Consider the following 65,496-nt stretch of genomic DNA (forward strand, 5'->3'; position numbering starts at 1 on the left):
TGCTGTCCCACAGAGCCTGGAACTGTACCTGGTGTTCATCTGCTGAGTGAACCCCTTTTAAGTCTTGGGTTCCTGCAGTGAACTGGAGCCAGGACACTGCTGAGGTTTGGGACCTTGACAACAACAGACATAGCCTAACTCACTAAGCTCAGTCTTCTGTCATTAGCCCTGTGCAAGCGTTTAGGTCTTGCAGATGGACTCTCTGTGACACAGCACATTTATCGAGGTGGAGGGCTCAGTGCTCCACAGTTACTATGTTCCAGTGCACCTTTGATCCTACGGTTTGCTTTACCACCATATGCCTGCTTTCTTCCTGAGATTTTCTGTGGCCTCTTTCCAGCAATCTGTGGGGAAGTTATAAACTAAGCTACCCTTCTGCAATTAGACTGGACTTTAGTTGTTTTTTGAAGATGTGTTTAGAGGTAATTTTCTAATTACCAGCAGTTGTCAAATAAACTGAGACAGAAGACTGCTGAAGCTTTGCCTTGGTGCAAATGAACCCTTGCTGTATGTAGCAGGAGCTGGTTGCTGTGCCTTAGTGATGGATGTGGGGCATCAACAGCTTAAAAACCAATTAGCTTTTTGCTTCTTTTGCTAATGTGGGGACAGTGCTGGGCAGAGTTTGGAGGCTCAAGAATGGAGTTCAAATAGGGCCAGCCGTGGAAGTTAAGCTAGCAGAACTGATGAAAGGAACACGCTTCAAGGACGTCTGCATTCTTAGCAATATCAAAATGTTCATCTTCATTTGATGGAACACTTTTGAGTCTGAATTGTCAGTACAGAAGTTAAAGACGTAATAGCTATTGACGCCTATTCTAGATAATGATGCCTAAAGATATCACTGGGGCATTTCTCATAGGAGTTTTAATGTGCAAGAGGAAGTTTTTCTGTACAGTTGCTATCTGCAAAAAGTGTCAAACTTATTCCTGGTAATGTTTATAAGGCGGCTTTTGTATTTTTTCTGCAATTGTTTGTGTGACATTTTGCTTTGTTAATTGTCATGCTTTGTCATTGGTTGATGTCACAGAGCAAGCCATGTTACAGAAGGCCTGGGGTCACCTTGGAGCTGGTGTTCGGGCTCAGGGCCCAGTGTGCAGCCTTGGAGGTCCAGAAACTTGATTCTCTCAGGTCTCCATGGTGAAACTAACCAGACTCAGAAGGCACTGGTGTATCAGCCAGGATTTCTTAGTTTACAGCAAAAGTACTACCTTTCTAGGGAGACAGACTCCAAATCTGCCCTCCAGGGTGCCCCATTCCTTGCAGCTACTCTTAGAACATTAGTGTTAGAGGAAAAGACTACAATGAGTGGAAGTTGCCATTGTTACTAGGAATATTAGTAGTTGTGGTGGTAGAAATAGTAGCAGCTGTTGTGGCACCAACAGTCACAAAAGCATAATAGCCAGGGGGCGAAGGTCACTCAGGAGCACAAGATCATATCAAAGAGGTGGACTGGCACTATGGATGTTTGGGGCTGGATGATTCTCTGTTGTCCTGTGCATTGTAGAGTGTTTAGCAGCATCTCTGGCCTCTACCTGCTAGGTGCCAGTAGTGTCAACCAGTTGTGACAACCACAATGTCTCTGGACACTGCCATTGTCCCCAAGTAGTGAGCAGAATCACCTCAGTTGGGAACTACTGGTCTGGGGAATACTTCACCCAGACCCCGGGATGCAGGTGATCCTGCATAGCATGCAGTGCCCACACCTGTAGGAGCTCCCACCTGTCCATTGATTCACTTTGATTCTCCCTTTTCTAGACATAATCCACACTCTATTTTGTCCACTAGAAGACGAAGTGACTGCTAGACACCAAGCATCTGGTGCATAATCTGTTGGGAAACAAAGCTCAGCCTCTGGACCCAGGCACCCCCGCTACAGACCTTTACTCTTCACCCCCTTACTCGCATGGGATACAACATCATTGACCAGATGACAGCTCTCTGAACCAAACTGCAGGCTGCAGTAGGACACCGCTTGTCTCCATGCGACAAACCTTCTCTGCAGTGAATTACTTCTTCTGAGAGCTCATCTTTTTCCCTGTGCAGATGCCCATGATATTTATTAGCATTATAACCTTGGAGGAATGAATTAATCACCCTGGACCTCAAGTTCCTGTACAAGATGGGGACAATGACATATTCCCTCTAGGAATGCTTGCAAGGGGCTTAGCTGAGATTCCGTCGTCTCTTACATCTTTTCTCCCCTTTCCAATGATAGCTTTATTCTAAATTTCAGAGGCACCTCTCCGTGGCCTCTTGGTATTTACCACAAGAGCTTTTTGAGGTCTGAGCTTAACATGATGTATCTAGGCTTATGGTTTTTGGTTCTATTATCCCGATACCTATGTTTGTCTGTATTACTGTCCAATTTAAAATGTGAAGCTCTTTACCAGAAGAACTCAGTGGTTGGTGAATTTTTACATCATGACCAGAATAGTTTGTCCCATTGTAATTCAAACTAATGTCTGAGAAGGCCCGACTGATAGTGTAAAAGTTCAAATTATTTTCCAATTAAAAAAAGATATTTTATTACTTTTAAACCCAGCAAGAACTGGGTTAGGAAACTATGACTTAATAAAATTCTTTAGGGAAATATTAGGTAAACAGATAAGAATGATTCAAAACCCTATTTTGTAAGCTCTGTATTGATTACTCATTTTATGTCCATATACCATACCCATTGAGAAATATGTGCATATATAATCCCTGCCACAATTAATATGTTTAAAAACAGTTTGAGCTTTTAAGTAGTATCAATAGTCACCAGAAATCCTGTTGACATGGTTAATTTGCTTAGTAAAGTCTTTTCTAGAGATCTTAAAAGGTAAACTTTAACTCAGCCTCTGTCAGAATTACTATAAATTAGAGGCAACCAGAATTGCCGACGTTTGCTTAGCTCACTTTCATTTTGTTGTTCTTACTAGAAATGCAAGAACATTCTGCCTTTCTGACATACATAATGTTTCTCATGACTCTGTTTTTATAGATGCCTCACATCATTTCATTCGAGGAACCCAATTTTAATTGTCTTATTTATGTATTGACTTTTAATTGGCAAATAACTAATTTTAAAATGAAATTTTAATTCATTTTCACATACAAGAGCTCTACTGGAAAGCTCATAGAACTAGATATCAACAAAACTGGGCCTGGTTCTGGTTTTGTCTCTAATGAGCTATGTTAATTTCTTTGATATTGAGTCTCATTATTTTTGAATAATCCTCAATTTTTCTACCTCCCAGAGTTATGAAGATTGAATTAGGGAAGCGGGAAGTGTCTAAAGAGAGAAAGCAGAAATGTTTTATACAAAAACCTGTCAGCAAGTTCTCTCAGATCCATAAAATGGAAATTGATGGATTGGTGGGTGTATTAGAATTCTAGAGGACCTATGAGAGAGTGTACTGAAAGGGAGATGAAGAGAAAAGCAGACAAGTCATGTCATTTTACACATGCTGCCATTTGGAGATAATGTCAAGTTTTAGGCAGGACTCCCAGCACCTGCTACGGAAGATGGGGAAGGGTCTGCCCAGCAATATTTGCTCTCTGGTTACTCCATTGCAAGACTTAGGGCCAGACAGGCAAGATTAGGAGAAGGACAGGCCAGCAGCAGCTACTGAATAAGTTTATACGGTATTATTCAAAGAGACAGACCACAGCTCTATTCATAATAGCCTAAGAATGGAAATAACCCAAGTGCCCATCAGCTGATGAACGGGCAAGCGGAACGTGGCATATCCATGCAATGGAATCTTATTCAGCCATGAAAGAGAATGAAGTTCTGACACATGCTGCAACGTGGATGAACCTTGAAATCGTTACATCGAGTGAAGGAAGCCCGTCACAAAAGACTGACAGACCTCCCATTTTATGATTCCATTTATATGAAATTTCCAGAATAGGCAAATACATACAGATGGAAAGTAGACTGGTGGTTGTTGGGGGCAGGAGGGTCGATGGGGACCGAGAGTGACTGCTAACGGGTACATGATATCTTTTGGGGATGAGGTGACTGGGACGATGGTTGCACAATTCTGTGAATGTACTAGAGACAACTGAATTGTATGTTTTTTACAGGGTGAATTTTAGGGTATGTAAATTGTATCTCAGCAAAACTGTTATTGAGAGAAAGAGAGAGAGAGAGATGAGGGCGAAGGGGAGAGGGAAAGAGAGAGGGAGAGAGACAGAGAGAGAGAAAGAGGTACCCATGAGCAAAGGGGGGGAAATAAAAGAAAGGGAAAAGACTGAGTGTATTAGGAAGTTATGTAAATGGAGACAGGATATCTTTAAATCATTATTTCTATTAATAAAAATTATGCTTCCAGGTGCTAAGTGCCTGCCATGTGTTAAGCTCTATGCTGAGCATTTTATGTTAGTTTTTGTCATTGGTGGAAGGATGTGGAAATTATTCTGAGAGACAGATTGTGAGTGTGGCTAGCCGGTGTGAGGTCACCACCATTATTCCATGTGCACCTGAGTTTTCAAAGATTTTATTTTAATCTAAATTCTCAACTGATAAGTAAACATGGTTTCTGGAAAGAGTTTGAGTTTTAGAATCACAGGACCAGGCTCTCGTCCTCGGGCAAGTCTCCTAACCTCCCAGGGCCTCAATTTGCTCATCTAAATATTAGGGAAATGATTCACGGGTTTCTTTCCAGCTCTAACTGTCCTGTAATTTTGAGATTCCTTTCCATTCTTCTTTCTTCCCAGAGCCTCCCCAGAAAATTCAATCCTGACATCTCCTTGCCAGTACTAATGAAGAGCACTTATTTTGTTATATAACTTTGGATGTTTCATATATTGGGTTTCCTTTGAGTAGGGTATTCTTAAATCAGGACGTTCCTAATCCTTCTTAAACTGTCCCATACCATTCTGAAAGTATCTAGAAACCTCCAGCACAGACGATCTGAATTGTGAACATTAACCTACTTTATACAATCTTCCAGTTACACAATCATGCAATAAAGTTCAGGCTTAAAAGAGGAGTGGCTTGACTTTTGTCTTGGGTCCAGGATCTGCCATGGGACCAATTTATCACCTTATTTTGCTTCTTGATTCCTGTTTATCTCTCCTGTTCTTATTCAAAGAGATTTGAAAACATTAAGTAAGGTATTTCATCTGATTAAACTGATTGCTATGAGTGGAAAAACAAAGCTGTTGCTTGGAGCTGCAGATAAGTCTGTCTTCCTGTGCTAGAGGGCATCTATTGACATCTGAAAGGTAAGGGTTGATGAGACTGGTAAAGAGGAAAGAAGGAACAGCAAAGGAGTTATGTTACAGTCAGTAAAGGTTAGAAATGAATCACAAGATCAGGGTAGGAAACCAAGTAATAAAATAAGTGCATAATAGTGGGTTGCCAGCCAGACAGTGGGCTAATACCCGGGTGACAATTGAATTCAGCAGGAGGCTGAGCAACAGAAAGCAGTGGGCGAGATGGAAAAATAGAGAAAGAAATAATAAAAGCCAACACAGAGGGGAAGAGTAGAGGAGTCTGTCACTTTGTCTTAGGAGAAACTAAGAAGCCAGACAAATCATAAGTGTACTTTCATTAGGAAACATGATCAGACAGTCTGAGACTGGAGCTCCTGGGCGGGGGGTGGGGGGTGGGAGGGGCTTGCCCTGATGTGGCCTGGGAACTGTCAGGGCTTGCCAGAGTTAGCAGGTGTCAATGAAGTGCAGGACCAAAGAGATATTGGGGATTTTGCTGGATCTTCATAGTTCTCCTGCTCAGAAAGAAAAGAGCAGATAAAGACAGCTAACATTATTGAGGGCCAGGGCCCTGGATGATCTCATTTATTTCTCACTCTGGCCCTGTTCATTAGACACTATTTTTATCCCTCTGTTTCAGACTGGGAAACTGAGGCCAACAGCTTGCCCAAGATCACACGCACAGCAAGGACTCTTGCTTCTGACCTTCCTTCCATCTCCCTCCCAAGGCGTCCTTCTGATGCTGTGCCTAAGTGGTTAACCTGTCTGTCCCTGCGAGTGCCAGTGGGTGGTTTACAGCCACGAGGAAGCACTTTCATGGACCACCTGAAGTTCAATGACTGATTTCATCTGTCCTGTCACGAAAAAGGAAGTGGATAGGGCCCCTTTGAACATTTTTCCCTCTTTGGCATTAGGTTGCCTTTTTTCTCTCCATTGGCAATGGTGACATCAGGTTCTCAGTCTTGCCCAAGCCTTGCCCAAGCAAAGCGTGTGCCCCGATGTGTCATGGGAATACATGGTCATTCTCAAACACAGGCAGCGCCTCACCACCTGGGTGGATCTGGCAAAGACATGAAGTTCAGGTGAGCCTCAAGTTCACGGAGCAGCTTAGCTCCAGGTTCATGGCCTGAGTGTGGTCCAGAGAGATGGGGGTTCCTCCCCCAAATGTGTTCACTGGCTGATGCTGAGCTTTGTACCCATGCCAAGCCACAGTGCCTTCTGCTGGTGGAGGAGAGATTCATTTTCTTTCCAGAAAGTTCTCTCCAGTTCTCAAGTGTCATGACCAAACAAAGAAAGGAATGCTTCCTTCAAAATCCACGCAAGCCCCTGAGCCAGCACGCTGGAAGTGTGGGTCTCTGGGTAGAGAACTGTTCAGAGTCCAGCATTCATTTTCCTGCCTGCCCTGAAGAAAGGCCTCACAGAATGCCCATGCAGCGAGAAGCTTCAGGCAGGTCTCCACTGAGAGAAATACTCAGCATAACAAAACAAGTTTCTAGCATACTGTTCAGACCTACCTGATGTTTCATGAGGATGATAGAAGACATAATTTGTTTCAGAGTATAATTTTATTTTATCTTAATGCAAAGAAAGGTAAGATAAATTCCTTATTATTTTATAATAACCATATCATTTTGATAATACCATACTATTATAATAACCATTTTACCACGTGTGATGAATATATAATTGCCTTTCTAATTATTAGCATATTATAATTTACCCCCACAAATCTTGCTATTTTTCCTTAATTTTTGTACTTTCCATATTGAAAAACTTTTCAGTATTTTCTAAAGTGGATCATTCAGGCTTCTGTGGTAGACTTTCTGCAATAAGCCTCTATTTCTGCCATCTCACTTTTCAGATGGTAAACTACTCTGAAAGGTCTAATGAATAAATGAGTAGATTAATTAGTAGTGACCCAGAGAAGGACTCCATTAAAGCAGCGTGTGTTTGGGGTACTCAGCTGGAATTTGGTGAGTGTTTACTTGGTCACTGACTATCTGATGATAAAAGATGAACTCAAGCCTCTCAAAATCGCTCCTTCCTGACTCATAAGCGTTTTTACCAGCATGGTTATGTAAACAAGCAGAGCATGAGGGAAATTATTGTTTAATTTCAAAAACATAAACGAATCACTAATATAAAGTGCACTCTTACTTCATGCATGGACATCTAAGGTGGCTCATGGCGTGGTACTGAACTGGAAGGGAGATGTCACTCAGGATCACTTTGCACGCCAGGTGAAGGTCGTTGCATTCCTCCTGTGTGCCAGGTGAATGCAGGAGCCTATCCCTGTAGGCAGGGGTCACCCTCAGTGCCCTTCATGAAGACTCAAAGGTACAGAGACTCCAGCAGGGCGCTCCGGCCGGTGGGGCAGGACTGTTGTGTGGCCTTGCCCAGTGCTCTACAGGATGTGGGGCATCCCTGACCCCTACCCACTAAATGCTAGCAGTGCTCCCCTATCTCTGTGACAGTCCTAGAAGGTCCTGCACGTTTTCAACCACTGCCCGAGGCAGGTGGTGGTAATGGCTCTGCCTCTGGTCAGGGATGTGTTCTGAAAGTTAGATTCTGCCAAGTTCTAAAAGATGCCTTGTAGATATGCAGCTAAATGCCCATTTTTATTTCTTATATTGGTCACTTGGCCAACTTACAATCAATCTAATTTAATGCTGTTGTTAAACCTGGCAAGACACTTTAATTTTGTTTTCTAAATGAAGAATTATTGCAGAAATAGGCTCTGGGGTCTTAGGAGAAGAGAGAGGAAGAGTACCCCATGCAAATAAAACTGGGAATCTTCTCGATGATCTGTTTAGAAGTTCAAATAAAATATAGTAGTTGAGCCCTGAGAAAAGCCTCCATATGTCTCCCCAATGCATGAAGGGGACATTTTTCTACATGCTAGTATTATGACCTTCAGCTTTTCACATCCTGAAACCCAAAGTCATGAGCAACCTAGGAGCAGATCATTCTCAGAGGTAGGCTCATTTTAACTGAGCTCATGAGACTTACGTCTTGGACAAGAAAGATGCGCATTGCCCTGCAGTGAAACCAGAGCTGTGCTGGCACCTAGAGCTCCTGGTGAATGCGGAGACCTTAATGACAAGAAGGCCCAATGTAAACTTAGAAAACCCCCCACACTCATGTGTATACTATAGAACTAACTTAGTTTTCCCTTTAGAGCTCACCCTTAATGATTAACTAAGACTGAATCAAAAGCAAACATCCTATCTTGCCCTGTACCCAATACATCTCTCAAAGCATCCTGTCTAGCCTGATACATTCACCTATATAAACCCTAGCCCTCAATTGATTAGGGAGGCAGTTGGGATTTTTACCCTCTGTCTCCCAGTCGATGTCTCCCAAAATAAAAAGACTTTCCTTAAAGTTCTGTCTGGTGGGTGTGATTGGAGATCCGACAGCAGTGAGCACTCGGACCCACACAGGACTCGTTCGTTACCACAACCATGCACCAACCAGGAAGAGTGCTCCAGGTAGAAGGTATAGCAGGTGTAAAGGCCCAGACGTGGGGAAAAGGGTGGCTCAAGGATGGAATCAAGTGTAACTCACAAAAGGGAAGCTGATTTTGAAGGTCTCCTGAGATCCTTGTAGCTCCCAAGGGCTGACCACAATGCAATACAGAGGGTGGGGCCAGCAGATGGAGCCAATTAAATAAAACGATGGACTGATATTTGGGGGATTCTTCTGGTTGTTCCATGTGCTTTCCTGTGGCCATCTCACCCCTCAAAGTAGTTAGCTGGGCACCTGGCCTGTGGGCTGCGTTCAGATATGTGTTAACAGATGGCCGAAGCTCTGCAGGAAGGGCAACGAAGCCACAGTGGGCAAACCTGCAACAGATAAATGCTTTTTGGTTAGGGTGCGAGTGTTTGCAGCCAGAGAGGACGAGGCTCCTGTGCTCACGCGATGACCCGCGCAGGCCTCCACTTCCCATAAAGAGTTAGATTTCATCTCCGACTTAGACTTTTATTTTTTTAAGGAACAACACATGTCACACGAAACTTTTTTTTGACATGACAATATCTGGAATAATTAGATACATAAAGAACAATGAAGAACGAAGTGTTTCTAAGTATATTTTGAGCGGTTATTACCCACCATCAGTGCCTTTCAAATGTCACTTGTGGAGTGTTCATCTGTTTATAGTGAAGCACAAAACTTTTTCTCTGTACTTTTGCAAAGTAGGTGAGAGCATTTTAAATCTCTGTGTTGAACTATGGCAAGTCACTCCAAATTTAAAGTGTTCAAAACCCTTATTTTGAAAAGCCCGAGCAGTGCCCATCAAAACAGCATGGAGAACGCTCTCTTTTCAGTACTTACCGAGCACATTCTTCTGGAAATGTCAGATTTGCTCTCATTTAAATAATTTGACAGCTAGCAAGAAGCTGGCTGATGAGTATCACCTTCAATTGTTAAAAGTACAACAGAGAAAGTCCAAGAAGTTTTCTCCCAAAGAATTTATCATTAATAATTCACATGAACTACTTTATACATGGTTGCCTACTGAATGCAATGATTTAATTTCTCTCTCTCTGTCTCTCTCTCTCTCTCTCTCTCACTCTCTCTCTCTCTCTCTCTCTCTCTCCCCCAAATGGAGGCTGTGAAAACCTATTTTAACACAAAAGACTTTTGGGATTTTTACCCGAAAGGAAGAAAACAAAGCATTAAGACCCTCAGATAGGCTTCGCACATTCACTGGATATGCAGAAATGTCTCAGCACAGAAGTACTTGATATATATACCTTCAAATACGGCTGTTTTTAAAACATGTTCTGACTTAAAGCACTTGCACTTTTTTTTAAAAAAATTTTTTTATTATTATTCTTTTTATTTTTATTTTTTATTTTTTAAATTTTATTTTGTCGATATACATTGTGGCTGATTATTGCTCCCCATCACCAAAACCTCCCTCCCTTCTCCCTCCCCCCCTCCCCCCCAACAATGTCCTTTCTGTTTGCTTGTCGTATCAACTTCAAATAATTGTGGTTGTTATATCTTCTTCCCCCCCCCCGTTTGTGTGTGTGTGTGTGTGTGTGTGTGTGTGTGTGTGTGTGAATTTATATATTAATTTTTAGCTCCCACCAATAAGTGAGAACATGTGGTATTTCTCTTTCTGTGCCTGACTTGTTTCACTTAATATAATTCTCTCAAGGTCCATCCATGTTGTTGCAAATGGCAGTATTTCATTCGTTTTTATAGCTGAGTAGTATTCCATTGTGTAGATGTACCACATTTTCCATATCCACTCATCTGATGATGGGCATTTGGGCTGGTTCCAACTCTTGGCTATTGTAAAGAGTGCTGCGATAAACATTGGGGAACAGGTATACCTTCGACTTGATGATTTCCATTCCTCTGGGTATATTCCCAACAGTGGGATAGCTGGGTCGTATGGTAGATCTATCTGCAATTGTTTGAGGAACCTCCATACCATTTTCCATAGAGGCTGCACCATTTTGCAGTCCCACCAACAGTGTATGAGAGTTCCTTTTTCTCCGCAGCCTCGCCAGCATTTATCGTTCATAGTCTTTTGGATTTTAGCCATCCTAACTGGGGTTAGATGGTATCTCAATGTGGTTTTGATTTGCATTTCCCGGATGCTGAGTGATGTTGAGCATTTTTTCAAATGTCTGTTGGCCATTTGTATATCTTCCTTAGAGAAATGCCTACTTAGCTCTTTTGCCCATTTTTTAATTGGGTTGCTTGTTTTCTTCTTGTAAAGTTGTTTGAGTTCCTTATATATTCTGGATATTAATCCTTTGTCAGATGTATATTTTGCAAATATTTTCTCCCACTCTGTTGGTTGTCTTTTAACTCTGTTAATTGTTTCTTTTGCTGTGCAGAAGCTTTTTAGTTTGATATAATCCCATTTGTTTATTTTTCCTTTGGTTGGCCGTGCTTTTGGGGTCGTATTCATGCACTTGCACTTTTTTTCATTTACCACCACAGGGCAGCTCGTTGAAAATCCAACCTCGCTTATCTTGTGGCTTGTCCCATCTTTAAAAGTGATGTGCGAGACTCTGTGCACCTCTTCCAACAGTATCCTGGACATTGGATTTTGCTGCCTGGAAATGAACATGAGCCCCTGCATGGCCCGCCGTTTGGTCCCAAGGTGTCATAGGCCTGGGGAGATAAATGTTGGGCTCGTTTTGGTTTGTGACGTTTCAGGTTGGGTGGGTGTCACAGGTCTATGGATTGGGTACCCAGGGACACAAGGAAGATAAGAGCCCTCTTGTAACTGATCCCGTGCCTGTAATTCAGCTTCTTTGCCTCTGCTAACATCTTCCTGTTCTGTTACTCTCTACCTTTGGGTAAAAATGTAGAGGCCTGGCTTGCATGAATAGCACACGGAGCAGAAGCCCGGGCTTCATGTAGGGTGAATCTTCGTGACAGAGGAGGCAGCTCGCTCTCACCTGCAGACCCACCGCCTCACACGGGTACAGGCCACCTCGTGAAAGAGGTGGGCTATCAGGAAACAGTTAAGAAGACTTTGCTAACACAGCCCCCTTGTGCAGGACACCTTGTCTCTGAAGGAGATGCTGTCCTCAACTGGAGAAGGATGAGTCCAGCCAGCCTGAGTCACCGTACATACTTGCGATGCTGCCACAGCATTCACCGGGGAGGGGATGTGTAGTGGGCTGCCACACTTCCTCGCCTCAGGGTTAAGTTAATTTCTTCAGATGTTCTTGTTACTTAACAATGATTGATAGAGTGACGATATTATTAATAAAAATGAGGGATCCATCTCGGGAGTGGACTTTTGTTTATGCCTCAGCACTTAGAAAAGGGCAAATGAAAACAGAACGTTTTCTGCAGCTTGCAATTGAATGAGTCAGGCCAGGTGAGAAATGAATCCGGCCATTCATCAAAGCTGTCAGGACGAGTCTCTCACCGGAAATGTTTACCAATATTCTCAATAAGCTCCCGAATCCGGTTAATAACAGCTCGTTTGACTGTAACTTGGGGGAGCTTTAGGACGACTCGGGCTGTTGAGCGTACCTATTTTATTGAACGTACATGAGAATGCACTGTGGGACTTCCAGAAAAGTCAGCAATGCAGCTCAGAAAGAGGCTTGCTTGAGGTGGCTTCTAGTAAGTCCTGGCAGCACGTGCTTTGGGCAGCTGAGGAAGCCAGTGGTCGGCAGCGGTGAAGCAAAAAATGAGCCGTTACTCCACACACATGACAACATCAACCTGGTCCAAGGAAATGAGAGAGAAGAGTCAACAGGAAAGCATAGGCAAGAAGTTAAATAAAAACCTGACGTGATACTGCTGTTACTCTATGTTTAGGGGTTTATTGGGGAGCAGGGGCATTTACTTACTGCCTGTACAGCACACTCAGGCCTTAATCATTTGCAGCCTTGTGTGGTTCTGCTAGCATGTGTGCAGAGCTGGTCTTCTTAGCAGGATCTGTGCAGCTGATGTTTGCTGAGCACCTACTGTGTGCCAGGAAGAGTCAGGGATGTGGAGGATGCTGAAAGGAGTGAGAACTCAGAGTCCTCAAAGCTGGGGACTCCGCCTTTCCTTTCCTGTGCCTTCCCTCCATACTTTACACTCTGTAGGAGCCAACTGTCAAATAAATAAAATGATTTGCACCCGTAAAGAACTGTGTGTTTTTCCCTTCTAGATTTTATGAGTTTTTTGTTCAGTTGTACCTGGCACTATTTTAGGGATGTTAATTTGGGTTACCAAATCTAATCCTCATAACTACCCTATGAAGCAAGTACTATAATTATCCTCATTTCACAGATGAGGAAACTGAGGAAGCACAGAGAGGATGTGACTTGTCTAAGGCCACATTGTCAGGTTATAAATGGAAGTGTCCGCATCCTGCGTCTACACTGTTGGCTGCTATGCTATGCCATCTTTCCAGAGTACCACTGGGCCATATACAAGGATACTGAGCAGATACTTATTTCTGATGCCCTTGCTGGCTGCGTGGGATCAGCTGCTCAGTGAGATTGAGCAGCCTCTGTACAGAAGCTGGTGTCTAAAAGCCCAGGGTCCCCCATTGCCTTCTAACCCTTGATCCTGCTACTTGGAGACAGAACCCAGAAGGCCTTTGAGCTGAGGCCAGCCCCTGAAACACAATTGTTCTGCAGGTCCTGGGCTTGGCAGAGAGGACAAGACAGAGAAGGATTTGGAAAGAGTCCTCCTGCATCATAGCTTTCTTGTGCCAAGCCAAGGAAAGAAAACTTGCGTAACCTTGGCTGAATTTCAGTAGAAAACTGTAGGATGGAATTCGACCTGATGGAAAATTAAAGAATTATAGAATCTACCACATATGAGAATGCACAGGGCAGTCGAACCCCATTTTCCTGTCTGAAATACCAATTTAGTGAGAAGACAGATCCTTCCTATCCATGCTGGCTTGTGATTCTACACTCCCATAGCAGATTTCTCATCTGTTCAACAACTTTGTTAAATATCTCAAACATTCAAAACTCTTTGCCTTTGATCTTGTTTGGTTGCCTCTTCAAAGCAGTGTAGGCTAGTTTGGAGAAGGTTGACATCTTTTTTTCATCATACCCCATGGTTGTTCTCCACACAAATAGGGTTTTCTGCATGCACAAAGATGAACTTTGCTTCTATACCAGGATATGAGACCAGCAGTCCTGAGGGGTGCTCTATTTCCACTATATTTCAACTTGAAAATATTTCAGGTGATGTTCCAGCTCCTGACAAGACCTGGGTGGACCCCCACCCTGGGTGATGTGTCCCAAGTCTTAGTGATGTGAATTTTCCCCCACTGCTTGGTAGAAGAGCTGGCAGGATGATTTAGGTTTACTGAGTTTTAGGAATTCTCCCCAGCATGTATCAGAAAAGACATTTTTGTTCTGAGCTGCAACATTACAGGCAAGTGGAACAATTTGCATAGTTACCAGGGAGCTCCAGGGAAGGGCAGCATTCAGTTCCCAAGCAATTATCGTTATTTCCAATAGAGTTAAATGCACCATAGAGTGGATCCATTTTCTTGTTGCAAAATAAGTGCTTTGGATCGTTCTTGTGGTAACTACGCAATTAGTTCTTTTTGCCCATGCCTTGCCGGGTGCTGCTGTCTGTTTTTTGAGAGTGTGTTTGGAACAGGACTCAGTGGCACATTGTTCCCACTCTCTCTGGGGCAAACTCTCTCAGAAAATGGACCTGCTTACTCTGTTGTACCTGAAATCAAGGGCACTTTGAGTCTGAAGGGCCATCTCAGTTTAGAGATGAGGAAACTGAAACCTCCAATGCAGATGGCACAAACATTCCAGAAGACTAGAAGACCATATGGAGCCATATCACACGACTAGTGCCCCTGACACAAAAAATCACGTGCAACTCTTCAGAATAAATGGGAATGGTGGAAAATTTTGGTAAAAATCTGGGTGAACTCTGTCTACAATATGCAAATTGAAGGAGAGAACTAAGGCAGGGTCATTAAAAAATATAGGGCAAACGTGAGTTTTTAATTTTGTTCTGTCTTATCTTGATTAGCTATCCTTTTCCATCTGAATGACCTGGCAGTTTTCTTCAACCCGCCAGGTTCATTTTAATATGCACATGCAGTATTGAAACAAAGGCCTCTTGAGCCTCCAACAAGAGGACAGGCTTAGCAAACAGTGTCCAGTCATCCAAAGTAGGTGAGAGGGAAATAAGATAGAAACCAAACCCACGTGGGCTTCTGAATCCACGGCAGAGAATGTGTACAGTGATAGAGGCACAGGACTTTACAGATGGAAATAGACTTAGAGCATGTTCCATCCACCTCTGCACTGTGTGAGGCAGGAGAATAAGCCCCAGACCGGTTTCTTGGGGAGCGGGGATCAGAACTGACCTGAGTCTCCTGAGTCTTTGTTCCATGTAGACTGAGTACGGGTTCTTGTCTCAGTCAGGATGCTTTTAGCTACAAACAAGCCACCCAACTCAAAATGGCTTATGTGACAAGGAATGTTATTATTTCACATTATAAGGAAATGAAAGCAGTTCTAGAATCTGCTTGGTCTGGCTTTGAGGGTGGTTCTCCCGCCATTACATATGTGCAGCCACCATATATGCTAATTGTCAGCATCGCTCACAGGTGACCTAGCTCCCTGAAGGGTGCAGTCATTCCCCGGATGAAGGCAGTGTCCCTGCAAGTATGTCATTCCTCACAACCAGAGCTCCATCGTGCCTCTCCATGAACCTGATGGAGAAATCTCCCGAGAAAACAAACAAGCTTTTATGGAGTCACTGTTTTCATGGGTCAGAAATGTTTAAAACAAGAGATAACTAGCCCTCCAAAAGGTTCTAACACTTGGATATTAGCATTTACTTAGCTTGTCTTCTGGGCATATCCTTGTAGCAAAAATCACTCTTTATTAACACACACCAAGCAGAGTGGTTTAAGTCTAGATTCATTTTTATTTATTCATTGTAGAAAAAATATACGCAAACGAACAAAATCACGACATCACTGAGGAAAGATTCCCTGATAATATGAACTGTGGTCTCTGCTGGGAGTATACACTCAGCTTGAGATTACTGTCATAAGACATCTCAAGGCTGCAGACAGAAGTGGAAAGGATTAGGTCGAGGGTGGGTGGGTGAGTGCTGGAGACCTACCTGCTTCCTAGGATGGGCTTCAGATACTCCCCACCACAGTGCCCCCCACGCTTGTGCTTACATCTTCAAAATAAAAGGCAAAGACTATGTACCTTTTCTTTTCCACTGAGGCGAAATGCACACAACATAAAATTAACCATTTTAAGGTGCACGGTTCAGTTTCATCTAGTGTATTCACCTCTTCTGTCTAGTCCTAAACATTTTCATTACCCCCTAGGGGACTCCCTACCCATTGAGCTGGACTAACACCATCTTTTAAGGCCCCTCTCAATTATGTGATTCTATGGCACCAAAATGGAAACTTGACTCATTCACCTCCATGAAAGTACCCTCCAGGTTGCAAAGACATTGAGATTACTCCATAAAGGCGAAACACCTAAATGTTTATTGCTAACTGACACAATTGGATGGATGACCTGAATGGGCCAGGTGAATGGTTCTGTGGCTGATCATGACAGGGCTGAACAGTGTTTTACCACACTCAAAAACTTCCACAGTGGAGTCAGTTGGGTGCTTATCCAGTAGCATCCCTGGCAGCAGAGATCCAGTGTTGATTTGCGCAAATACCTTTGGCTCCAGGACATGGGATTGACACTGTTTGTTTCACATCACCTTCTGGAAAACCATTTTCCCTTTTTTCTTTATCAGGTGGGAGTCATGCTTCCCATGAATTCGGATTCCTGGACATAGGATTTTTGCAGTCACTCCCAGGTGGAATGAATCCATCCCCTCACTTCCAGCAGTGGCTGGGGTGGGGTGGGGAGGTCATGGTCTTGCAGTTGAAAGACGTAGCTTGGGAAGATGATGGTATATTTGCACTCTCTTGTTCTCAGCTGTTTCACTTCTGCAAGGAAAGAATGGTTGTGATTGGTGGATTTCCAATGTGTTCTGTGAAATTCCTTGTACAAACAGATCCAATGTGGAAACCTAAAATGTCGACAGGTAAAATCAGACACGCCGTGAGCAAGGAGAGCTCCGAGTGCATCTCACTCGGCCTTTTCCCCTCCCTTCTGTTACAAGGCTCAGTGGAATTCCCCTAAGCCCTCAGAGTACAGTTTTTAAACCATTGATCTTGACCGCCAAGCCTGATGTTGATAGTCTTTGGGACTTCTGCTCCTTTATTGGCCTTCAGATAACTGAGAATTGCAACTAACATATGTTGCAATCAGACTGTCCTCAGAATCCTCTTCTGTGAGACCCCGCCCGAGCTCATGGCTTTGTTTTCCATTCTTACCTGGAGCACAGCCAGTTCTCACCCCTCCAAAGCTCACCTGGTCACACCTGTTGACTCTTGGCAGGCCCTGCCTGTGTTTCCAGGCTACCTGGGCATTCTGAAGGCCCTTTGAAGCCTTGTTCTCTCACTCCTCCAGAGCACATAGGGCTGGGCTGCAGCACCACACTGGTGAGGAAGGAGACCTAGAGGCTGCCTGGCCAACAGCCGCTTCATCTCCAATCCATGCCCAGTGGACCAGATGCAGTGGGCAAGCAGGACCTGGCAAGAGGGGATCTGGGCACCTGGTCTTGAAATTTCCCCTGTGTCCTTGGCTTTGCCCACTACAGTAGAGGCCACATGAAAGCCCATCAAGGAAGGCACCCACTAGCCACAAAGCTTGTACCAATGTCTGCTGTCACTGTTGACTGTAGTGTAGACAGTAAAATGTAGCACCTGATGTGAACTGCAATGTGGTGACTGGCCAAGAGCAGGTTCTTCTTTGATAGGACCATCACATGGGTCTGATGACAAGCCAGACATTCCAGCATTTAGGGATGTCTCGCCAACTCTATCTCAAGGCCTCAAGGAAATTGTTCCTTAAAGAACTTACCGCTATGGTATGCAGGATGGCTACATTATTTGTGGGGCTAAGTCCAAAATGAAAGTGCAGGCCCCTTTTTTAAAAAGGACAAAAAATGTTTTCCTTTCGCCCATGATCTCTCTGCCTGTCATGGTGGTTTTTATTTGCTATCTCATGTCACACCCTGGGCACGGGGATGCTCATGGGAGCCAGGGCAGACCCTCACAAGCACGTGACCCCGACCCAACCTCCCTGAGCTTGTGCCCAGGCCCCTGGCAGGAGTAGAGGGTGGCAATAGTCACCAGGCAGGAAGGGACAGTGAAGTGAGGGCTGAGAACCTGTTTCAAAGAGGCAGAGCAGTCCCATCTACTTCACTTACATGAGTAACACAGACTCAGAGATAATGTCATTGTGAATTTCAAGACAGTGTCCACTGACCATGAAACCTCCAGAGAGAGGGGACCCACTCCCAGAGTGGGACCTGCTCATGAGCCATGAAGCCAGCCCTGGGGGTGATTATACAGCAGGTGTCCAACATGTGCTCGATGGCCAGGTGCTGGGGGTATATAGGGAAAAAGAGGGTCAAGGGCTCACAGTTTGGGGACATATCTAGAAAAATGGCAATGGGAGCTGCTCAGTCAGTGTTTGTTGAATGAATGAGTGTGATTCCTTTCTTGATTCTCAGTTTCCTGATCTATAAAATGGGAAAGATAATAAAGGTACTTAAACTTACATCAGAGAAAGTCTTGTAATGCATTCCATCACTGGCATGCAGAGGAAGCCCATTATTAATATTATTTACAGTGCTAGAGACATAGTCGACATTTAATAAATGTTTGCGCCAAGAATCCCTAGGGAAAATGAGGTTTCAGCAAACTGGACTCAAAATTTCTCTTTACCTTTTTTAACCTGTCTGATTATCTTGTATCAAGGATATAGCTGGTGTGGTCATAGAAGGCACGAAATGGGATCAACAGTCGCTGAACAACAAAAAATGTGCTGTAGCTTCAGGAGGGAGAAGGAAGCCACTCTGAGGTCTGAAACTATCTTTTGCAGTCTGGGTCTTTTTTCTTTTCTTTTCTTTTTTTTTTTTTTTTTTCCTGAAGCACTTTTGCATCCAAGCTCAACTGTTTAGATGTTTTTTAAAAAGAAGAACAACCTTGGATCTAAGGTAATATGTACCTAAGTAGCCCCTGGAAAGCTAGGGGTCGCTATGGCTTTTCCAGAAACAAGTGCAAGTCACACCCAAAGTGAGCCACCTCCACTCCCCACCCACACTGAGCACGTGCTGAAAAATGCAATTGGGGTTTGACTGAGGGTCGTCAGGGATTTCACTGGCAAAGTAGCAGCTAGGAGGCTTACTTGTAACTGAGCTGATGGTCAAATGGAGAAGACAATAATGCCCCTGGCCAGCCCCTGGAAAATGTTGCTCAAGGTGTCCCCTTCGGGGTAGGGAGTCTCCAAAGACAGGGGAAGACTGAGGCCCTCGGCAGATGAGAGAACGGTTTTGCCCTTGTATCCTCAAAACCCCAGCTTCTCTTTGTATCACTTGTTTCTTCCAGAGAACTCTGTACTTTGAGGTAAGTCTGCTGCCCAATGATTGCTTTTTAACATTTTGACAAGGGCCGATCACGGGGAAATAACACCATCCTTCCATGCTGTAAATGCGTGCGGCTAAATGATGGGCTGAAGGTCGGCGGTGACTCACTGTTCAATTAAATGTAGGATGTGCCTACATTTTAATTGAACTAGCTGTTTCCCTCCCGGAAGACCCGGCACATCAACACCCTGGATTTATGGGTAGCATGTAGATCTCCAAATAAGTTCTGGTTTCTCGTTTTTGTTTTCAATCTATGTGCTCTTCCAGGGAATCAAACTATTACAGTTTTAGCAGTAAAATTGGGCTCTCTCCCAATTTGGTGGGATGAGCCACCCATGTGTGTGTCTACTTACGGCTATGCGCTGGAATGGCTAATTTCACTGATGTCAGGTGCTAAGAAAGTGCCCTCAGCCACTGAGCATTACATCACTCCTGGGTTTAGACACAACACAAATTTATGCGTGGCTAACAATGCCACTAATAATGAATTCCAGTGACCTACACGAGAAATAACTTTAAACAAAACAAAAGCTCCTCGCGTTGTGTTTACACTGAAAGACCTAACGGGTTGAATAATGCCTCATTAAATGTTGATAATTTTGGTGGAAGTTCCTAATGTTGCAGTGTCAACCAAATTCTATAGGACAGTCCTCGAAATGCTCTTGGACTGTGACTCTGTTCACAGTGGCTTGCATCAGCCACAGGTCTTCACAAGTGCAGTCATGGAATTATCTCAGCAGATCATTCCCTGCCCTACAGGGGAGGCAGCTGAGTCTCCGCTGCACCTCACCCAAGGCAGAGGGGCTCCCACAGAACTGTCCAACTGGCTGTGGGGAGTTGGGGCCCAGCTGTGTCCTCCTGACTTCTCACCCATTTCTCTATACACCAGTAAATAGCTTTGAAGTTTCATTACATTGGACTGAGGTTTTGCTGGCTTGCAAAGCAAATTCTTTACGGCTGTTATAAAGGTCTCTTGCTTACGTGTAATCTAGTAAAACTGCCAAGCCCCCTCCACTCCCCAAACTCTCAGACTTGCAAGGTAAGCAAAAAAGTGTCTAATTTACTTCAGGAATAATTGCATCCAGCTCAGAACTACTTGGAGAATACATGGAAGGTTCCAGAAAAGGTAATGGTACCTCACAAGAGGTGACGTGGTGGTCCGGAGTCCAGCTTGCTTGTGTTCAAATCCTCCCCCTGCCACCCACCAGCCAGCTAGGAGTAGCGACTCGATCTCTCCTTCTCAGTTCCCTTTTCTGTTCATAGGGCTGTTGGTAGTCTCCACCTCATGCAAAGCACTTAGAACAGTGCTCAATATGTATACTTTCAGTGCCTATTATGTGCTTTGCACTGTAGATATGAAAATAAATAGCATAGGCAGAAATCCCTGCCCTCACAGAGTTTATAATGGGGGTATAATTGGCCCCCAGCAGGCACTTGATAAAGTTATTAGCCCCCAATTAGGTCAGATATTGCAGATCCTTACCAAAAAGCCACACGTTTACCCAAGTTATGGCACATCTTTCCCATGAGCTTTGACCTTGGAGTGACACCTCACAGCTAGTGTTTTTGCCAACCAGCAGCCTCTAGCACACAAAATGTGCTGCCAGTAAACCTTGAGGTCTGGGAGGTGCTCTGGCCAGCCTTGTCCTCAACCTGCCTTTCAAGGAAAGGGCATTGTGCTCTGCATCAGCGGTGAACTCGATCAGAGTTAAGTCAATCAAAAGTTGTGTAAGGATTTACTATGGTTGATCTAGGGGCTGAGGCTGCCTGGGATTTGTTAACAACTATTTGCTCAATGATTATCTCCCTGGGAATATTGTGTTGAGTTGGTCCAAAGCATAACTGACTGTGGCAATGATCCAAAGATCTGCCTCTGACGTCAGGGACGAGCCTCCCAGGGTGAGCCGAGGGGGCAGGGCTGTTCTCCTCCATGGCATTTAAAGCCAGGAGGTTCTGCCACCAAGCACAGCTTTCCCACTGGAAACACACACTCACCAGCGGGAAGAACCTGGAAAGAGATCCTTGAATCTCTGATTGAGATTGTCCAAAGAGGAGAAAGGTAGGTAGAGCTTTTTAATTCACATTCCTAAAAATTCCAGAGATAACACAAACTTGTTTTTTTTTTTTTCCTTAAAGCAATAACTGATGACACACCACCCAAACCAAGTATGTCGAATGCGTTTGAAGGTGTCTGCTGATGGTTTTGTTCAGGAAACCTGTGTTTTCTATTTCAGGTAACCCTGCCATTCGAGCCCCTAGCACAACTCTGCAGAAATGCCTCCTCAGCTACTAAACGGCCTGAACCTCTCAGCCAAAGTCATTCAGGGCACCCTAGACAGCCTGCCCCAGGCGGTGAGGGAGTTCGTGGAGAACAATGCCCAGCTGTGCCAGCCCAAGTACATCCACATCTGCGATGGCTCTGAGCAGGAGAACGGGCAGCTGCTGGACCACATGCAGGAGCAGGGCATGGTCAGGAAGCTGAAGAAATACGACAACTGGTAAGCGTGGCTCCAGGGCCCGGTGCTCACACCTCCCCTCCATCTCCTGGGTGTTGGTAGAAAGAGGTGAATGAAGACCTCTCAGGGGGTTACAGACTCAAAAAACTTAATAAGACAGTCAGATCCATACAGACTTTAAATTCATGATATTTTTAGAGCTGCCCAAGCCTTCCATGAGATGGCAAATACAAACTAGTTTCCTGATCCTAAAAGACTAGCTCAGAGCCTAGTACATGTCCACCTGACCATGTCCTGTTTGGTTGGTCATTCACGTTTGTGGGATATCAATGTGCTTGGCATCCTGCTGGGCACAGGAAGAACGTGATAATGGGTAAGACTAGTCCATTCCTAACCATGCTTGGCTGAAGGGAATCTTGTGCTTTTGCAGCTGGTTGGCTCTCACTGACCCCAGAGATGTGGCCAGGATCGAAAGCAAGACGGTTATCATTACCCAAGAGCAAAGAGACACGGTGCCCATTCCCAAAAACGGCCTCAGCCAGCTGGGTCGCTGGATGTCAGAGGCGGACTTTGAAAAAGCCTTCAATGCCAGATTCCCAGAGTGCATGAAAGGTGAATGCAGCATCTATTTGATTGAACAAAACAGCAGCAAACCTTTTATTGTTAAGATTATCCTCATGGTAATTGTTAACAGTAATGGAAACTCCATAGCCGCAGATCTCTTTCAATTCCATATGAAATTGGCAATGTATTGAACATCGCACATCTCAGTTCTGGTTTTACAGCCTGTCTTATAGGAACATGAAAATGGTTTCTATGCATATGGATTTAAAAGGTCTTTATGGAGCCCAATCGTGCTTTTATGAAAACTCTTTAATGGTGGCTTGCTGTTCACTTTCAGTGGGCCCTTCTAACTGGAGAGGGTGGGGGGCAAACAGGGTCTGATGTTGTTAGTGGGGGACCATGAGAACAGGTTCACCCAGGGAAATGATGAGAGTTTTGTTTGTGAGTCCGAGGTCATTTCTCACCTGTCCCCACCGATCTGGTCCCACAGGTCGTACCATGTATGTCATCCCGTTCAGCATGGGGCCGCTGGGCTCCCCTCTGTCAAAGATTGGCATTGAGCTGACGGATTCGCCCTACGTGGTGGCCAGCATGCGTATCATGACGCGAATTGGCACACCCGTCCTGGAAGCGCTGGGTGACGGGGAATTTGTCAAGTGCCTCCATTCCGTGGGGTGCCCTTTGCCTTTAAAAAGTAAGCATAATATTTCAAAATCAAAAGTTAAAATGAAAAAGTAAGCTTGACCATGAACCCTGGGCCTGTGCTCCAGGGGTCCCTAAGCGAGGACGTGGCACACTAACGGGGGATGGGTCCTTGTCTGCAGAGCCTTTGGTCAACAACTGGCCCTGCAACCCGGAGCTGACACTCATCGCTCACCTGCCCGACCACAGAGAGATCATTTCCTTTGGGAGTGGGTATGGCGGGAACTCGCTGCTTGGGAAGAAGTGCTTTGCTCTCAGGATGGCTGGCCGGCTGGCTAAGGAGGAGGGCTGGCTGGCAGAGCACATGCTGGTGAGTGCACAGATGGCCTAAATGTGTGTGTCGGCGGGCCTGGGGGTGGCAACTGCAAATGCCAATACAGTTCCCATCAGGCGAGACCCCACGCACACCTGAGTGTGCAGGTTCCTGGACAGATTGGGGAATTCCATCAGTAATTATTAATGCACTGTATATATCCCTTTTGAAGGACCTCAAACACAAGGGACCAATAGAGATCTTCTGGACTTTGTTTTAAAAATGTTAATTTATATCAATGCCTGAAAAATTAGATCTCTAGGGCCTACATTTTGGGGGTTTGTAAGCACATTCCTGGACTGAAATACTGCCCTCTGGGGGAGAAAGGAACAAAGATCTTAATGAAGAGTCTTCTCTCCAACAGATCCTGGGTATTACCAACCCTGAGGGTGAGAAGAAGTATCTGGCGGCCGCATTCCCCAGTGCCTGCGGGAAGACCAACCTGGCCATGATGAACCCCTCCCTCCCAGGCTGGAAGATAGAGTGCGTGGGCGACGACATCGCCTGGATGAAATTCGACAATGAAGGTGACTTTTAGAGACCCAGTTCTTGATCATAACTGGACCAAAGTGAATTGTCCTTCAAAACATGCTGAATTCTCCTAAATCCACCATGTTTGGATTTTTAATTCAGTTCATTCGGAGTTTGCAAAGCCTTAGAAATCTGTCCTCTGTAAACCTCTTACATGTAATACTCAATCTGGATTGAAATGGGGCCTTGTGTTGCTGTTTGTTTATATGCATAAATTTGTTAAAATAGTATTGATGGGATATTGAAGAAGAAAAAAGAGTTGTAAAAATCTTAAAGTCAAATATAGCACTTGGATGAAAAAAAAATGTATATTCTAGGCAGGAAAGAGAAAGATTTGAGAATTTGGTACAAAAAATATCCTGGCAAGATTTAAGAATATACGTTACGCTTGGCCTGGTGTTCACTTCTGCTTCTGTGGTTTGAAATTTTCTAGGTAACTTAAGGGCTATCAACCCAGAAAATGGTTTTTTTGGTGTCGCTCCTGGAACCTCTGTGAAGACAAACCCCAACGCCATCAAGACCATCCAGAAGAACACCATCTTCACCAATGTGGCCGAGACCAGTGACGGGGGCGTGTACTGGGAGGGCATCGATGAGCGTCTGGCTCCAGGCATCACCATCACTTCCTGGAAGAACAGGCAGTGGAGCCCAGAAGATGGTAAGTCCCCTCAGAGACCACATGCTTCTGGGCTGCAGGTGCCACCTATTTGGGCCAGATGCTAAGGGGCCTCTGACTCTCTTGTTGTAGGGGAACCTTGTGCCCACCCCAACTCGCGGTTCTGCACTCCTGCCAGCCAGTGTCCCATCATCGATGCTGCCTGGGAGTCTCCGGAAGGTGTCCCAATCGAGGGCATTATCTTCGGAGGCCGCAGACCTACCGGTGAGGCTCTCCGCCGTTCAGGCTGGGAACACGGCTATGTTGGCTACCAAAGCACATTCGTGAAATCTCTTTTTTCATGACCTAATCAGAGGGTGCCAAAGATCACGAGCTTCCTTTCCCCAAATCCAGAATAATTAGCAAGCTCAAATGTAAAACCAACTCTCTGGTCACCTAAGAACTTTGCGGACCCTCGATCTGCTATAGCTTGATCTGATTCTACTTTTTCCTTTGTGGCCTCAGTGGTATAACTTTGACTTAGCAGTTTTTTACACTCTAGCTTTGTGAACACAAACCTAGCTCAATTTAAAAGATGCTATTTTGCCATGTCTTTCCATGTTGTAAAATGACATCACTGGCTGTAGAGTCTTAGTGTCAATGCCTTTAAGGAAGTTTTCTTTCTTCCTGCTAAAGGTGTCCCCCTAGTCTACGAAGCTCTCAGCTGGCAGCACGGAGTGTTTGTGGGGGCGGCCATGAGGTCGGAGGCCACAGCAGCTGCAGAACACAAAGGTAATCAAAGGCAAGATCTGAAACTGCCAAGAAGGGTGGTTAGAGCTCTGTCTGTCTCTCTGTCTGTATGTGGAGAAAGAGAGAGCCATGTGTATATCATCAGTAAATGGTGGCCAATATTGCCCATGAGAGCATCACTTACTGACAGATTCCCCCTCTGTTTACTAGGCAAAATCATCATGCACGACCCCTTTGCCATGCGGCCCTTCTTTGGCTACAACTTTGGCAAATATCTGGCCCACTGGCTGAGCATGGCCCAGCGGCCAGCAGCCAAGCTGCCCAAGATCTTCCATGTCAACTGGTTCCGGAAGGACAAGGAAGGCAATTATCTCTGGCCAGGCTTTGGAGAGAACTCCAGGGTGCTGGAGTGGATGTTCAATCGGATCAATGGGGAAGACAGCGCCAAGCTCACGCCCATAGGCTACATCCCAAAGGAGGATGCCCTGAATCTGAAAGGCCTGGGGAACATCAATGTGAAGGAGCTCTTCAGCATCTCCAAGGAGTTCTGGGAGAAGGAGGTGGAAGAGATCGAGAAGTATCTGGAGGATCAAGTCAATGCTGACCTCCCCTATGAGATTGAGAGAGAGGTCCTTGCTCTGAAGCAGAGAATAAGTCAGATGTAATCAGAACTGGGGAGCTTCACCTTTAAAATCATCCCCTTTCCAATCCATAAGAGGCACTAGGTACAAGAGAAAGAGAGTTTTCCCAAATTACCATCAGCATGATAATGGTCACACAGATGAGCAGATCTGAAAGGCACATTTTAATTTTTCAGCTAAGAGCCACAGAGTACAGGCTAATAACTAATGAGAATGGGAAGACAAATCTTAGCACATCTCCAAAATTTGCATCCAATGCATATTTTGTTCAACTTTAAGATCACTCAGGCATTTAGTCATTTTAGATTTTTCACTTTAGCTATATCTGTTAGCTGGAATGCACAGAAAAAATAGGAAAAATACTTGAGCTGTATATATGACTTTGTGTGGGTGTGTATACTGTATATTTGTACGTGTGTGTCTGTATGTACTGTTATCTAAAATATATTTTCGACTTTTGGAAAAATCTTGGGCAAGATTACCTGCTAGTTGTTGCTAGAAAGAAATGTTGCTTTGTTATTAATATGTGTGTTTAAATTATTTTTATATACCATTGTTCCTTACCTTTACATAATTGCAATTTTTCCCCTTACCACTTCTTGGAAAAAAATTACAATATAAACTTTTTTATAGAAAAGGTGAATTTGCTTTGCTTGGTTTTTCTTCTTGAACCACTAAAAGCAGAGGACTCTGATGAAATACTTTGTGATCCAAATCCCACCCCCTAAGAAGGTGGGGGACATTCAGAATCTCCTTTGAAGAGTGTATGCATTGCCTGGATTGAGGGAGCAGGAGGACCCCGCTGGGGAAGAATGAGGAGAGAGGGTGGAAATACAGGGGTACATGGCAGTGTACTCTGGGTCTCCAGATTAGCCGAGGCCACTAGCTGGTGTCCTTTAACATTTCCACAAACCTTTGAATGGTGGGGCTTGTGCAGCTGGAACAGGAGAGTTTAATATGTGCTTTTTGACAAAAACGTGGGTCTGGGGGCTCTGCCTCCCACAGAGATTGCATTGTGGACAGTTCCACAGGCTTCTGCCTTTTTAGTCTTTTGAGCAACATTTTTCTAAACTGTTATCCACAGGGAGGGGAGAAAAGTGTACTTCGGAAGGAAAAGCCAAAGGAATCTCCATGGTGCATGCATTAATTGAGCTCCTTCTGTATACCAAACATTGTGCCAGCACGGTGGGCTGCCCTGGTAAGGGAGGGGTGTGGTTTGGGCCCTGCCTGGCCTTGAACCTTCACCCGGTCTCCTCTGCTCCTGCTGTTTACTGGGTGTTACGGAACAGTCCAAACAAACCATAAACTTGATACCGCACATTCATCCGCTGCTTCCCTCAAGTTGTTTTTTCCTCGCTGGGCCCAGGCTGTGAGGTCGGCTCTGCCCTCCACCGCACCCCAGCAAGCAGGCCCGTGTTCCCTGAATCATGACAGCTCAGCACCCCTCCCTCTCACAGCCCATGAACTTGCTCGTTCCCCTCAGCTGTGTCGCTTTACAAGAGCTCCACATGAAGGCACAGCCAAGACCACCCCAGTTTTCTAGGTGGGGAAACTGATGCAAGGAGTGTCTCTCAGGGCTGGGGTTTCTTCCCCTTTAAGGAGCTGAGAAACTGACCTAGCTCTCCAGAGAAATTGGCACATTCTAACACCAAAACCGCTAATGAGGAAAAAAAAAACAAAAAAAAACTTAATGGAGTTAAATGCTATCTGTTGTAATAATTTAAACCAGTGGCTTTCAAACCTGTTTCTTCCTTTTGCCACAGATGACTTGCTTCACACGTGCTCCAACTCAGAAACCAAAGGTCTGGGGGAGATGACAGGAGGCAGCTGCCCCCATACCCAGACCACTGGCCTCAAATTCCCCACTCCCTAGTGGCCTTCAGGGCAGTTCCTCAGACTCCCAAGAAGGACCACCAGGATATATGTTAAAATGCACGCCTTGTGCCCTGGTGTCCTATTCTGGGCAGTCTCCACTCCCTTTGCAGGCAAAGAAGTCATCTTGGAATTCCAGCATCACCCACCTACCCAGCAGCCTTGTATGTGACCATGTTGCCACCAGGCCTGGAAGCCTGGGGGACAGCCTAGAGGAGGTGACTTAAACAGAATAAGAATTTTCAGGGGACCAAAAGGACTCAACATTTGTCATTGGCCCCTCACTCAGTTTCTCCAAACTATGCCTCCTGAGTGCTCCATCTGTCTCCAAGTCCTGGTTTCTGTAGTGGGACCTCTGGCTACAATAACCAGGATACTATAGCCTTATTCACCAGTGTTATTTTGTCATGCCTTTAGACTGTGCAAGGTATTTATGGCCAAGGCCGTTTGCAGGAGGCTCAGTCAGGGTGAGTGAGTTGTCACTTGAAGGTGGGTTGGAGTGGGAACGAAAGCCCAAAGTCTCCTGATTCCTAGTTAACCCTCCCCAAAGACCACTTGACCCTGAAACCAACACCAGGACTGACCTCTTCTATTGGAATCCAACATAGGAGCTGCCCCTGGACCTCCACAAGTTCCTAGAGCCTTGCTGAAGTCTGGGTCAAAGACCAGGACACAGCAGGTAAACAACAAATATTCAGCCAGAACAACAAATCTGCCCTGTCCTCACTCGAGGCATCCAGGGGGGATGGCTGGACGGGGTGAGGGTGCACTTGGGAGCCAGGAGGTGCAGGGCCCTTTCACTCCTCTCCATTTCTCCTTGAGCCCACCCTAACCCAGAGCTCCTGGGCTGCTCACTCAACCCTCTGGGTTCCATGCATCTTCCAGAGCGCAGGGCACTGACTTGAAGATCATGAGCCATGGGCCCTGGCAGGCTCCCTTGACCTGAACCTTGCCAGAGGAACTGAGCCAGGGCAGTGGTCTCTGCTTGGTTACTGCTGTCAACAATTGCAGTGATGGCCCAGATGTGCTCATCTGTGGCAAAGGGCTGGCTGTCTGCATCCCCCCTTCTGCCCTTCTTCCTTCCTCTGGGGACAGTAAATGCTGTCAACCTTGGACACATCCCAGCCTGGCCCTGGCCAGTGGGATCTTCTTCTATCTCACCTGTGCCAGGGGGATAATAATACCCCTACTGGGTCTAATGCAAATGAAATGAAATAGCTCAGCTCAGCACAGACTCTGGAGTCTGGAGAATCTGGATGTGAGTCATGGCCCTACCTCACAGTGTGCCTTTAGGCAATTGCACAAAACTCTAAGCCTCAGTTTCCTCAACTATAAAATGGGCATGATAACCACACCTTCTTGGTTTTTGAAAGGATCAAATGAGGTGATGCCAGTAGGGGACTTGGCACACTGCAGGGCCTGGTGAGAGCAGCACTTCTCATTTTTATTTCACTCCAGGTCTGCAGTGCAGCTGTGTCAGAGCCACTTCAGGGCAGAGCTTGCTCCCTCCCATGGAGCCATCTACTGATGAGCAGCTCTGGCTCAGGAGTGCAAAGCTGCCTTGCGTGCAGCCTCTACCCTCAGCCTGACTCCCACTGTGGATTCCAAGACGAGGGGCTGGAGAGCAAAGTCAATCAGGAGTGTCAGGAGCACTTTTTCTCCTTGTTCAGCAAGCTCTTCCCCAGAGGCGGCCACCTTTACCCTTCTCAAACATTTTAGCAAGAAGTCCTGAGTTTGGGTCCAGCAATTCTACCTTTAAGAAATGTGTCCAAAGGGAAACATCATGGATGTGTACACAGACTTAGTTGCAATGATGCTCACTATGGAACTGATTTTTTGTCATGGCCAAAATATAGGAACCAAACTAAATGCCCATGATAGGAGATTCCTCCTAGAACACACACCCACTTGAAACGACTCTGCAGAAGATAACTTATTGACATGCAACATTTGCCACCTACTGCTGTGTGTAAAGGTAGGTAATAAACGTGTATTGAGTATTTGTACATCTATGCCTAGGAAACACTCTGAAAACATGTACTGTAAGATGGTCACTGTGGTGATTTCTGGAAGTACTGGTCATTTAAAATAATTCTCCTTTGGGTCAAGAACTCTCTGAACAGGTAGAGACCGAGCTGGATGGGGAGATGCTCCCACACCGGCCATATTGCCACCGTTTTGGTCACGCCCATAAATTCTGCCCTGAAGGATCCATTCAGTGCCAAGTGTGATGGGGGAATCAGAGGATCAAGCCAGGAGAGAGGGAGAGAGGGCTCTCGTTGACCTGAAGAGCCTTCATATGAAAACAAGGACATACAATGGCCAAGACCAGCTGGAGCGATGACCAGCCCGCGTCACCCTCACTCAGGCCCAATATTCGATATGGCGGGCATGGAGGTTATGACGCTAAAACACGCACACTGACTGGTGAAGAGTAGCTGCCCAGCCCCCCCCACTGACCCACCCCTGACACATCTATCCTGGGACCCCCATTCCTTCTCACACAGCTGAGGGGTTCCTGAAGTTCGCTCTGGATTCGTCTCTGAGTGGTCATTGCCTGCACTGGTTGATAGGTATCTTGAATGTCACTACTGACCACCCTCACCCTGACACCTTAAGGCTACATAAGCTCCCCCAGAACTTACCGTAAACCAGGGAGCTTGCAGGGGCAAGGGATACCCCCAAATTGAGAAAACCCTCATTCAACTGACTTCACCCCAATGGGTTGAGATAAACTTTCTTCCATGGGGTGAAATGAGGATATGAGACAGAGATGAATTTCAGAGAGAGTAAAACAAAGCAGGTGCTTTGCCTGCTTTCCTGAAGTTTTGCCTTGAGTTTTCTCACACAGGAAGCTCAGCACACTGGGGACCCTCAGGGGAGGTTCAAAACACGGGCTCGTTAAGAACCCGCTCCCAGGACTGCTGTGCAGATTACAGGAGGAGTGGCTGGCGCATGATTGATCGACACAGGTCTGATTGTTCCAGAACTATTTCCATGCACCATGTTCTCTGTGCCATCTGGACCCTCTCTCAGCACCAGGACACTGCTCAGAGGTTTCTCTGATGCCACAGAGCCAGGATTTAGGGCCACCACAGAGGAGCAGAGGACATCATTTTGTTCCCAGTAGCACTGTTGGGGGCCCAAGAACACATTTGCCTTGCCAACACCTGCCCGTGTCTTTGCATTGACACTTATTCCTGGGGGTTCTTGGCCCACACAGCCTCAGTCACCACAGACCCTCTTTGGCTGTGAGCCCCTTGGTAACAGGATATGTAAATATGTGAATGAACATGTGCCAGCCTGAGCCTCAGAAGTCTTCTCCAGGCGAAGCAATTTGCAGCAAAATATGCTGTAAATATTTGTTCAGCTCAGGAAAATGACTTTAATTGCATAATTAAACTTGTTGTAGATGCTGCTTCCAGATAAAATGACTGGGGAAAGGGCTGAGCCTGCAGCTATCCCTTGAAGCTTGTCAAAAAAGGGATGGACTGTTTGTTTGCAAAGACTATGCTCCAGTCCCCATGGTGCAGTGGTGGTTTTGAGGACAGTCAGGGAGGATGAAGGAAGGAGCTTGGGATAGGGTGGCTGTTGGGGAGAAAAGGGAGCAGAAAGGATCCCAGAATCAGAAGACCAACAGTGAGGGGACTTGTGGACCCTCAGGCCCTCAGACCCTAGGGCTGTTTTCCAAATGTCTCCTGCACATTTCACCTTCCATGGACAACTGGTAACTTGAGCAAACTACCAATTACTTAAGGGGGAAAATATTAACAGATCAAAAGGAATTCACTTTACAAAACTAGTGCCTCACAACTGTAAGTCAAAAGCCAGCATTCCCTGCTGAGGGAATCACACAAATACAGCACCAAGTGAAAGAGGCTGGCCACAAAGACACATATGTTGTCTGATTCCATTTATGTGAAATGTCCACAATGGACAAGTCTATAGAGATGGGAAGCAGAAGAGTGGCTGCCAGGAGCCAGGAGAAGGAGGCAGTGGGGAGGGACTGCTAACAGGTGCAGGACTTCTTTTTGGGGTGATGAAAATGGTCTAAAGTTAGATTGTGGTAAAGAGTCCACAACCCTGTAAAGATATTAAAAATAGTTGAGTTGTGCATTTAAATGGGTGAATTTTGTGGTAGATGGATTATCACTGCTCCACAAAGTTGTTTTAAAAAGAAAATAAATACAACAAAAACGAAAGGGTCACTTAACAGGCATTAGAAACCCATTGCCTACCAGAGGCTCTGAGCAGAGGCCCTGTGCTCACCCTGTTGAAAAGGGAGATGAGGAAGAAGTGCACGTACCCCACCAAGATGCTCTCCTGCAGCAAATCAGGACTCAAGGAAAATGGGAAAGGGGCGGACTGTCACTACAGATTCAAGGACATTTCATGCGGGGACAGTGAACCTCTTAAATTGCCCTGAGCACTGTAAAAGCCATTTTTCCAAGACCAGAGGACAGAGCCCTGTAACAGTCACTCAGCCAGCAGGTGGTAGAGCTAGGATCACCAAGAACCTAGATTCCCAGACTGACCATATTGACACTGAGTCCATGGTCATGACCTCAAATCAGTCCTCACTGGGTAGAGGCAAGAAATCCAGAATCAGGAGACCAGGACCCTCACCCCAGCCCTGCCAGCCCACTGGGAAACCCACACATAATGGTTTGACAACTGAAGAGAGGGTTTGCCTCATGTCACTGCATAAGGGAGGTCTAGACATGGGGGTGGGGTGGGTATTGGGCCCTGGAGCTCCAGTAACACAGCAGGAGAGTCTTGTTTTCTCCTCCCCACTCCCTAGTAGCAGAAGCCTATGGGAGGAGAGTATTCACTACAGCCACTAAACTCCTAGTGTAGCCTGGGGACAGTTCCTTCCTCTCTGAGCCTCAGTTTCCCCAGCTGTGCAATGGGAGCTCTGCCTTGTCCCCCAAAGCTTTTCCTGCCATGAGGCTGGAGTCACATAGCTCTTTGGTGGGACCCTTAGAGTTGTGATTTGGTGAGCCCAGGTCCAGGTGCGGGGACAGTGACAAGGCAGAGAGTGTGGGCTGACCTCAGAAAGATGTGATGTGAACAGCACTGTCCACCCCAGCAGCTCACTGTGGTTCATCAGCATGCCTGGAATCCCACCATGGGGATGCCTCCCAGTCCCCTGTTTGCCCCACTTGATGACAAAACCTGCCCTTCTCATATGGCTGAATTCTTCCAATACTAGGACCCAGGAAGGACAGGTGGATCATGGGAGGCTCAGACTCATGGACACAACCCCAGGTCCCCTCCACCCTCCATCCTGGTCCACAGTCTGGTTTGTCCACCAGCCTCAGAGGACAGGTGGAAATACCCAAACTGCTGTGGGTTGTTTTGTCTTTGGGAACACTATTGAGCTGTTCAGCTCAGACAATGGGATACTGGTCTGCCTTTAAGAGAAGCCCTTAGCATCTCCTAGGGAGGGGGGAGGGGACCCATTCTGTGGCTGAGAGAGCAACACAGGGACTGCATCACCCCAGCATGTGGAAGACCTTGGCTGCCATAATAGCTTTCAGATCCTGGGGGGTTCAAAGCTACTCTTCAGGGCTGGGTGAAGACAGCTCCCTGCACACAGTGGAAGCCAGCCTGGCTCATTGTGAAATTCTCGGCCAGGCCTGAGGGTCCCCAATCTAGGAGAGGGTACACACGAGCCTGGGCTGCCCAAGACTGGCCCTGGGAGACTGTTCTGGCTCAGTTGGAGCCTGCTGGGCTGAGGCTGGCCCCTGGGGTTGGCATTAAACCCCCGCCCCATGGTCCCCCTGTTTGATAGAACACTCTGCCTGCAGAAGTGAACCCGGGTCTGGCCTCCGTGGGCGTGGGGGCTGTGTGGTCTGTTGGAAGCCTCAGCAAAGGCTTCATCACCATTAAGGACAGAGATGAGGGAGCCAGAGGCCCGGGTGACTCATGTGGCAGCTGCTCCCTGGTTATGTAAAGCCTATCTCAGAGCTATTAGCCGATGGAGATGAAATTTGCATTTGGAATTAACTCAGATCATCAGAATGCTTCTTCTCGACCCAGGGAAATTAAACACAGAGTTGGAGGGAGTTGTGGGCAGGAGAGGCAGGGGCTCAGCCAAGCACACTGGATTGGCTTTTTCTTTTTATTTTTTTTCAACTGGCTGCAGGCAAAGGGGACAGGAGGACACTGCCACAAAGTCAGTCTGGGAGAGAAAGGAAGATGGAAAGTTGAGATACTCTTTCTCTCTTTTTCCCTGAGGAGAAGCACAATAAATCTGCGTGACGGAATTAAATTCTGATCGGTCCGATTTCCTCCATCTCATCCTCCTCTAATAATGATTAGTTATTGAGCACTTATTATATGCTTGGCACTTAGCTAAACACTTTCCAGATAAGGCAGAAGTAAATTTGTCTTCCCTTCCTTGTTTCCCCACCCACATTCCTGCTGGGGAGGGAGTCTGACGGGAGAAGCAGAGACAGTTTTATGAGCAACACAAAACACTGAGTCATGTTAGGAGTTTTGTTGGTCTTTTAGATGCAGCACCTGGGAATCCAAGGCCCTAAAGCCTCCTGTGACAATAATGCACAGTGACACCTGCTGCCCTGCACCATGATCTCTGTGTAGGGTACCCCCTGGTGGTGAGCAATACCCGGGAGAGAGTCCACACAACTCCTCCAAGTCAGTGTAGACCTGGAGGCTGGGATGGGGACTCCATGGGGAAGGGGAGGGGTGTTTGCACCTCTTCTCAGCCTCCAAGTGTGTCTATGATCAACTCCTATGAAAGCTGTCCTTCCTGGAAAGAGCCAGGGCCCGGATGTTCCTCGAACTTTGTGTGGAACAGACCCACTATGTCACTCAACCTCCCAACCACTCTGGGGTTGAGTTCTCTGTCTACTGGGTCTTCCTGGCTTTGTGGACAAATTGACTTCAGGAAGTGGGTCGTAAGTCCTGTTTTCTGGAGCCGACCTGACCCCACCCTACATGCTGCAGGCCCTGCACCAGTTGGGCAGAGCTGGTTAAACCTCATGTTCTATGGGTATTGGTTCTAGCAGCAGAGCATGTTCCCTGAGCCTCTGTAACATGTTACAATCACCATACAAAGTGGGGAGTGACTGCCGAAGACTCAAGTCTGTGCTGGTAACAGCAGCATCAACTTCTCCTGTTGCCAAGCATGAGGGGCTGCTCTGATGAGGGAGATGTTTGTGCTGTCCCCAGCCGGCCCATGCTTCCCAGAATGGCAGGTTTCCAAGATCAATCCATCACTTTCCAATGAATAGTTATTGAATGTCCTCTGACTGCCTGGCACTTAAAGCCAGCCCAAGTGCTTAGATGAGCTGATCAGGACTGTCCTTCCTAATGAATTGGTCGCATAGGAGGCCCTGTCCTTTTCCCAGGGTCACTGAAAAACTTCAAGCGTCAAGATATCAGGAGCACTATCTCCTCTTGGTAAGAGCCTACAAGTTCACTTTTTGGCCACATGCAGAACTGCCTGGTGGTCAGACCCCTGGTCCCACCTCTCAGATTTTGCAGTTCTGCCGGGCAGTGGGAAAAGATGCATTTGCATTTCACCTTATCCGTCATCCATCCGTCCCTTCATCCACCATCCATCATCCTTCTATCCATTGATCCAGCACTTTACCCTTCCATTTAATTATATGTTCTCACATCCTCCAATCACCTATGCTTCTAGATACCTGCTGTCCCTCTGTACATACATCCAATGGACCATCAACCTCCACGTGGTCCCAAGTCTGATCCCCATCCAGTTGACAGATCATAAACCCTGCATCCATCATCCTCGTCCACCTTCCCATCTTATCACCAAAGCCACACAGCTACCATACTGTGAGAGCCAGAGTTTGAATTAGCCCTGCCTGACTTCTCCATGTGCTTTCAGAACACACATAACTGCTGAACCAGACAGTGCAGACAGGCTGGGGGTCCTCAGAGGTATAGACAGGTTGCTACAAAGGTTCAGAGGAAGGGGAAGGGAAGTCAGGGAGGGCTTCTCAGAGGAAGTAGTATTTGAGCAGCACCACGAAATGATACCAAATTTGGAAAGTCAAGGTCTGAAGGACAAGGTGTAGGAATTCCAGGTGGATTACGGGGTGTGAGAATCAGGGTGGATTAGGTGGCGTGTGTCTGAGAATAGACAGAGGGTAAACAGAAGGGTAGATGCTGTGTTTATGGCTGGAGGTTGGACAGATGGGTGTGTGGTTTGGTTGGATTAAAGGTGCAGATATGGGAAGGGGTGAAATGTGGAGCCCCCCACACCCATGCTGGAGCAGATTATGAAAAGCCAGGCAGGCCATGTCGCTGAACTGCGATTTCTTCTGTTAGACAGTGAGGTACATGGTGATAAGGGGGGTACCCAGAGAGAAAAATCTCCTCCAAGAGTGCTCTCTGGGATTGTGTGCCCTCCGCTTTGGGAGTGGCAGTCAGTGCTGCTTGTCTCAAGCTGAGAATACGGGGACCAGGATTGCTACTGAGGACAGGCCTGGGCCACCTGCCTGTGCCTGGAGTCTGCTGTCAAGTGCTCATGGCCAAAACTACAGCCAACAGGGAACTTCAACAACTTCAGAGTCCATGAAACAGGCTATTGTCAGGAGTTTTGATGGGCTCTTTGGAGATCAGAAAAAGACTCTCTTTGTGGTTATTTCATAATAACCCTTTCAGAACAGAGAGGCAGAGAAAACCGAACAACTCCCCAGGGTCTCGCCTCTGGCAGGGCAGAAGCCCAGGTCTTTGATGGTTTCAGATGTAAGCGGTGGCCTGCCGCGAGGCTAAAATCCCCCCCCCCCCTCCCGCATCCGAAAAGTTCCAAGCTAATTGTCAGGGAGGAAATTAGATGAGAAGTGGCTTTTACAACATGGAGAATCTTGTGTTTAAAAACCAGGTTGCCAGGGAAACTCTTTCTCCAATACTTCCTTGCTGCTGCGTTATAAATTAAGCCCCTAATGGAAGGTAATTAAGGTAATTGGTGGCACTGCTGCAGAGAGAATGTGGCAAGCAGCTGGGGGGAAGGGCCCCAACTCTTCAGGGCACCTCCCCACCCCTTGGCCTCGGGAAGCTGGGTCCAGGACTGCATGGTTGGGTGGGGGGTACAGTTTGAGACACCTTTGGAGGAGACAGCAAACCAGCAAATGGCTGCGTGCTGTGTTCAGCAAAAGGCCAAGGCCTGGCTGAAAGGAAATCTTAAATGTCACACTGCTACCCTGTCGGCTTTGAATAGGTGAAATCTCTGTGAATCAGTTAATGAGCAGATTGTGAAGGCTGCAGTATTCTGGCCCCCCATGGCCAGGTTAATGCACATGGGATCAAGCAGGATCTGAAGCAATTGTTATCTGTCACCTTTGGAAAGGAGGCCATTTAGCATTTAGTTTGTGGTCCCAGCCATCCAGCAATCCATCTGTCCATTCATCTATCTCTCCATCTGTTCATTCATCTGATTGTCCATCTGAACATCTACCTACCCCTCATCTATCTACCCACTAAGCCAGACATCCACCCATCCATCTACCTGTTCACCTGTTCATCCACCCAACCATACACACACGCACAGTTGGATGAATGAATGTGTGGATGGATGGTGGGAAGGATGAATGAATGGATGGAAGATACATGGATGAGGGTTGTACATCTACTATCCATTTATCCACCTATCTCCATTTACCTGCCTAGGTACCCACTGACCTGCACATCCACCCAAACATCATCCATCCATCCAGTCAGAAAACATTTCCTGTGCTCCATTATTATAATCACATAGCTGCTGCTTAGTGGGAGCTTACAGTGTCCCAAGGACTTTTTTAAAATTTCTTTAGTTCTTCCCCTCAACACTGCAACTTGGGTGTTACTATCCCCATTCTATAGATGAGGCAGTAGAGGAGTTCTTACAGTGGGCAAGGGTGAGAGGTTGGATTTTAACCCTTGTCTACACCCTATGTGCAAATCTCTGTAAAGAGAGGAAGCAGTAGGTTTCATCATCATCAGTCTATTGGTGTTTTGGCCCTAGAGCAAGACTCAGAGGAGGATGGGGACCAACAGCATGATGAACCACCCAGCAGCAGACCAACACTGGGGGCTCCAGGGGCCTGGGCCTTTCAGGAGCCTGGAGTTGTCAGGGTCCCAGGTCTGGCTGCCCTGGCTCTGACCTCGCATCCCAGATTGCCCCCTCCAAGCCCCACTTGCACAAATCTGGCCCCATTCCCTTTCTACAGGGTAAATACTGCCAGCGTGGTCGGAGCTGGAGCCAAGGTGAAAAGTCCATGGGTCAGAAACCTTATGCGGCTGAGACCAAGCCCCCGGAAAGTGCTGTTCCCAGAAAAGCTCAGACCTTTTACCCAGTGAGCTTTGGCCCCCTTCCTCCACCCCTTTTCAGGAAATGCCCAGTAGGCAAACTGACACAGCCCAGCTTTGCCATCTCGCACCTTCTTCCGAGGTACCCCCTGCCCCCAGAATGGGGCTGCTGGTTGGTGGACTCCTTGATGCCCTGATGCCCAGCATACAATGGGTCGGGGTCCATATCAGAGTGGGAGGAAAGGGAAGAGAGGGGTGCACTTGCTGAGTATTCCCCAAGGCCCAGCACTGTGCTGGGGGCATTAGTTGCCTCTTCATAGACAATCCAGTCACCATCCCAGCTGGGGGTGAGGCTCATTTTGCAGTGGCAAGGTGACTCTCCCCAGGTGCTATGGTTAGTTCCAAGGAGCAGAGTCTCATGCTGAACCCTGATATCAGCATGCAGCAACTGCAGCCAGACTGCAGTGGGCATGGGGAGTGAGCGTGTGGGCTCTGTAGTCAGACAGCCGCTTCTGAGTTGTGTGACCTTGAGTGAGTTACTTGCCCTCTCTGTGCCTGGCTCCCTCTTCTGGACAAAGGGGCTGATAACAGAACCTACTGACAGAGCTCGAGGGGTTCAAGGAAGGGGTGCACGAGGGCTGTGAATACTCTGGGCACACAGTAAGTGGTCAATAAATGTGGGCTCTGTGTTCCTTTGTGTACTGGAGTTCTGCAAGGAGAAGTTTGCTGGACAAAGGCCTGCAACTGAGCACAGGCTGGAATCCTGCAACCACACGCCATGCCGCAGAAGGCCCCAGAGCCAAGAGAGGCGAGGGTCGATCTGCTGTCACTCAGAGCAGGGGAGGACACCCTGAAGGCGGGTGTCTCCTCACCACAGTGGCAAACTGCAGTCCCAGGAGAGGCTGCCACCTTGCAGAGGGACTGGTGGAAGCCAGGGATTGGGGAGGGGGCTCCCTCTGGAATATCAGTCACAACCGTCCTCACTGGCCAAGCCTGAAGACAGGCCTTATCAGGCTTCTCCACTCCAAAGGGACTAATGAGCATGTGTTGAGTGAACTGCTGAGGGGCAGGGGCTGTCTCCTACTTATCTTCCCCCATTCTGGTGCCCAGCACAGTGCCCAGTACCCGGTGACATTTGGTGACACCCATTGGAGCTGACCTGACCCTCCTGAGGGCTCCCATGTGCTGAAGAAGAAGGCACCTAAAAAAGGCTGCCTCTCCTAGCCCCCAGTCTACCTTCTGAGGCAGCCATGATCCCAATGTCCTGCTTACAGGGTTCAGGGGGCTGGGGCAACTGGCCACCATCACCCAGGTACTGAGGGCCAGTGTGGGATTTGAACCCTGTGTGTGTCTGAGACCCCCACGCTCTCCTCCCAGCTGTCTACTGATCCCATCTCTTACAGATGTTACCAATGTCTATGGGTTGGGTGAAGGTTTGCTCAACCTGAAGAGCTTTTTCTGAGCACTGTCTGCAGCAGGTGCTGGGGCCCTCGCTGGCAAGCCAGACACAGCCCCAGGCTTTGTGTGGCAGTTTTCTGCTAGGAGTCCTTGCCCAGGAGTCAGCTCTGGAAACACTTTGGAGCTGCTTCCCAAGCCCAGCACTAAAGCCTGAAACATCTGCTCCTTCCTGGATAAAAATCACAATATCTACTCTTGATGGGGTCTCTGCAGGTGCCACGAGCTGTGCCAGCCCCTTCTCAGTCTCTCCTGAAAGTCCTGGAAGGAAATGCTGTCTTCATGCCCATTTTGTTGATGAGAAAATCAAGGGGAGTTTGCTGTGAGCAACACTATCCTCCTCGTCCCTTCGAGTATCTCAAGTCAAGTGATAATAATAATAATGATAAAAAGTATCTTGCATCCACACAAGCTCATAATCTGTCCTGCCTTAGCCCCCAACCCAGGTAATCTGATGGAGGTGATTCTGTCACCCCCTACCCGTCTTTACAGATGGGGAAACAGAGGCTCGGAGCAGGGCAGAGACAGCTCTGAGGGCTCCTGAGTTTCTCTTGCTCTTGCAGACAGCCTAAGAGAGTCATCCAAGGTCGCCAGAGCCGCCGCGGCGGCAAGACAACAACAGTGTTCTGACTTCTGGTCAGGTCCTGCTTCCATCACGACGCGCCGCGCCAGGGGAGGGGAGGCAGGCGTGGGGGGCCGCCAGGGGCCTCTTTAATTCATGAGTTACTGGCAGGAGCACAATCTCCGGGGAAGATTGATGACCGGCTGCAGGTATTGGTGGGCGGATTCATAAAGCTGTCGGCAGCGAGCCGTAAATCAGATGAATATTCAAGATTCCGCCTCGGGAGCAATTCCCCGGCTCTGACAATAACAAGATGGATGCGCCACAGGAAGCCAGGCGCGGTGGCCTCAGAAGCCCTCGGTTGGAACAGGCACTCTGTACTTGCTCAGAACTTCTGTGCTGCTGCCTGGGACATTGGGCAGCTGGAAAGAGGAAGGAGAGCTGATCATGGACCCCAGACCCAACGGCAGACCCCAGTTTAAGGATGATGTTATTGAGGCAGCATTTACATGCATAGAATACATAGGTCTTAAGTGGAACAGGGCATGAATTTAGACACCACTGTGTAACAACCACCCAGATCAAGATCTAGAGCATTCATTCTATCAGCACCCCAGAAAGCTCCCCTGTACCTTTCCCTGTTCTCCTGCCCCCAGCCCCAGGCAAGCACTGATCTTCTGAGGACACGTAGGTTTCCAGAGTAGACGTGGACTCATCCACTAAGGCTCTCTGTGTCCTGCATTTGCTCAGTGTCCTCGTGTGGGACTGGATCCCTCCCCGGCACTGTCCCTTCCTTGCAAGCCTGCACCGCATGGGACAAGCCGTTCCCCTCTTCAGGGCCACTGGGCTGTTTCCAGTGTTGCCTGTTTTGAGTAAGGCTGCTGTGAATTCCTGCACTGTCTTTCTGAGCATTTTCCTGGGGTAAATACGTCTGAGGGGAGCTGCTGGGTCACAGGGCAAGTATAGGGTTAACTTTAGTGCCGAACAGATTTCCAAGTGACCGAGCTGCTTGGCACTGCCACCAGCAGCAGACAAGAGCTCTGGGTGTTCCGTCCGCACCCTCGCCAGCACTGAGTGAGTCTGCCGTTTCTATTACATCTGTTCTGGAGGGTGTGTGGGCATCTCGCTGGAGACCCACCCTTTAAAATTCACAAAGTCTCCACTGGTGCCAGAGGAAGGCAGGCTTTGGCCTTGTCTCCCAAGCTGATGGGCAAGGAGCTCATCTTTGGGGCTGAATTCAGGAGCTGCATCCCTAGGAACTACCTTCCAAACAGGGCTGAGGTTTGTTCCTGGGGCTGCTGAGGCTGAGACACAGATATGCCCCTTCAGACACCCTCCTGTGGCTGCCCACCGCACTCCAGACACCACCCACACTTCTCCCTGTGCCCGCAAGGCCCTGTGTGATCTGACCCTGGTTGCCTCTCTGTCCTCACCTGGGGCCACTGTCCCACTTGCTAACCACGCTTTGGTCTTCTGGCCTGGGGTCAGGTCCCACCCAGGACCTTTGCACAGCTCTTTCTTCTGTCTGGATCCCATCCTCCATGGGACCAACAGTCCCATCTGCAGGTAGACGTGTGTTCAGGTGGAAGGAATCACACTGCTTCTAACAGCAGCAAGCTTACTGTGGTCAGGTACTGGGTGCAGTCACCATGGTGGTTCCATCGTGGACCTCATCTTACAGATCAGGAAACTGAGGCTCAGCATGGTCACTGTAACTGCCCAAGGCCATGCCACAATTAAGGGGCAGAGAGAAGACCTGCCTTAGTCTCAAGCCTGTGGGATCATGCTCTCCTTGGACAGAAACGCTGAAAGGTCTGGGGTCTTGTTGAAGAGGAAGCTGGTTTCAGGCAAAGGTGAGATATGAAATGCCTCGCCTTGGGATTCTCATTTTCCAAGTAGGGCAAAAGGAGAGTGCTCGCCTTTTCCTCTTCTGGAGACCAGCTCCCCATTTCTCAACTCATGGAATGAACTCTCCAAGTTCTGGGCTCTCTGGCTTCCTTGCCTTCGGCCAGTGCCATGGGTGAATGTTTCATTGGATCAGGGGGCTTTTGAAGTTCACACATGAGAAACAGCCCCCACCCTAGTGGACTTCCCATGTCTAGAGCCCCCTCTCCATCCTGGGACAAGGCCAGCCCCCAGGACTATCAACTTCTCAGAGGTCAAAGCCCCACAAGGTGGGAAAACATAAAGCAAACTTTGCCCATGGGAACCAGTCCATCCAGGGCAGGCTATTGACAGAAGCCTACCCCCTGCCCCCGGCAGCCCTGCCTTCTGTCCCCAGAGCTGAGGGCACGAATAGCCCCAGCCATTTCTCACAAGGTCCTGCCAGCAGCTTTGATTCCTATTTATGAATATTGATGCCACCCATTAGCCCCCCAAATCAACTCCCCAAAAAGCAGTCACCTCAGATGTCCCCCTGTTGAGGTAAAAGTTTGTTGTCCTAGACTTTTAAAGTCCGAAAAAGAACCTTAGCAACACAGGCACGTCTCCTGGGCAGACGTGTGCGTCATAGAAGGCTTGGAGGCTGATGATTGGGCTGTCTTTGCTGCAGTGAGTCAGGTCCCCAAACGCTTGAAAAACAACATAATGTATTCCTGTCTGCATCTCTGAGCAAAAGCTCATTTCGTGTCTTGTGTTTCCATTTCCTGAGGATTAATAAGTGTGGAGGGGGACTCAGGCTTCGTGCCGAATATTTATTTAGTCAATATACACATCAATTTAGCAAATTAGAGATTGCAAGCCATTTCTAAGCAATGCTGTAAAAATAATAGCTGTACTTTAAACTTGTAATGGATGGATTTTGGTGGGGGGGGGTGGCCACTACGTGCCTGGCACTTTGTAAGCACAAAGAAGTTTAGTTCTCCTTAAACTTCAGTGAATGTCTGAGTGATTGGGGATGTTTGTTAAGAAAACAGACGTCCAGATCCACTGCCTGGGGTACAAGGTGATGGGTCTGGGTTGGGGATTCTGAAACACATCTGCAGAAGATGGGGAGTGGGCTTTGGGTGAAGTGGCCTTGCATTCACCTCCTGCCTGTGTAGGACAGGGATTCTCAGCCTCGGCACTGTTGACATTTGGGGCTGGATGGTCTTCTGTGGTGGGGGCTGTCCTGTGCATTGTAGGATGTTTAGCAGCATCCCTGGTCTCTGCCCATGAGATGGCATTAACTGCAGCCCCCTCTTCAGTTGTGACAATCAGAAATGTCTCTAGACATTGACACAGTCCTCTTGGGGGGCAACATCTCCCTCAGTGGAGATCTACTGGTGTAGGGCAAGGTTCTCAGGCTCTCTGAGCCTCGTTTTTTCACAGAGACCCACATCTCACAGGTAAGAAAACCGTTCCTCAGAAAGGTGCCATGACCTGCCCAGGGTACACGACCAGCATCTGGCCAAGCGGGGGTCCTTGGAAAGGTCAGTGGCTCCTTCTCATTCCTCAAGCCTCGGTCAAATGTCAGCTCTTCAGAAAGTCTCTCTGCATCTCCCTGGACAAGGGTAGGTTTTCACCCGTCCCTCCCCACCACTCTTTCGCATCGTTCTAACATGTTCCACAGGACCTGGCCCAATAAGCATCATGTTTCTATTGACTTGGTTCTTGTCTGTCCCCCTGCTGGAATGGGGGGGGACTTTCCCAAGCTTTCTCCCTGCTGTTCCCCCTGTCCTGGCACATTGGAGATGAATGAAAGAACAATAAAATGGCTCACCTGCAGGGTTACCAAGGCAGAACTGCCAGTTGCCCCCTACCACCCATTCTACCCATACTCTTTAGTAATGAAGCCCCCAATTTTTTGCTCCTGGGTACATGGCTGTGTGGCCAAGTGCTGGACAATGGGATGTCAGTGGAAGTCTTATGTGAGGCCTTCCAGCAAGTGTCCTTACAGGGGGAAGCAAGCTCTTCCTTATCTCTTTCTCTTTCCTGATGGCTGGAATGGGGCCATGATGGCTGGAGAACAAGCATCCACCTTGGACTATGAGGTGGAAGTTGTTGAGGATGGAGGGGCAGCAAGGTAGAAGGGACCTGGTCTTTGGTGACTTTTGGAAGGTGCCTAACCACCCTGAGCTTCCGCCTCTGGGCTTCTGTTACACGAGGGAGAAATCTCCTGTTTTGATTAAGCCACTCTTTTGCTGGGACTCTGTTCCATGCACCACAATGAATCCTAACCAATGTTCTAGGCTTTTGGGAATGTCCAGGATGGAAGAGAGAGCAGATGTTAGTTCTGTCCAGGCTGTTCTCAGGTCAATGGGTTCCATGGGACCCTTCAGTTAGAAGGCACTCCCACCTACACTGCTGAGGTTAATCTGCCCATCTCCCAAGGTCAGAGGGTCACTAGTGGCCTCACACAAGAGGTGCAGTGCAGAGGATCAGAGGGAAGACACAGTGGGTAAAGAGTGGGCTGGGATCAAGCCCTGTGATGCCAGCTCATGAACCAGTGTTTCTGCGATGACATTACTGCCTCTCTGGTTCTCAGCTGTGTGACTGCATTCATTCACTCAGTGAGCGCTTACACCATGCTTGCTAAAGGCTGGGGACAGCAGAGAAACTATGGCTTCGGGAATCCCAGGGCAAAACCAACTAGTGGGAGGAGACAGACCAGGAGCCAACAAACAGGGAAACAGATATGGAGAGTATAAAGTGCTGGGCAAGGAGCAGCTGGGGAGATGGATTTGAGACTGACCAAGTAGGTAGTTTCAGAGGGGAGAGAAAAGAAAGTGCTCTCTGGGCAGGGGAGGTGGTGTTGAAACCTGAGGAAGTGGGGAGTGAGGCCTGTGGGAAGCTGGGAACAGCTCTCCAGGCAGAGGGAACAGCCAGTGCAAAGGCTTTTGGCCCAGAGTGAACCAGGCATGTGAGGGGACAGGGAAGATGGCCAGGTAGGCTGGAATGGGAGGGTCAGCCTTGAAGAAGATTCAGTTGGGGGCCCAGTCATGTGGGCCTTTGCCAGGGAATTGTAAGAAGAGCTGGTACTACACAAGCTCTTACCCAGGCTTTATGTATTGTAGCTGATAGTTTTGGTAACTACTCGTGTGCCCTCAGCAATCACTGAGGGGTGACCAACAGCAAACACCTGTGACTTCCTTGGACCACCGGAGCTGCTCTTCCTGCACACAGAGCAGGCTGTCCACCACCCCCCGCACCCCAGGAGCAGCCTTCAACCAGTGACTGCCAAGCTCGCTGGATAAATACCTCAGCTCCTCACCTCCCAGCTGGGATAACCTTGACCTTAAGGTCATTGATGGTGTGTTTTGCATTGGATCCAGAGTTCCCCAGTAGTACTGCTCCCACAGGGATGACCTACCTTGCTAAGTAAGGTGCCTGTGCTGCCTCCCTCCCCTTCTCTGTCTCACTCCGCTCCCCCTTTCCTCCCAGGGCTGACTGGGGCCACTCACATCCTTGTTTCCTGGCTGATCCTGGGGGAAGCCAACCTGAGATGCAGAATCAGCTCATTTAATTCTCACAATGACCCCAGAAAGGAGACACTATTATTGCTCCCAGTTTACAGAAAAGCAAACCAAAATGATGCACAGAGAAGCCGTCATTTGCTCAAGGACACACTGGAAGTGGCAAAGCAGGGACTTGAACGGAGTCTGGCTCCTGAGCCTGTACGTTGACCGCCCTGCCCTGCAGCATAATCTGTACTTGCTTCTGATTTAGATTGTAAGTCAGCATAGGGCCGTAGTCCTTTCCCAGCAGCAGCAGCAGTACCTGGGAACTTGTCACAAAGAGCAATTTGGGGGCCCCACCCCAGACCTGTTGAATCAGGCTCTGGGGGTGGGGCACAGGATCTCCTTCCAGAAGATTCTAGTATATGTCCAAGTTTGAGAACCACTGGCGTAGATGAGTGGTGTAGGCATGACCTGACTTACAGTTTTAAAAGGCCCCTCTGGCTATTGCACAGGGATGTATGGGAGGTGGCAGAGGGGGTCTCCGTCCCAGGGACATGCGGGCCATGAGAGTGGAAAAGTGTCAGATTCAGGCCACACTGGGAGGTTGAACTGACTTGGAGATAGATAGGACATCAGAGGAGAGGCAAACAAGAACCAGAGCTGACCCCTAGGTTTCTGGGTCCCCCAGTGAGTGGGTACAGGTGCCATCAACAGAGCAGAGAACACTGGGGGGAAGCTGAGTGTGTGTGTGTGGGGGGGGTCATGTTAAAATGAGTGGCTGGGATGCTTCCAAGGGGGCTGCCACCTCCGGAGCATCCCCCTCCCCAACCTCCTGTCTTCCAGAAGCAAAGCTCTCCCTGAGGACAAAGCTCGATTGAGCAACCCTGGAAGGAGGGTGGGGAGAGGGAGGCCAGAGGCTGCTTGGGTGGGAGGATGGCATGCACGCTCCAAAGTCCAGCCCCGTGGCCTGTGCAGGGAGCACACTATGGTGCCCGGGTAGTTGGTTCGGCCAGGGAACCTCTGCCCCCGGTGGGGATGAGCAGGCCGGGCCTAGCCCAGTCCACACCCCCGTTGTGATGACCCGACTCCAAAACACCTAGTTCTCCAGAAAAACAGGTTGGTATCTGTGTTTCACAATTGCATTCCAAAGCTTTCAAACCACAGTCGCCCACCCAAACATGGAAGCCTCCCAGGAAGGCCACAGCCCGGCTGTCCTAGGGAGACTTCGCCTGGGACACCAGGGGTCTCATGGTGAATGTCCACACTGGAAAATGGAGTTATCCTAACAACACTGACTGATTTTTAAAAAATAGGTGATCATTTTAAAAAAGGGTTTTAGAACAATTTTATTGTTTAATTGTGCACCGTATTCAGGGAAACAATCTTCAATATGACACAGGATGCATGTGTGAGAGTGGGCTGGTGGAATGGAAGTGGGTATGACCATGTTTGGCTACCAACAGGCAAGGTGGCCCTCTAAGCTCAGTGGAAGACACCTGGGGGTGGGCCGGTCAGGCTGGAAAGGTAGATGTGAATTCACTGAGGAGAGGAGTGAGATTCCTCAGGACCAGCAGGCAGAGAATGAAAACAGTCACTCATCTCTGGAACAGGCTTTGGTTTTGTCTAATCTGACATAACACATACTAGTTGAGCCCCCGGCAGGTACAGGTGTATGGAGATACAACGGAGAACAAGACTGACATAGCCCAGTCCATGGAGTACGCCTGCTGGTGGGCACGGCTTAGAGATATGAGATCGTGGAGGTCCTGAGATGGGAGGAGACCTGCCAAGGTCACACAGAGCCCGATTAAAGTCTCAGACCCCGACTTCCAGCCCAGTGCCCTTTCAGCCTATCCTTGAGCAGGTACTCTTTGGGAACAGACTTCGGGCCTACCAGGTGGCTCCTCACATCCTCCTGGGCACTGGGGTGAATCTGAAGCAGAAAGGAGTAAACTGTCCATCCCATGGATTCTTCCAGAAGAAAGAGAGACATATTCTTGTGGCTGGCGGAATTTGGGGTGGGAGAACCTGTTATTCTCACATCTGTCTACATACAGAAAGAGGTTTCTCAATTTGGGACTGAATCTAGGACAGAGGGAAGACAAAGGGCCCTCAGGCGGCTCCCCTTTGGGTGTCCCTAAATATGTGTCCTGTGCTCACAAGAGGTGTGGGATTAATTTAGACCAAGAGTGGAGAAGACCGCTGTCAGGATTTAGCCTCCTTTCTTGGCCTAAGCAATTCTGCTCCAGCCCAAACTTGCTCTACGAATCCAAAGCCCTTTGGGGCATGACTGCGCCTCCTTAGAAGGCATCTTAGGGAGCATCTGCTATTGTCCAAACATATTCAGCAAAGAAGTCTCATCCCCAGTCAGGTAATTTATCCTGGGGTTTCTTGCAACCACAAACACACTCTCCCTGGAAGGGGCTTTGATAAATGTGGATTTCTCTATGTCCACAGATGTTTTAGCATCTGAGTAGCTACGGCCCACAGAAGCATCTAGAAACACTCCTTAATTGGTCTCTAACTTAATCCTAAGCCTTCAGCACTCTCTTTACCTGGGCATCTTTTTCATGCTATGCACTTGGACATATAAACAAAGCCACAGATTTGTATAATTCAGGACCTGAAGGGACCTTTAAAAAATAACCAGTACCTGTTGGGTGCTGTGAGCCAGGCACTGTGCTAAACTCTTGACCCAGAACTCGTTTAACCCCCATTGTAAAACAGCTGCCTTAGGGAGCTGTCCAGTCCAAACTCCCCCAAGGACAGGCTACTTCAGGGCCATGGACAAGAGGTATCCACTCCTGAGCAATCCATTTTTCTCTCCCATCCAGCTGTGGAGTAACTCTGCCCGACAGTGCCAACAGCAACAGTCCCACTCTGAGTCCTGAAGGGCTTTGGATCTACATTTCAGGCAGCAGTTGCAGGCATCCTCCCTGTGATAAGGAACAGCCCCTAGCCCCAGAGGCTCCTCCTTGGTCCTGCTGTCCTGGCTTGGGTGGCTCAACCCTTGCTTACCTGACCCAGTGCCCCAAACAGACCAGGTCTTTTAAGGAGGCTGTTGTGGTTCTACCTGCAGTGTCCCTGATGTCACCTGACATTAATCAGGGGGTAAGAGGAGGCAAGAAGGAGAGAAGGGGCATTACCCCATGAGCTTGGACCCTTAGGCTGGTTCTGCAGACCCCACCCCACTATGTCCTGGGGACCCTGGGGGGTTTCAGTCAAGCACAGTCCCTGCTGCCTTTGGGCTGGCGATAAAGCCACACCTACACAGCACTCCCCACATGCCAAGCATGTTCCGAGCCCCGGGCAAGCTCAGCCCCTGTGCTCTTATCAGCAGCCTCGGAGGTGGGGGCAGCCTCCCCACACCGGCTGCTGGCTCGTGGGGCTGTGGTTGAGAATTAAATGCTATGGTACATGTGAAGTGCTGAGCACAGGGCCTGGTGCTGGTGAGCTACAACAGGTGCACACTCTTAACAGTCCCATTTTACAGAAGGGGAAACTGAGGCCAGAGAGGGTAAGTTACTAGGTTAGGGTTTACAATCGGTTCTCCTGAGCCCTGGTCTGGTGCTCTTTGTGGAGCTGAACCCTAGACAGTAACCCAGAGCCTGAGCAAATGTCCATGGAATCAGATCAACAACAAGAATGATAAAAACAAGGACATACTTTCCAGGTACCTTCTGGGAGCCGGCCCCACAGAGGCACTTTCTGAGCAAGCACTATTAAGGAGGGTTATCACTGTCCTCATTGTACAGAGGGGGACTCTATGGTTCAGGGTGATGAGACCCTGCCTGAGGTCATAGAGGAAGGCAGGATCTCAATTCAGGTCTCTCAAACAACAGAACTTAGTGCTTAACAACCCTCAGTGCTATCCTCACTGCCCCCTCCCCAGAAAGTCAACCCCAACCCCATCAAGGCAGACTCCCAAAGACTGCACCCTTTCTGCTGACACACTCAGGACATGCCCAGAGGTGGCTGCAGCCTAGGATGTTGGTGGCTGGAGGGTGTCATGGGGAAGGGTGCAGATCTGGCACAGTCACACCTCCCAGGCCCACAACCTGCAGTGCTGCCTTCCAGCACGTGGCCCGGGGCCGACCATGCACCCGCTCTGAGCGCAGTTCCCTGAGTTGGATGGTTAGAGCAGCACAGGGCAGCTGTGGTCGAACCCAGCTAGTGTGGCTCCCAGTCTGTCCTGGCTTCCGGTACACCTCCCTGCCCTGTCCTGGAGCTGTCGAGAGGATGAAGTTGGGCTGCATGTGTAAAACTCTTAGCATGGCTCAGCAGGCAGCAGGCTCCAGCACGCCCCACTCTTGCTGGGCACAGTCCCACCCGGTGCCGCCCACACCCTCTGCATCCTAGGCTGTGTTCTGACCGGGGCTTGGCTCCCTGAATGAGAGCTGCCTGCTCAGAGGAGATGTCGAAGGAAGAGGACTGAAGCTGGGGGAGCTGCACTCTGTGAGTCTCTGGCCCACTAGGCTCCTGGCCTACGAGTAGCCCCCTCCCCAGAAATGCCTCCAGGTTTAACAACAACCATGTGCTTGAGAAAATCACCAGTGCCCCCCCCCCCGACCTGTCGTGTGCCATCCAATTTTGGGGGGTTTTGCTGCACTGGCAGGTGGTGGTGGGGTGTCTACCCCATGTCCTCTTCGCCATCTGCCTCCCTCTTTGCAAGGCCTTGGTTTTCTTTACCAAAGTCCTGGGCAGTGGGGAAGGCCTGGGACGGGGTGAGGCTGCTCCCAGCCAACCCAAAGCCAGTGTCTCTGAGAGCACAGAAATTTCCAGTTAGAGATCCAGTCCCAGCCAGTTCAGTTAATCATTCCCTGTCTATTCAGGACTCTGCCTGGATGAATTTTCCAGGCCATAGGAGGGTCCCAGGTCCATCATGACAACTGGCCGTGAACATTCTCATAGGGGTGCTTTAGTGACCTATCCAAGGCAGGGGCAGGTGCAGGGTCAGGGGTGGAGTGAGCTACCAGCCTGCAGCTGGATGTATGGGGGTGGGGGGGTGCCCTGCTAGAGACGTGGGAGGTGAACTCGTCATGGGCTTGGGTGACACCCCTTTCCCCGCACTCCTTACAGAGCCAGATGGGGTGGGATGCAGTTAGATGAGAGGTGGGGCTGCCTGGGAGACAGTCCCAACAGCCTACAAAGAGAGCCAGAGTCTCCTTAGCACCCTGGGCACCGCTGTTCATTCACTCACCACACTGAGCACCTGGCTGTGCAGGGGCTGCTGGATGTGAACACGAATGAGAAAGTAAAACATGGCTAAAGGATGGATGAGATGAAAAGGAAATGCCTACATCCACCTCTCAGGGAAGGCCACTGAAGCTCCTCAAGGTTAGATTGTGCCCAGAGCCCCGGGCCAGGAAATGGCAGAGGAGGTCAAACCTTCTGAGCCAGGTGTGGGGACAGGCTCAGGATGGAGGTGGGCAAGCTGCATGTGCCCTCAGTCCAGCGGCCAGTTCCCCACCACGTGGTGTGGGGCAGCTGGAGACTCTCAGACCCCAGGATCACAGACCCCGAGTGCCCGGGCAGCAGGTGCAGTGTGGCCCTACAAGGGTCACGAACCTCCTACAGGCGAGTCTGTGAGGCTGTCTGGAAGAGGGGCACTTGAGCTGTGTTCTCAAAGGTGAAGCCATGAGCCACACAAAGAAGTGGAAAGGGCACCCCTGAAAGGGAACAGCATCAGCGGGAGGCTTGAGGCCAGGCGGGGCGAGGCGGGCCCAGGACTGGACGCAGGAGTGCGTCTGGCATGCAGAGCTCAGGGGGGAGCAGGAGGGGGTGGAGGGCCGGGTCTGGCTGGGTCCTCATCCTGTGGGCAATAGGGAGCAACCGAGGGTTAGGGTGACAGAGTGACGGGACTGGATTTGCACCCTCTGAGGTTCCCTGAATGCTGAGTGGAGAATGGACGGAGGGGTCAAGAGGAACCTTGGGAGCCCAGTGGGGAGGCTGATTCAGAGAAAGATGGAGGGGCTTCACGAGGATGGTTTCGGAAGTGGGGAGAAGGGGTGAGTGTGGAGAGATTCTAACAACTGAGTTTTGACGGGACCCTCCTCAGGGGGGCTTCTCTAGGAGGGGAGAAAATCTGCCCAGGCTGCTGAGTAGGGGTTGGGGACACCGACAGCCCAGGCAGGCCCTTCCCTGCTCCTGGGGCACCGGAAGGGGGCTGACCCCCAGAAGGCCTGGTTCTTCCGATCTTACCAAGGAGGAGGCAGGACCCCCTCGGAGCAACAGAAAGGACGAGCGGGAGGACGGGGCTTGGCACCAGGTTCTTCCCCAGCCCTCACCAGCAGAGGGCAAGCTGGTGGGGGGACAGGGTGGGCTGGGTGTTGGGGGTGCACTTGGGCTGTGCACATGGTAGGGCCAGGAAGGGTGCATGAGCTGGGCTTGAGGTTCAGAGATCAGGGGCAGAAAAGCAGTTTGATCTGGGCCTTGAATGTCTGTAGAGGAGCGGGTGGGTCAGGAGGTGGGAGGGGGTTTGTCATCCCCCGACCCCACACTTGTAGCCCCTCATCTTAGGCAGAAAGTTTCTGGACAGTCTATGCTATGTCCAGCCCCTTGCCTTAGGTGTCCCCTGTCCAAAGATGGAATTAGCCAGAAAAATCAATGCTTAACCTGATAACTCCAAGAGGGACATCAGCCACCACGTCAGCACTTTACTGAGACCTGTGTTTTGTAAATATCTCAGCTTGGAATGAAGTCCTTGTTCAAAGTCCCCCACCAGTCTGTGAGATTGAAACACAAGCTGAGGTCCAGAGTCCACGTGCCTGACTCCGTATGGGGGCACTTGGCAGCCGAGGAAGTGGGTTCAGAGACCACAGGGTGTACATGGTGCCATGATCTTCCTACAGCTCTACCGTGGTCCCTGGGGAATCCGAGATGTGTCCAGGCTGCAGTGGCCCCTGTTCAGGGATCACAGCAGAGCAGGGGGGAACTTCCAGGATGGGCACAGCGACCAGAGGAGGGAAGGGCTGGAATGTCATCCTGGGTCCCCCAGAGGAGGGCACAAGGGTGAGGGGCATGGTCGCCGTCTTGGGGAGCTAGTGGTATAGTGGAACAAACAGGACACGAACTAAATCAACCTTCCACTGAGGTGTGAGATTGGATGGATGAGGATCCCCTGTTACAGATAAGGAAACTGAGGCTCAGTGGTCACTCAGCAGGCGGGTGGCAGAGCCGGGATGTGAAGCCAGGTGAGCCTGCACCCAAGCCCCACATTTTTCTGGGTGGAAACTCACCTCTCTTGGGGCTCCCTCTCTGCTCCTGCTGATGTTTTCTTGTCCAACAAACACACATTCACTTTCTCTGAGTCAGGTCTGTCCAAGCACGACAGGTGTCTGTCTGTGCTTCCTGAACCTCCATAGCAACCCTGCGAGGTTGATACTGATGGGAAACCAAGCGCAGAGAGGGTGGATACTTGCCCACGGCCACACAGCCTGGCTTGAACTACCAAGGAGGTTCTGGGGCAAAGCTCATATCCTCCAGACAAGGTGGGAGAGAAAGCCTCGATTTACCCTGCAGCCCCAGCTCCTGGAAAGGGCCAAATTTAGGAACTGCTCCTGTCCCGCTCCTAGCCTCGCCCCTGGGCCCCTGTCATGTACTGGCTGCAGCTGAGTCCGACGTCAGTCCCCAAGCTAGCCAGCCACAGCCTGCATCAGAGCCTCCTACTGAATTCCCCAACCACACCTGACCTACCCGTGCAGTGCCTGGGGTAGGGGTGGCATCATTGTCCAGTCCATTAGCAGATGCTGACCCACACTGGGGACCGATGGTCCGCAATACAGGCTCAGCCCCCAAGATGGTGCTGCTACTAGAAGAAACACAGATGCCTTGGGCTGAACCTGAAGGCCTCAGGAAGTGTGCCATAGAGTTGACAGGACAGAGGGATGTTGACCTGGGGAAGGGTCCACGGTGGAGGTTCAGTGAGCAGCATTAGGAAGGGAGGCAGCCAGGCAGAAGGCACTGCCCGAGCAAAGGCCCGGGGGCTGGAAAGGGGTGTTTCTGGACTGCAGCCATCAGGGCCCAGGAGCAAATGAGGGAAAGGTGTAAGAGAGTGAAGACGTGTGCATGGGGCCAGACACTGAGAGGCCCTGGCTGATCACCCCAGTTTCCAGACCCACGGGGCATCAGAGTCACCTGCAGGAGTTCATTCATTCATTCATTCATTCATTCAGGAAATTGTTCCCTATGGTGGGCCAGACATTGTTTTTGGCACTGGGAAGACCACGGAGAACTGACAGAGGAGATCCCCATTCTGGTGGCTAGGATTGTCATCAGAGAAGAGAGACCATAATCAAAGAAACAAGGAAATAGAGAGATCACAGAGTACTCTGGGTGCTCAGGATAAAACAGACCAGGCGGCGTGGCAGACAGTGGAGGGCCTCACTGAGAAGGGGACGTGTGAACTGAGACAGAAGATGAACCAGAAGACACGACTCAGAGACAGCTGGAAGCTGCCAAAGCTGAGGGACCTGGAAGCCCCTGCAGAAACCGGACACAAAGGCACTGGAGGTCACTTTGAGGCTACACACCTCTGGCCAAAGGGACATACATGCAGGGTGATCATCTCTGCTCTGCAAAAGAGCTGCCTAACTTGGGGGTTGGGGGTTCACAGAGATGGGGTGGGAGAGGGCTGGGGTATTAGAATCAGTTGAGCCTGATCGGGAGGCAGAGAGTTACCTCCATGACTGCCTATCTGTCCGGTGAAGTCCAAGTTTGGGCTCAGTTTGCAAAAACAAGACTGCAGGCGCCACCTGGTGTTCACAGCTATGGCTGTGGCCACCTCAGCCCTGGTCAGTGTCCACCTTGTCCAGGGCTCAGGAGGCTGGCCCCTCAGGTCACTTCTGTCTTTGTAGATGTTTTTAGCTACCCAATTAATACATGTGCCTTGCAGATCAAGTAGAAAACCCAAATAAAGACGGAAGAAAGCAACCACCTGGTATTTCACACACAGAGTGAGCTTGTCTTCACAGGTGCACTGATTTCCTTCTAGACTTTTCTCCACACATCCAGGCACTTCTTAATTCAAAAGTGAATAATATCCTACAGAGAGTCTGCAACCTGCCGGCTGTTTCCCACGCATGCTAGATGGTGGATTTGTTTCCGTGCCAACAAATATTCTTTTACGACATAATTTGAGTAGTTGTGTGTGCCCTTTGTGTGTGGCCAGAGAGTGACTTGGGCTGACTGAGTCCCTGTAAGTTGCATTGATTAGGAGCAAAGTGAGCTCTCCAGAGTTTTTGTTTTTGCTTTTGCTTCCCTTGAGAAAGATTGGAATTTCAAGGCCCTCTTCATAGTGATGGGATGGCAGTTTTGACACACACACATTTGGGGGCAAACATCATGGCACTGGGGACCGAGCCCACTGGCCTTTCCGTGACAGTCGCCCCATGACCTGCCCAGGTTCCTCTTGGAGCTAGAGGATCCCAACTACCCAGAGTAGACACACAGGCGTCAGGTGCCCAGGCAGGGGACCAGTCAGAGCTCGCATTGGCTTGGGTGATGAGTGAGCTTGCTCCTCTGAGCCTCAGTTTCCTCATCTGCAAAATGGGCAAGACCGCAGTGTCATAGGGTTGTTTCGAGGATTCAGCAGGTGATCTCTACAAAAGCTCTTCGTACGGGGCCAGCGTATGGTCAGCCCTTGGGAAATATCAGCCTTTGTTACCATTCCGGAGACCGCAGGGTGCAGGAACCAGCTCCAAGTCCCCCAGGCCTGAGTGACATCACTAACTATGGGACTGGGGGCAAACTCTGGAGCCCTGGCCTGTTCTCATCACCTACAGAAGGGGGTCAGGATACCTCCTTGGGGGTTGTGGAGGAGACTGACTGACAGGCACTGCTCTAGGGTTCCCCACAAATGAATTCATTTAACCCCCTGCTTTGCAGATGGGGAAACCGAGGCTCAAGGAGATTGAACAACACTTCCAACATCGCACATCTGGTAAGTGGCTGAGCCCTGTGGGGTCCTCCCTATGGAGAGGTTTTGTTGTGGAGGGGGATGTTTCTCTCCTGTGTCAGTGACCCTGTGACCTCTGGGCGGGGTGAGAGGAGACGACACTGAGCAGAGTGTGGCCATGGCATTGTTGTGTGTGTGACGTCAGGTGTGGCTGCACTGTCTGGAGGCCCCAGCCCACCCCTGCCCGCCCCTGCTGGGCACTGAGCTTTGTGTGTGTGTTGAGGGCAGTGCTGAAATCAAGGTAGTGGGTCACTCAGGGCATGTCATAGCCCAGAGGGTGAAGACGCTGCCAGCCAGGGCTGGACCTGGGCTAACTAGGGCCGGAGTGGCTTCTGAATCCATCCTATCTGAACCGATTGTCAGATTAAAACTAGAGGCTAGAACAAGAGTCAGAGGAGGAGGAAGGGGCCCGGGACAGGGGAGATGGAGAGCAGGGGCGGCCTCTGTGATGTGACATTTCAGGACGGGGATGGGGTGAGGGTGGAGCTGTCCACAGCTCTGATATGGCTGTTCCACTGAGGCTGATACCTGCTCATTCTGTCCAGAAAACGATCTCAAGAGGGAGGGACAATGATTATCCCACTTTACACATGTGGCAACTGAGACACAGAGAGACTAGGTATCTGCCTAAGGTCACACAATTGGAAAATGATGGGGCTGAACTTTGAACCCAGGGTGGCCCCAAGTTTATTCTCTTTGGCCCTCGACTGTCTCATAGACCTGGGGGGTGTCCACCTGTGTGGTGAGCCAACGGGTGGGATGAGGGCTGACTGTGTGTTCAGATGGGGTTGTCGCTCTTCGGGTCCTGCAAGTGAGTCACCATCCGTCAGTGGGGGGCCTCCAACCCTGATTCTGCACCACGCAGACTGGAGCATTTCCCCAAAATAGTGTGGTTTTCTTTTACACCCACTGGGGATGTCTTCACTCACTCTGTGTGAGCTATTCACTGGCTGTGTGACCTTGGGCAAGTAGCTTCACCTCTTTGTGCCTCCATTTTTTCATCACATGAAATGGGGTAAAAGTCTCTTTCTTCACAGAGTTGTTGGAAGGATTAAGTGCATCAGTACATGTAGGAGTCTGATGAATATCTGCTGCTACTGTAGGGGACCAGGGCTGTGAAGCTACAGGTGACCTTGCAGGTGAGGTCCTTGGGGGCTCCTGCAGGAGCTGGACTGGGGGCTTGTGGTGGGTGACCCAGGTTTCAGGGCTGTTCTCCATGAGGGAAGAAAATCAGCCCTTGGGAGTGCTGAGTTAGCGCCCCATCTTCCCAACTTGGGGGCACTGGCACCAGCCAGAAGGCCCCCAGGGAGGGCATTGAGGGAACTGAACCTGGGGCCTGTGGACAGGCTTCGGGCACTGTGCACCACCCCAGACCATGGGGGAAATGTCATGTGTCTGGCCACTTTGGGGGTAGAGACAGGAGGGGTTGCCTGATTCCCCCGCCTGACCCCGGGCCCAGACCCTGGAAGTTTACTAGCCCAGCTGGTTTGTGGTGGCCAGGTGGTCTGTGGCCAGCAGGTGGCGCTCGGCCCAAGGCAGTGAAAGTGCTGAGAGCCCACGATGTTGGCCGGGCACCAGGCTCCTCCTGCCAGAGACTGGCCAGAGGATGGCGCTGGGCTGGGTGTATATCACGAAGATAACACAATGAATGGGGCTTGGCACCACAGCCCCAGGTGTGTGTAACCTGTCACCTCAGGCAAGTCACATCACCTCTGAGCCTCAGTTTCCTCCTCTGTGAAGTAGTGCAGAAATAAGGACAGCACTGTCCCTATGGAGCTCATCGTGAGGATGAAGGGACATTTTGCACAGTGATTCTCAGCCTTGGGAGCAGCTAACAAATGCTGATGTCCCAGCCCCCCTACCCGGACTGATGATTGACCGACAGTCTCTGGGGCTGTTAACAGCAACGACATCACCTACAGCAGACATCCTCAGCCTTGGCACAGAGGACATTTTGAGCTAGATAACTCTTCATGGTGGGGGGCTGTCCTGTGCATTGTGGGATGTTTAGCAGTGTGGTAAGCTGAATATGCTCCCCGCAATGATGTCTAATCCCCAGAACCTGTGAATGTGTTACCTTGTGAAGAAAACAGACTTTGCAGAGGTGCTTAGATTAAGGATCCTGAGATGGGGAGGTTATCCCCGACTATCTGGGTGGAGGCTGCTGCTGGGGGATGGCGGGAGTCACAAGTAGGGTGGGCAGAACCAGGAATTGCCTCCCAGAATCTCACAGCCTCAGTCTAGACTCTATGGCCACACACCCCCACACCTGCCACCAGCAGGCAGAGCTGGGCAGACCAGGACTTTCTGGAGCCCTGCAGGCGGGCAAGGGGTACCAGGCCCCCACCCACCATCTGACACTCCTGCTGTCAGGGCTTTTCTGACTTTTTCCTTGCTGGGTGCTTCTCCAGAAGCAAGTGTATACTCAAGGATCCTGGGTGGGGCTGGGGTGGGGTAAGAGCAAGCGAGACTTGTGAGGGGAGCCGACCACAAAAAGCGGGGCCGCCAGTAAGACCCAGGCAGCTTCTGCAGCAATGTGCTTAAAAGCACTGGCTTAGGAGCCCGATGGCCTGGGTTCAAATCCTGTCTCTGTCCCTTGGGCAACTGTCTGAGCTCCTTGAGCCTCAGTTTATCCCTCTGGGCAGTGGGCTCCCTGAGAATCACCCAGGGGCGGCTACTCTGTGCCATGTGCCCACAACCTATTTGTTCAAGGCACCCCTATGTTACAGGGCCTCTTTCAGGAGGAGCGTTTTCACAGAATGCAAAATGCTGGTCTGGTCAGCCCCTTCTTGTCCGGTGCAGCGTGGCTGCCCATGGGCTGGTGACATTCTGCTTTCATCCATCAGAGCCGGGAGCCTGGAAGTTGCGAGTGGTAATCCTGAGTGATGGGTTGATCGTCAGGACTGAAAAATCTGGTTCTGAATCTGGAAGGCTGGGCACGGGCTCCACTTATCAGCTGTGTGGGCTGGGGTGAGCCATTTGCCCTCCCTGGGCCCCAATTTCCTCATCTGCATAAGACGAGAATTAAAGGGTACTTAGAAAATGTCCTGTGCATAATAGGTCCCCCAAATCTAGGCTCCCCCAAATTCAGGGGTGGGCCAGATTGGCTACAGCTAATGACTCAGATTCCCATGGCCAATTGGAGATGGTGAATCCTGGGGTGGTTCAGAAGCTGCTTTTGTCTCCTGTGGGAATGTGACATCTGGAACCACAGTAGCCACTTTGTCACTTAGCAGGACAGAACTTGCTGTGACTGGAGAGTCTCTATGTGGGACCTGAGAAAGCTGACTCTATGGGAAGCCAGACTGAGCAATGGAGAAAGAGCAGGTCCTGGAGCACATTGTTTGAACTGCTGGATGAGGCTGTACCTGAACTCTGTCTGCAAGAGCCAAAAACCCCCTGGGGAAAAAAGGACTGCTTTTTTTGTTTTAATTCAAAACTATCACTAGACCCGCAAATATTCCATCCACAGCTTTTAACAAATGCCTAAACATACTCGTATTTTTAAAAATCTTGTTTCCATTTTTCCCACTTGAAACTTCATCCCCACGTTCCCCTCACCGCCCATTCCAGCCAGAGCCAGTTGCTCTCAGTTTTCCATGCAGCCCCAGCTGCAGGCTTCTCACTGCTCCCCGGGCTGGGTACCCTTTTCCCACGTGGTCTTTCTTGGTGTGTCCCCTTGTTTTAAGACAGTGCATCCACCAGTCTCTTCCTGAGAGAGGGGGCTTGGAAGGAATGTCTCTGAGCCATTTCATTGGAAAATATCCTTATCGACCCCCTGTCCCGATGAGTACTTTGCAGGGACACAGCGAAGCCAATGAAAAGCACTTGCCCGAGAATCCTGAAGGCACTTTCCTCTGCTCCCCATGCTGCTCCTGAGCCGTCCGGTGCCAATGAACTCCAACTTGTGACCATCTTTGTTTCATCTCTGAAGGCTTTGAGAATCTTTTCTCTATTTCTAGTTTTCTGAAATTTCATGCTAACAGGTGCCTTGGTTGGGGCTTTTGTACTTTTCATGCTGACCATGAGGAAGGCTTTTCCAACTAGAAATTCATGGTCTTCCAGTTTGGGGGAAAAAAAATTGTTTTCTGATAACATACCTTCTACCTTTTCCATACTTTCTGCTTATGAGATATGGGACTACTCAGTTAATCCTGCACATTTCTCTTTTCCCCCTGTTATTGTCCATGTTATAGGCAAATCTTTACCTACTATGTGGGAAACTTCTTCTCAACTTTTTCTTCCAACTCTTCTATTGCTTTTTAAACTTTTTTCAGCTTTCACACTTATCATGTAGAGGAGCTTGTTCTCATTCTCCTGAGTGTCCTTTACTGAGCAGACCATCCTTGCTTCCTGGCTGTGACAGCCTCTCGTCTCTCTGAGGTTGTTAATGACAGAAATTTGAAGTTTTCTTCTGTTCACTGCATTTTCTCTATGTCCTCATAAATCCTCTTTTATGTTTGTTTGCTTTTTGTCTGACCATGTTGGGAGCTTTTCTCCAATGTCTCATGAAAGTACCTTTTTAAATAAATCAGCCAATTTGAGTCGGGTTTCTGTAATCTGCAGGTTGTCAGTGGCTGTCAGGCCCCACCCCACCGAGCACACTCCCCACACACATTCTGTGAAGGAGGCAGAAGAGGAACTCTTGGTATTGTGCAAAGTAGGGCCAGAGTCACAGAGAGTGTCAAATGACAGGACCACTGTCACAGGAAGGCTGGGCAGCGCCTGCACCAGACCCCATTCTCTGTGCCATGCTTGTTCCTGGCATCTCTGTGTAAGGCCTCTGTCCCTCCTGTGCATCCAGTCTGCAGCCCAGGAGAGGGGTGGGGGCCTGACATGCCCCCCCCCCCAGGAACCTGTGGAAGGGCCTCATCCTTGTCACTGTCTACACTAATCGTTGGAGTGGCTCAACCTCATGATTGTCCCTCACATTGAGGATTTTTTTCTTTTTTTCCCTAAAGAAAGTCCCCTTGTGTTTGGAAAATTCTGGGAAAAAAACGCCCACACCCCCTTCCTGAAGTGGATGCCTAGTTCTTGTTAGTGCAGCGTTCCTTCTCTTTTCTGATAACAGAACCACCCTTTCCTGGGGAACACGTCCCATGTGAATGATCTCTCCTCTCCTCCCACGGGGCAGTACATGTGACCCCACAGTAACCAATCGGAGCACTCCTTCCCCCTGATTGGTTCCAGGATCCACATGTGACCCATGTATGACCAATTAGAATTCTCCCCAGGACATTCTACCAGCAGTAGTTGGCTTGAAGCCTCTTCCTGCCAGGGTTGCTAAACTGGCAGAACTCAAGCCTTGGGTAGCTGGGAGCCACATGCAGAGTCTCTCAGAGAGATGGAGGAAAAGAAGCCTGAAATGAATGCTTGAGCCCCTGGATCCAGCCATTCCTGAACCTAGGTATCCCTTGAATTCCCAGTTGCATGAGCAAATACATTCCCCTTTTTGTTTAAGCCTGGGTGAGTTAGGTTTCTGTCACTTGCAGCCAAAATGCTCCTGAATTACTTCCTAGATTCTTTTTCCTGCTCTAAGCCTCCTATCTTGGCTGTCTGCTAAAATCCCACAGGTCAGGAGTCCTGTCTGGGCTCTGAGAAGAAGAGAGTGACCAAGATGAGAAAATAGAATTGCATTTGTGAGGGGGTCATAATGGTTTGAAAAATCATTTCTAACTCAAGGAGTAAGTTTCTCCTCCCCCTATGCAACTCTGGGGGCTGCAAGTTCCGCGTGCAGCCCTCAAGGCAGAAAGGAGCGGCGGGCAAGCGGGTGAGCTAGTGAGAGCAAAGGGCTGGGGGATGGATGGACTTAATCATTCTCTGCTTTCAATGGTAGCTGGTTAATTTTCTTCCTGAAGAGACCAGTGCTGACCTTCACCTCTAGCTCCCATTAACTGCCAGCAACGCTTCCTCAGCATATTTATGACAAATTAATTATACAGAGAGGGAAAAATCTCGCTGAAAAAATGAGTATTCTGGTTCAGGCACTTCATTTTGATCCCCTGCTGACATGGGGCCTGATTACCCACACACCTTGGGCGAACTTTGAGGCAAGCAACTGATTTTAGCTCAATGCAGAAGAGAGACAACCCCAGAAACAATGAGCCAAACCCAATTGTAAGCCCCTTTTAGCTGGAGGCTCATGTTTGCAAACAGGATATTCCACGAGGAAATGATTTGGGAACCCTGGATCATCATAGTGGTTGAGGTAACTTTGTTCCCAATAGGGCCAGGCAATTCCAGCCCATGGGACGAGTCCCCTGTCCCACATAATGAATCCAATACCTTGATGCAGGTTGGGCTGTGCTTGCGTCATGCCAGGTGTCAGGTTCCCATTCCCAAGCACATGTGGTCTGGCCCCTGCTTCCCTCTCACCCAGTTCCGCCTCTATTTTCTTTGAGTTGGGTTCTCCAGCAACACCCAAACTGCTGTGGTTCTCCAAATAAATCATCTTGTTCTGACCTTCATGTGTGTGCACCTGCCTGTTCCTGAGTGTATGTGCACATGTGTGTATGTGCCTGTGTGTGCGTGTATGTGTGCATGTGCATGTGAGTGTGTGTGTGTGTGCATGTGCGTGTATGTGTGTGTGTGCATGTGCGTGTATGTGTGTGTGTGCATGTGCGTGTATGTGGGTGTGTGTGCATGTGTGTGCGTGTGTGTGCATGTGCGTGTATGTGTGTGTGTGCATGTGCATGCTCACATGTGTGCATGTGCAGGGAGGACACAGTCCCCTGGCTGGTTACCACCTTCCTCTATCCTCCATCCTCCTGCCATCCTCCCTCCCTAAGTGCCCTCCAAGTCCCCACCTCACTCCTTGGTTCTGGAAATATCACAGCGCCCCACCCCTTCTGAGGGATCTAAGAGAGCTTGGTCCCTGTGTCTGGGATACAGCAAATGTCCCCTGTGAACTGGCCGGGAGAGGTCACCTGACTTGGGGGGTGGCCGATGACTTCCACCAGGGCCTGGAATGGGTTGGAGGGTTCTCTCTGGAAGTTCAGTTAAGAAATCTGGAGAGATCAAGGCTGAGGAGGGAAGATTCTAGAAGGTCAGGTGGCCATGGTGGGCCTTGATGAAGTCAGGTCATGGGTGAGGAGAACAGAGTGGGGCAATGTCTCAGCCCGTTCAGGCTGCTATAACAAAATACCTTAGACTGGTAATTTATGAACAACAGAAATTCATTCTCACAGTTTTGAAGGTGGAGAAGTCCAAGATCAAGGTGCCAGCAGATTTGGTATCTGGGGAGGGCTTGGTCTCTGCTTCAATGATGGCGCCTTGCTGCTGTGTCCTCATGTGGGGGAAGGGAAAAGGGGACTAACAGACTCCCTCAAGCCCTTTTTTCAGGGCACTAACCCCATTCACAAGGGCAGAGCCCTCACGAATCAATCACCTTGTAAACGCCCCACCTCTTCATACTACTGCTGGGGATTAAGTTTCCACATGATTTTGGAGGGACACAAACATTCAGACCATAGCAGGCAGCTGTGATGGAAGGTGACTCACAGCAGGGACCCTGGGCCCAGGAAGGAGTACAGGGAGCGGCGGGGGCCCGGCTGGCTGGCCGAGCCCTGCTGCAGTCTGCCTGCCGTCTCTCAGCACACCAAGTGTTCCCCACGAGGACTCCCTGTCTGCTCCTAGCCACCACGACCTGGCCTGAGACCATCCCCGTGCCAGGCCCAGCCCCCCAAGCTGGATCCTGCTGGCCATGGTCAGAAGCAAGCAGGTCAGAAAAGGCACATAGGGAACGCAAGAAGCACTGGGTCCAGGTTCTCTAGCATCTGCCTCTCCGGCCTCTTTCTGAGCAAGTCTGGCCTGAGGGTGTCTGTTCTAAATCCCACCTCCCCCTGGGCTGCCCACATCTGGGGTTCCATCCATCCAGTGACTGTGTTGTGCAGTTTCTGGATCCCCATTTCCAAGAGTCATAGCTTCCAGATGGAAGGTGAACGTGGAGATGTAGCTGGGGACATCCTGACCAACATCGCAAGGGAAATCGCTTCTGCACTGTGTGGCTTCAGGACTAGGATCTGGAGGAAGAGAAGATGTCACAAAGGAACACGTGAGCGGCGTCATCTCGCATAACCAAGGCTATGGGGTTAACTGGGGACTAAGGCCACTGTCCCAGGCTGCAGGTCCCTGCCCTTTCTTGCCTGCACCACTGCAGTAGCTCCCTGCTTCCCCCGGCCTCCCTTTGCTCTGTCCCCAAATTGTCTTCGGTGATACTTTTAAATTGTGCACCACGTCACATTGCTCCTGCTCAAACCCCTCCAGGGAATCCCAGCTCACTTCAGATAAGATCCAGACTTGTCTCTGGGCTTCCAGGCTCTGCAACACTTGGCCCCTGCCTAGGCCCCAGGCTCATCGGATTCACTCCCTCTTGCTCCCTGGGCTCCTGCCCCATGACACTGAGCATGTTGCTCTTGTTCCTGCCCCAGGGCCTTTGCACTCACCGTCCCCTCCACCTGTAGCACCATTCCCAGGGCTTTGCCTGGCACGGTCCTTGCTCAGCCTCAGATCCCTCCCCAAGGTGCTCAGCACGGCCCCTGCCCAGCCCTCCCCAGGTTTCATTGTCTTTACAGTTCAAATCTTTCTTTAAAACGATTGTGTTGTGAGTGTCTCTATTCCCTATGGGAATAAAATCTCCATGAAGGGGGGGATATTCATCTGTCTTGCTCATGGCTGTATCTCTGGGGTCAAATTCTAAAGAAAAATTGGTTGAGCCATTGAATGAATGAATGAACTACTTCCTAAAATTTGAAAGATGGGCAAAGTTTAAGGTGGCCACAGCATTATTCCTTGGGAAGAATCAGTGGACCTGGGTGACTCATGGGGAGGTGGGGTGAGAATAGAGGAGGGATCATGTTCCAGAAGGTTCCAAGTAGACCAGCTTCATGGCTGCACGGCCTGGGCATTATATAGGGACCCACCCTTAGGAAAGACATGAGCTCAGTTTAATGCTTTGCTGTCATCGTCTTGAAATTCTTACTGAGTCTTGAACAGGGAACCCCACTTTTTCGTTTTGCACAGGGCCCCACAGATCATGGAGCTGGCCCTGTCCAAGTTTACAGCTGTGAGATGGAGATGCAGGAATCACAGCTGAAAGCCCCATCCCAGGGCTCCCCCAATCTTCTCCAGGACCCCAAAAGACGGCTCTGCACTCTCTAGCACTGACAGCCTCTGAGTAGGTATTTCCTCAAAAATGCAGCATGACACGACACCTTGCCTCCTGCTTCTCAGGGCCACACCCTGCCCATGGCCCAAGGAAGAAGCCAGGTGCTTCTTGGGTGGACAAGACCTCATCAGCTCCTCTGCTGGAACCTCGGGGAAGGACTCCAGGAGGACATAGGACAAATTCGGGAGTATAGCCATTTTTGAAAAACAGAAGGTTGTGTTTCTTTCCAGAAAGAGGAGTCTTGACTGGTCAGGCTTGAGACCTACAGGGCTCTGCAAACCGCCCATGTGTGTTGTGGAGTCCTGAGCACACACCCTCCCGGGGCCCCTCCACAGCCTTGGGGGTGTCTGAGAAATGGAAGCTGTCTTTGTTGATAGAAGGGGGCCCATGCTCCAAGAGGCTTGTTGCCTAGGCCCTAACGAGGTGCCCCGCTTCCCCATGGCCCCTGTGGTATCACTGACACATGGGACTCTGAGGGGGTCCTGGAGGGAGTGCTTAGAGGGAAGAGGGGGGCCTGGATTTCCTGCTATACCAGGCCAGCAAAGACATGGCCATCAGGATGAGGAGACCCTCTCTATGTCCAGGACACGTCCTCTGGGCCTTCAGGCACTGGCTGCAGATGCCAGCCACTCCACCAGATTCCAGCCAATCTGGGTTTTCTAACCACTGGTGGGACTGGGTGTGACCCCTTATTCCAAATCCCAGAAGTACAGGAGATGAAATCCTCCTTCTAATCCTTTCTTCACACTGAAGGCTGAATTCTCATCCTGCCCCTCTCCTGCTCAAAGCCTCTCTGTGGCTCCCTGTTGCTCAGAGCAAGGTGGCAGGTGAGGAGGGTGTCCCTGGTGGACGGAACAGTGTAGGCAACAGACTAGTGGTGAGGACATGATGATGTGGGGACAAGTGGGGTGTGGGTAGGAGGGGAGCAGAGGCCAGAGCCATCTCCAGGCTGTGGGAGGACGTCAGTCAATTCTACAGTGATGCCTTGGTGGCGTCCACGTGGTGTTAAATCTGCAGGCTCGCAGAATGCAAGAGCTGGAGAGGCATCACACCCCAATTCCAGACGATGGATGGAAAAGTC

The 65,496-nt window shown here is 49.3% G+C and overlaps 2 protein-coding genes across 2 annotated transcripts in view; one reads left to right on the plus strand and one right to left on the minus strand.

Annotated features, from left to right (window-relative positions):
* The first annotated feature begins 21,179 nt into the window (after positions 1 to 21,179).
* Positions 21,180 to 25,770, plus strand: PCK1 (phosphoenolpyruvate carboxykinase 1). Its single transcript, XM_063113851.1, has 10 exons — positions 21,180 to 21,253; positions 21,429 to 21,692; positions 22,081 to 22,262; positions 22,705 to 22,908; positions 23,039 to 23,226; positions 23,594 to 23,756; positions 24,194 to 24,418; positions 24,509 to 24,640; positions 25,052 to 25,147; positions 25,316 to 25,770. The coding sequence occupies exons 2-10, from the start codon at positions 21,469 to 21,471 to the stop codon at positions 25,768 to 25,770; spliced, it is 1,869 nt and encodes a 622-aa protein (XP_062969921.1). The 5' UTR covers positions 21,180 to 21,253; positions 21,429 to 21,468.
* Positions 25,771 to 52,139: 26,369 nt separating this feature from the next.
* ZBP1 (Z-DNA binding protein 1) overlaps positions 52,140 to 65,496 on the minus strand; it is a 23,408-nt gene continuing 10,051 nt past the window's right edge. Inside the window, exons 9-11 of the mRNA XM_063095742.1 lie at positions 63,085 to 63,270; positions 52,990 to 53,135; positions 52,140 to 52,334 (exon numbers count right to left, since the gene is read on the minus strand). Of these exons, the coding sequence (XP_062951812.1) occupies positions 52,140 to 52,334; positions 52,990 to 53,135; positions 63,085 to 63,270 (527 nt within the window). The remainder of the gene's footprint in view (positions 52,335 to 52,989; positions 53,136 to 63,084; positions 63,271 to 65,496) is intronic.

The sequence above is a fragment of the Cynocephalus volans genome, chromosome 1 (genome assembly GCF_027409185.1).
Source record: "Cynocephalus volans isolate mCynVol1 chromosome 1, mCynVol1.pri, whole genome shotgun sequence".
NCBI classification, from domain to species: domain Eukaryota; kingdom Metazoa; phylum Chordata; class Mammalia; order Dermoptera; family Cynocephalidae; genus Cynocephalus; species Cynocephalus volans.

Excerpts from the sequence above, each read along its gene's own strand:
- PCK1 (XM_063113851.1), top strand. The coding sequence starts at position 21,469 with ATGCCTCCTCAGCTACTAAACGGCCTGAACCTCTCAGCCAAAGTCATT. Across the intron at positions 21,693-22,080 it reads CTGAAGAAATACGACAACTG|CTGGTTGGCTCTCACTGACC; the intron begins GTAAGCGTGGCT and ends GTGCTTTTGCAG. Across the intron at positions 25,148-25,315 it reads AGCAGCTGCAGAACACAAAG|GCAAAATCATCATGCACGAC; the intron begins GTAATCAAAGGC and ends TCTGTTTACTAG.